The sequence below is a fragment of the Phasianus colchicus genome, chromosome 5, assembly GCF_987193195.1.
Source record: "Phasianus colchicus chromosome 5, bPhaCol1.hap1.1, whole genome shotgun sequence".
NCBI lineage: Eukaryota > Metazoa > Chordata > Aves > Galliformes > Phasianidae > Phasianus > Phasianus colchicus.
In genome coordinates this window covers 18,584,280-18,656,368 of record NC_143440.1, presented here as the reverse complement: position 1 = coordinate 18,656,368, position 72,089 = coordinate 18,584,280, and the positions used below count along the sequence as shown (strand labels likewise).

Below are 72,089 nucleotides of genomic sequence, written 5' to 3'. Positions count from 1 at the left end.
AAAAGTCTCTTTTTCACTCACAGCAGAATCTCTCTCTACTGTAATGAGGTTTCAAGCTAAATTAAAATAATTTGTTTAAAACAAATGTTCACTGAATTGTAATATTGGTGGTCTTGGAAGAAATAAAAAAGTGTAATGGATTTCTAAAGGAATCAAATTTTGGATATTGCTGTATTTAACTATTGGAGCAAGCGCTTGTTATTAAAGACCATGGAAGACAGAAACCTTTCCAGCAATTCACATGGGAAATACAAATACTTAAAATAAATGGTCTGTCTCAAGCTATACAATTTTCCTGTCCTGGATCCCTGAATCACAATAAGCCAAATTTTATTCTGAAGGATAAATGGCACAGAATAACTAAACAAATAGAATTTGGAAACTTTCAGATGATGTCTACAGAGTACAGTGCAGGTAAAAGCTCTGGAAAAATTTGGCTTTAGATGCAAATATAGAAGAGTAATTAATTTCATTGTAACTTCATATCTTGTAAAGCTACTCAGATGAAAAAAAAAAAAAAAAAAAAAAAAAAAAAAAAAAAAAAAAGACTCAATATGATATATGTTTCTTCATCAGTTTTACACTCCAGACCTTTACTTCTTTTTGTCTTCCATTGCTGAGTAGTATAACCTCATCCACCTTCACTGATGTCATGGAAATATCTGAGGTATAAGGAATTTACCTATTACAGACTCTCACTTTCTTAAGGATCCTGAAAGAAATGTAAGCATTTATTCAATCACAGAATGGCTTAGATTTGCAGTGACCATACAGATCACCCCGTTCCAGCCTCCCTGCCTTGGGCAGGATGGCCACCCTCTGCAGCAAGCTGCACAGGGCCCCATCCAACACAGCCTCAAACAACTCCACGGATGGAGAAAATGTTGATTTGAAGATAATCACAAGCAGGAAAATTAGACTAGCTAACTGAAACTTTTCTGTTTAAAATCAAGATCCTTAAATAGTCAGAATGTGAAATAAGCTAAATAAAAGAAGCATGTTTTGGTAGGCTCATAATATCGGAACAGTATTCCAGTCATTTTTCTCAGAGTGTTCACTGGGAATGCTGGCATTTCCAATCACATAATTTGTCTTTGCTAAGAGCAAAATTCTCCTTTAGTATTTCCTGGAGCAGCCTAAGACATTGGTAATTTCAAATGAAGAAATCTCCTAAGTCATATATGGGAAGCAACAGTACTCTAGTATCCAAACAACTTCATGATCTTTATTTTGTCTTGCCAACTTGTCATGAGCTAACATTTTTCTTCAGAACAATCTGGATGAGATAGAGGAATAAACATTTGGAGAATCTAGGCCTAAAGTTATCTGATAAGGAAGCAGACCTCTGCCTCCATGAGGCCAGGGTTAGCTTCTCATTACTTCTGAACTGGAAGATGACATACAGTTCAGAAAAACTCACTGCTCTCATGCCACTCGAAGCTCAGCAGGAATAGTACATAATCTTCATCAGCACAACTCTCAACTGCATAAGTGGGCATTGAGGCTGTACATGGGCTTCAAGAGTATTTTGATGATCCCTGACAGCTCATCAAAGTAAATACAGTGTGATGAGAGAAAAAAAAGCAAGAATACTGAAAATACTTTGTTGGGGTTTTTTGTTTGTTTGTAATGTTTGTCCCCATAGTATTTCTTTTCCCTGGAAAACAAAGTGTTCAGCATCAGTAATTAATACAGTCACATGAAACAAGTTTGAATAGAAAGAGTTTTATATACGTTTTGCCATTTCACTGTGCTAGTTGCCAATGTGCATTTTGAATTTACAGAGTGCTCTGTTAGGTATAATTTAGCATATGTAACTTCTACTCTGCAGTTGCCTCAACAATTTTCTCTTTTATCCTGACAGCTTTCCTTTCTCATGCCACCCTGAGCTTTTTCAAGCTTTTTCCAGGCCCATCATTTTGATCATGACCCTCTTCTCTTTGAACAATTCCATCTTTCTGCTGTATCAGACAGAGAAAAGACTCTTTGCTTTCACCTTCAAACCCGGTCAGAATACCACCTAGCTCATCCCTTTTCACCTTTGAAGTACAAATAGACTAAGGCAACCTCATGGACATTCTGAGACTAAAAACTTCTTTTTATTCTGTAGCAGAATGAACTACAATATGTTTAGGCATTTTCTCTATTTTTTTTTTTCACATTTTCTGACCAAAGTTTCCCTGGGAAATTTCACAAGAATTTTTTTTTATTCTGATATGAAGTGTTTGACTCCAGTTAAGAAAACATACTTTGATGGAAATGCATTCAGCTGAAACTGTTCCAAAACATCAACTCCAATCGCTGCTGACTTTTAAGCCCATGCTATCGGACTCTACAGCAAACTTACTTCATTTCCAAATCTTAGTCACTGTAGGGCAGATAAACCCAAACCTAACCGTGAAACTGCAAAAATATTTTAGACAATGAGAAACAAGATCATTTTCCTGCACATTCATTTGCAAGTATCAGAACATGGATTTGTCAGGTACATTGTTCTGGGTAGATTCTAAGCCTCAAACACAAATATCCCATACTTGGTCAAGTCATGACCAGCTGTTTCCTGAAGTCCTACTGTGTACACAGCCTGTGTAACTGGCTGTGACATTCACAATTACAAGTAAGGCACACATTAAGCATCACAGCTTGTGATGGTATCCCATTGATTTTCTGTTCTCTATGTATGAGTGTCATCGTACACCTCTCTACAATTAGAATGTGAAAAGGCATATATACAGGTTGTAGCAGATGACAATGAGAAATATGTTTCTGCAGCTGAAAAAATATCTTAAGTATACTTGCAAAATTTCCTCTGTGTACTCATAAAAGACAAGCTTGGTAACTTATAATGGTGATTGAGTGCACGTAGTACTGTGTTTATATAGGTGTATGCAAGATTTAAAACCAAGGCCAGTCCAAACAAAAAATCATTTATATCACAAGTCATGTTTAAATTCTACAATCCCTTCCTGCTTCAATCCCCTGAAAATTCCAGTGTATTTTTTGCACCTGTCCATCCTCAATTGCTTATTATGAAATCAAATCCTAAGCTGCATCCATATTGGGAAAAAAAAAAAAAAAGTGATTTGGGAGATATGAACATCCAGTAGGGAAATCAGCTTCCTATAACTAACAAGCTCCACTAATTTTAATAAATAGAAGTTTGTTGTTCAGATTTTTTTTTTTTTTTGTAGAAAAAAAGCTTCTCTTTCAAAATGAAATAAGAAAAAATGCAAAATGCTAATTTTCTAACAAGAAATATTCATATTCCAAATTCATATTTTGAAGTGAAAAATCATTTCTATGTCATTTTACATTGTTGTTGTTCTGTATTTTTTTAAATTAAAAAAAAATTATGTTGAAGAGTTGGTTCAAAACAACAGATGAAAAGTATTCAAATAAGTAATTTCTTCATTTCTGAGAAAACTTTTTGGTTGAATCTAAAAATGAATTTAAAATAATGGCACTTTCATGAGACAAAATTACCTTTCTCTGAAAGTTGTTCATAAAAGCATGCTAAAAGATATTAAAATGAGTTTATTATTTTAATATGCTTTCAAACTTCTTAAAAATCAGTTATTTTGGTTACAGTGTTTCCAGCAACTGCAGTATCTGTTTGTTTAATCTTTTAGTTAAAAATCTTACCATTTTCTGTGCACAGAAAACAAGGCAGGTTGTAGAGAATAGCATTAACATTATCACCCATGCAAAAATTACTGCTTGCCATGTCAATACAAACTCAGTTATCAGCAACAGCTTTATTCTTGGTATCTGGGTTCTTCCTACTGTCACCAGATGGCAGCCTCGACATATTCCAGTAAAAGTTCCACATCCAGCTTTGTGATGCGAATTTAAGGTTGGCCTTTCGGAACATCTGCTTTTCGAGACGATTTTCTTGCTATATACTCTCCTGTGAACTTTTCCAGTTTCCTCAGTAGTCTGCAGTCATCTCTAGCACAACCTCAGGTCAACTTCCTTTGCCTGCAGTGTTTTAAATTGACAAGTCTACCACTTCATAGCTGAAAGCACTGATGTCTGAGTCAACTATGGGCATGATTCAGTGCGTTTCTTTGGTCCAAGTAAAAGCCAAGGACAGAGAATTCACTACATTAAATCCTGGAATACTTACTTGGGAATATGAACCTTCTTCTGTGCTCACATGCATTTGAGTAAACAAAGATTTGGCATGCAAAAATCCAGAAGTAGCATCATCCCAAATTCCCTTTATTAGATCATCTTTTCTTCTGTTGTCTGGCACAAGATGAGGAAAGGCAAGACTTTGGAACTTGATGATCCTTTGGTCCCTTTCAACCTAAGCCATTCTATGATTCTAAGACATGGTGCATTACACTTCCCACTGAGATGTACATAAGCTACAAAACAGCACTGGGAAATCAGAGTTGGTTAATTCAAAACTAAACAGTGACAGCACAGTGTAACAATTGGTGTGATGCATTCAGAAAATGTGGGATTTAACTCTGCCAGTGTGTTATACCTCGTACATAAATGATAACAACAATTAAAAAAAAAAAATAGTGAAAAGATAAAGGTTGGAGAAAATAAAATCACGAGGCCCAGGATTGTCCTCTAAGCAGTATGTACAAAGATGATCAAGCACACTGAGCAGAGCTGAGGTTGCACTGTGGCTGTAACAGGTCTACTTTTCATTCTGGGAAAAAGAGCAGCCAACCCACAGCAGAGGAAGCGTAGCAGGGGGTAGGAACTGAGTGCCATGCTAATGTGCCTACACTGTAGGATGGCTCCATCATCACTCGCAAATGATAGTCACACATGCAAGGATTGCAGGACAGCACTCTTAACTATCTCCTTCTGTGCAAGTTTTCCCCAGTTTTACACAAACATGTTAATATATTCAAAACAGTATAGTGTTAAGCATTTACTTAATGGCTTACATTTCAAAAGAGAGGTACCCAGTAGCTTTCTTGTAATCAGTGAAAAACTTTAAAAATTCATTTCTTTAAAAATGTATTAGTTTAATATCCATGGGGTAAGAGATCTTGTTCTGACACTTAAAAACAACAACAACAAAGAAAACATTAGGTACTGCAGCAGTGCTCCCATACTCTTCTATCATGCCACCACATACTCCCCAAAAGAGAATGAGATATGTCGAAAATGAAATTAGCCACTCAAACACTGACAAACTTTCTAGAAGAAGTAAGAATCTCCAATTTTTCAAGCTAGTTACATAACACTGAGAAAAATCTATCCTCGTCAGGATACCAAACAAAAAATTCCAGGGTTTTCTGGCACCATAAACCACGGCATTTGATCCACCTTTCATTTACTGTTATCAAGTATTTAAGGGATGAGATTTATGTCACTCCAATCCCCCTAACCCTTTCAATATCAGACAGAAGCACACAGCTCGTGGCACATAGCACAAGCATGTGAGTTGGAAGGATTTGTAAAGCTAAGCAGTCACCTTTGTCAAAACACCGTTGATTCATTAAGATCCAAGATGTGCCCACAGAATCTCCATTTTAAAACTTCTCATCCTGATGAACACTACGTAGCTAAGCACATTTTTTTCTAGTCCAAAAATATATGCACAAATCAATTTCAAATGCTTTAAATATACCAAATAAGCCCTTGCAGATCTTGAATCCTGGTTCTGGTGAATCAACTCAAATTAACATCTTCTGAGTTAAAGATTATTCCTAGACACATAGGGGTGTTGTATTTGAGATAGCTAATTGTAAGATCAGAAACCTGTAATGAGCTCCAGATATTCACCCAGATGGTACTCCACAAATACTGACTCAATTTTCATTCTCATTTCCTTCCCTTTTAATAAGATGTTCCTATAATTAAACTAGCCTAAGGCTTGGTTCAGTGGGTAATAACTCATGCTGAGATTCATTGAGAGCCTAAAGCTAAATATACTTAGATATGAATAATATACAGTTATTTTCCCCCTGCTGCTTTTACTGCTGTATGCTTTGACTTGTTCAAAATGCGTAAGAGAACACAGAACTTGTGAAGCCAACAACACTGTCTTCTAACAAACAAAACTCTTTCCCCCCAAGCACCTCCACAAGCCTGTGGTCAGCCCACAACGTTACCCAGGCAAGATGGGCTTCACAGCAGAGGTGGTCCTCATCAGAATTTGCACAGACCCTGAAGATGCTGCCACATCCAGAAAATAGACCAATCCTCCAAACTTGTACATATTGAGCTAGCTTTAGGCACACAAATAGTACATTTCTGCATTTTAAGTCAAACACAACCACACACATTTGAAAAGATGGGGCTCTAATTGGAGTTTTCAGCCAGCTGTCCACAATTTATGAAGAGGGCTCATTAGTTGGCATGGAAACCAGCTTTCCACATAAGCCACCCAAAGAGTATGCAGGACTCTGGCTGCTGAAATCTTAAGAACATAAAATGGTTTCTGATGACTTTTTACCCATTTTCTCAGTCCCCAATAACCAGGACTCAGATTTCATATAAGACAAACTAAGAATATCTCTAAATGAAGACACCTTAAGGATATCACAGTTCCTCTGACTTAGAGATACTGTGCCCTTCTTCCTCAAAATATTCCTTAAAATCCTTTGGTTCCCTGTTTCTGCAAAGGGGTCTTATGGTCTGGAGTCTGTTTACAAAAAACTCAGGTAATCCTGAAACCTGGCTTATCACCCAGGCACCATGGCATGCAGACAAACAGCAGGCCAGACATTGATCGTAACAACCAAACTGCAATTTCTGTGCAATCAAAAATCTCACAAGAAAAATCTAGCTGATATGTCAGAAGGCTATGAGTGGAGATACAAATATGGATGTTGTTCAGTAGTTTTTATTGCTGAGGACTTCGTATTCTTAAATCCTTAAGCAGTTGTTGATACTGTAATGTGTTTATTATCAGTTGATCATACACAGCTGAGGTCAACCCATGGCATTTATAAACAGTCTTTGTTTAGTCTTAGGTTTTATCTCAGCATAAAAGTGAACAATTGATAAATAACATGAGAAAAAATGGTCAGATAAAGGACAGACTTCTAAAAATCAAGCTGCTGGATGCTTTAATCTGGTTTGGATACCAGGGCTTCAGAGAGTTCCAAGTACTTTTAAAGCTTAAAGCAGAAGAAGTGCACATGTGCCTGTACACTGGGAAGTCACAGTGCCTGTCCACTTAAGCCTGGGATTAAGCATGCAAATTGACCCTCTGTCATCGGTACCCAGAGCTCAGCTACAACTGATCTTGCCACACACAGCAGTTGTGGGTTCATGCCACCTCTTCTAAAGATAGCAAGTATGGCCAAGGAGTCTTTGCTCTTGTTTCAGGCTCATTAGATGAGTGATGACAGGTTATAGTAGGGGTCCCTCATGACCAGACAACAAGCTAGGCCCCCAACTGCTGCTGTCCACTACAACTGCAGTTGAATTTAGCCAGCTGTTGTAACAACCAGTGCAACACAAGAAACAGACCTCCCTGCGCTCAGCTTTAATGAGTTGGGTGCATTTTATACAAGTTTCCCTGCAAGATCCCACTCAACCATGAGGCTTTGTGCTGCTGCTGAAGCATATGGCTATGTCCTCTCTTGTCTTTTGACCTGCTGAGTCTGAACTAAACCAAACATTCTCATTGAAGAAGAAGGAAGATAGCTCTCCTCACCCTGTTGTTTCTCTATGAACCGACTGTTCAAGTTTATACTCTTCTTTATTTTAAGAAAGGTGGTGGGGTGAAATATAATCACTGGGATTTTGTTTACATAGCCTGCTTTATACGTAACAGAGGTTCAATAGTGATGTGCACCCAGAGTTCATTTTTCAAAGAAAGCAGTGGATTATATGTTTTGTTCACTGCTATGAGTAAACTTGTTATTGGACTGATAGAGCCAGGCTCAGTGAGAATCACAGAGAAAGTAACTCTGGAAAATTCTGAGGAGTGACCATACTTGTAGAACAAAACCCTGTGTAATTCATGAAAGTTGGTTTTGACATTCTCACTCTGCATGTTTGAGATCCTTCAAGTTCTTTGCACAGGGATGCATGATAGAGTTTTGCAATGTTCCTCTGAAAATAAAGACATAAGATTTTTGTACCAATGCAATTTAGAAGATGAAGGATTAACTGAAGTTAATCCAACAGAAGAAGGTTGTTGTGAAGAATTAAAAGTATTTATTTTCATTGACCCTTTGAAGAAAATTAAGAGTCCATGTATTCTTTTTTTTTTTTTAAGAAAGGTGTTCTCAGCCCCAGTCTGGTTAAAACTGTTTTCTTTGAACCTCTTCTTTGCAATCAGATTTAATGGATATAACCTGAAGAAGATTCCATTCTCTCTCTCTTGTTTTAAATCGCCGCTTTGCACTAACCCCAATACTTTGATACTCTTTTCACAGCCAACTTCACAGTAGAGTTGTAAAGTATATCGGCACACATAAATGATTGGGTTGTAGTATAAAGTCTTCAAGAGAAGGAAAACCCTGTAGACTTTGTTATTTGTCAACGTGTCAATAAAATGATAAATACTGTATCTCTTTAATTTGCCTGTAGTAGGTAAAAATATGTACCTATCACTCAGCACACAGTCCTACTTTCCAAAATCTTTCCAGCAGTTAAAGCTAGAAAGAGACTCCTTAGCCTTCCGGCTTCATCCTCCTGTGCAAAAACTTCTCTTAACATGTGGGAAATATTTTATTTCTGTTTTCTATTACAGATGTTTTGATTCATTGCTCTAAAGATTTTCTAGTGAAACATCACTCATTATTTGATGCAGATGAAGGCAAGGCAGACAGCCAGGCACAGGGTACAGTTTGGGAATACGATGAGGCCTTTGTGGTTCTCTAAGTGACATTTTAATATAAATTGCCATAATAAGAATGCTGTATTGAGATGTTGCAACTGTTTTCTTGTTTCAGCTATTTGCTTTCAGCTCTCATCTAGACAAGGATCTTTCTCATTTTAGAGATATTTGTAGTGATGCAGTGCCAGGAATCACTGAACAAAGTATTTAGATTTAACTCAAAAAAGAAAAGAGACTTCTTATAAAGAACTCCATGAGGTGGTGACAGATTTGTTGTCTTAATTGCTCTGAGTTAATAAATTCTGAGTAATGTGACACTTTGTAACATTACTAATTACTAATTTTGTCTTAGTTGTGATAGTACTTTTATCTTCCAATAGAAAGCTATTCAGTGATTATTTCAAGCCTTGATTTCATTTTAATGGCCTTCTCAGCCATGCTGCTTTCTCATAAAGAAGACCTGATATGTTGGTTGTCATTGTTTAGCACAAATATTAAAACATGCCACTTTGTCACATGCTAGGGAATTCTGACTCTAGTGAAGTTACAGCAGCTTTTCTATTTACCTCAAAATTTACTTCACTTGCTTTGACCTTCTTTGCATTCCTCATATCTTGATGCAGACACAACAAGATATTTCATCTTGGGTCTGAAGTTCATACTGAGTTCAAAAAAGGAATTGAATTCAACTTTAATCCTAGGTCTAATGCTAGCAGAAAGCAATATTTTTTATGAACAATTCAATGCTATGATATCAAGCAGGTTAAAATACACAGCTTCTGGCACATCAGTAGATATTTGCACTTGGAGTATGAGAGAACTCTCCATGCTTCTGACTCCAACTTGAGATCTGAAAAAATTAAGAATATTCATCCTTTCCTATCAAAAATTTGTCAAGTGTGACAATTTCTCCTACATCTATTTCATTCAATGTGCAAACAGATCATCAGCTTTAAAACCAGCTCTGTAGGACAGTGTTTTTCTTACAGTTTTCACTGAGGCTTTATTTAATTGCATAATTATTCAAAGTCTGATGCATAATCCTCATGCATTTTTATGGTGCTTGTCATTACAACAGCTATGTGCAACACAGACATGAATATGTATATATTTACAACATCTTTATGAGCAGATAAATCTTGTTATATTAACATTTTACGTCTTAATGCTGAGACAGGGAGGTCAATACCAATAATATTCACTGACTGTAGGTATCATCTTGAAGCCTTTCAGATCCGTTTTTGTAGAGAATAAGTCCTATGAAGCACATATTTTCAAGTGAAATGCCAGTTCTCTTATTTATTCCTGTATGTGCTTTGCTTTTCCACTGAACTCAATAATACAAATCCAGCACCAGATAATGAGAAATGTAAGTTTTAGCACTACACAAGAAAAATAAGATTTTAAAAAAGCCAGCCAGCCTTACCTAGGGAGTTCAGGGCAGGCCAGGTATGGAACAGCCAACTTCACCAAGGGACATTATGTCCAGAGACCTATGGTCTGAAGAGAAAATATAGACAGTGGTAGAAGGAAAGCATATTTTCCTTTTTTTTTTTTTTTTTTTTTTTTTTTTTTTTTTTTTTTAGTAGAAATTAAAACAAAATCATAGGTAAATATGGGAATTTTTCAAAAGCACATACTATGCATCATTTAGCTATGATCACTCAGGTGGTCTATGTGAAATGTAGAATGTAGGTACAGCGTTCAGTGATTAAACTGGCCTAAGTACAGGGTGTAGGCACAAGCTTGCTTTGCTGAACAGCTGAAATGGAGATGCTATCACTTCATACAAAGGCCAAACTACTTTTTGGAAGTGATTCCAAAAAAACTGTGTAACAAGAGACAGGCAAAGACCTTGCAAAAATGTTGTTTGATTTGCACTTACACTGAATTGTAGTGCCTGTGAGCTACAGCTGATAGAGATGACAGTTGGAAGATTTTTGGCTTCTTCTGTCAGATGTAGAAGAGAGAACTCAGACCCAAAGTCCAGTTCTTAAGATCATTCTTCCCTTAAAAGTAAAACACTGGTATTAATATGTTACTACAATCTAGACTAATTATCAAAGTGATAAGATGCAATCATGAGCATAACAGTTATGCAGAAAGGAATAATTTCAAATTATTTATCACCTTTATTCACTAAAAACTTCATTCTGAAGCAGCGGGAGAAGAAGCAAACACTGTGTCTGGCATCATTACTCATTGCCCTCGATTATCCTAGTGTGCTGAATTAAACCCCCAAAACTAACAAGAAACAGTTTCCCAGAAAACAGTCTCAGACTAGCAAGTTTTTTCAGCATTATTTGCATTACTGTTTATCTCATGTGAGCTGATGAAAGTCCCAAGGATTTACCTCTGACAAAAAGAGGGGGACAAACACACATGAGTGCCCAGCAGCTCAGCTCAGCTGTGGTGAGGCTGCCAAAGGAGATAATTCTGCCAAGCGAAATGGCTTCCAGGCTGTGCACTTCTGTGTCAAAATGACATTAGTATATTTTGACATAAGTGCTGTCTTTTATCAGGGATAAGCTTCAAAGCCACAGAGATGGGAAATCAGAGTTTGACAGAAAAAATACAGGTTGACAGAAAAACATAAAGAGAACTTGTTAAACACAGTGCTCCAAAGCCTATGATACATTCAAGGACCAAACTTAGAGCAAAAGATGCTTTACTGTTGCATGACCGTGATGGTTTTGGCGTAATAAATTAATAAACTTTCTCTGCAGAGAAATGTAAAAAGCCTTGTGCCTGCTCTAGTGACTAGAGCTGCCTACACACTGCCTTGCTGACCACAGGAAAAGGAACATGTATCTTCATTTGCCAAAGTTATCGCAGAGGTTTCATAGCTCTTTGGCTGGTGACATAGAATTTCCATTAAATTCCACAGGCCAAAAGCTTTGCTGAATGGGATTAAAAATTTCTGACTTCACATCAACAAAACTTCCTGCTGGAGTGATTGTTATGTCCAACAAGGTAGGTCGTTTCCCTCCTGTGTATTTTTCCTCCTCTTATCTCTGGTGACTCCAAAAGCACATAGGATTCACAGAAGCTAAAACTAAAACAACAACCTACATCCGGTCAATCAGGTCATCTCTGATCTTTCGGTCAGTCCCCTTTGACAGCCACACAGTCAATAAAATTGCCTGGGGATGATGCCAGTAAGTTAAATTCCCTTTTCCCTTTCCCTTGAAGCTCAGCAGAAGACAGAAAGAACATCTTCATCTTCTTGGCCAGATTTCAGCACTCAAAGAAGGATTGTACTTCCAATTATATGTGGCATTAGTTCTTGTGACAGCTGTCTGTTAGCATGACTGATGTCTGCCCGTCTCTGTTTGAGTCCAGAAGCTTCTGCAGCGCACACAGGAAGATCAAAGACTTCTATCTAAATCCCTTACCTCAAAATATTTACTCACTGTCATCTGGAGAGATAGGGAGAAGTCATGGCCTCAACATCTGACAACTCACTTGTGACGCCTTCTAATGGGTCCCATTTGCCATTAATGTCACCAACGATATAAATCGGATATCACAAAGAATACATTGCAGAGGTTTCCAGAAAGGGGTAACTAGATCTATTTCAGTCTGGATAAGGCAGAAGACATACAGCTGGGAAAGAGGAATCGCCAGTAACACAAGCCCTGGAGATAAATAGTCGTGAAGACTTTTTTGATTCAGCTAAGATTTCCAGTCTTTAAGCCTAGATATATCTGCATAGATCTGATGCTCAGCTTATTGCTTAAGGCAATACAGTACAAAATGATAAAGTCATTTTAGCCACGGAAGGCTGAAGAAAACATTATGTCATCTTGTTTGGCAATCTAACCATACATGTGCAATACCATTTCTCATCTAAGTCACCTGTTGCTCATAGAAACGATATCAACCTGCCTGTTGCTCCCAGTACATTCTGTAGGGCTTTGATTTCTGTACTCTGGCCAAAGTGTGGTATTGTTCAGGTCCTTCGTCTTGCCATTAATGTTCTTGTGTTATGGTTTTCTCTGTTGGGTCAATGAGATTAGTTTTCATTAGCACAGCAAACTGAAAAAAAATACAAGTTATTAGATAATCATTAAAGCACTTCTGTTGCCTTTTTCAGAGTGCCAAAGTCTGAATTCCACTGAACTAGTGACATGGCACTTGACCAGCGCTTAGTTCAGCTATGGTCAATGAGCTGCAAAAGGATTAAAACATTAGCAGCTAGTTGATTCAACCTAATCCCTGGCAGTTTTGTTTAGACTGCAAAGAAAGGTGCCTAGAGCAAAAGTGAATGAAACAATTGCAGTAAGAAAATGCTAACATTTTTGAGTCTGTTCCACTGATTGTGCTGTACTGGTACTTGACATGAGTGTTGTGCCAAGGAATCAGCTCCTCGGGCACTCTAAATACACTTTCATGCATATCCACGCTGGATCGGTTCAAAAGTCCCTGAGAACTTCTCAGCCTGAAAGTCTGGCTGCTAGACAATGGAATCAGGTATTCCTCCACCATTCACACACCCAAAATGAACAGCAATCTGAGCTATGAATGAATGTAAAGTCTCAAATGCCAGTTTCTTAAACAAAAGTCAGTATTACTGAAATAGCTGCTACTTAGGTCTGATTGTAATCAGCTAATTCAAGACTTGAGATATTTGTGATTTAGTGTAGGACTCATGATTTGCTCATTAAAGACTTAGGTTAGTCGAGTTGCACACAAGGATAAAAAGAATATTCTGTGATGGTTTTCACATGCATGCACACACATGTACTCTCACACACAAAGCTGGGCTCATCAGCTGTTTTTAGCAGTTTTTTTTCCAAGCTGAAACATTTCCTCTTTTAGCTGCAGAGATGTGTTCATGATAGTTGTTATTCCTCAAAGAAATACCTGGAAGACCAAAACATACTAACTTTCTTTGGAAGCCTCACTACTTGGATTGATTTAACTGCTACTATACAGAGTTTGGATTTTTTTATGTTTTAAAAAAAAAAATTATTCATTTATTTTGCTAGCTAGTAATTGCTGCATTTCGGGTAAATCTGTAGAAATTGAAATTCTATTGCACTGAACTTGATACTGATTTTACAAAACATAAAGCACATATACCATGTGTGTGCATGGGCACACAAATGTGAGTGTGAAGGGGCTATGAGGCTTCCCAAGTTGATCTAAATCCATGGAGGCGTATTTACAAATGGTCAATAATTAATTTGTAAACAAATTTAATAATCTCTGTTGTCCTTCTCTTCATGACTATTTTCAACAGTGCTGCAACATTCCCTCATATTATATCTCTTCACTCATTAATCCCAATAAATTGTTGCTCACACAATTTCTCTGTATTGTACTCCCAGAATTCGCCCTCTCACGTATTACTCACCTGGGTTATCAGTAATAAACAAGATAATTATGATAAGCTATCGAATCTGTGACAGGTGGTGAAAGGCAAATGCAAGATAAATCCTACAATCTGAAGTTTATAATTGATGAATAGTCGTTTTTTTTTGGTTTTTTTTTTTTTCCCCCAATAATTCTGTTTATAATAAATTTACTTTCTTTCTATTCCTGACTTATCTGATGCAATTTCTGTTTCAGTGAGCAGGTGATTAGCAATATGACTGCTCCTCTTTAACAAGGAAAAGAAGCATGCCTTAGAGAGCATAAAGACTGGGTAATTCATGTACCAGCTACAGCAATTAAGGAATAACAATCATTTAACTCTGAACTCCTTACCTACACAAAAGGTCATCTCTTTTGTTCACTTTTCCTATAGTAGTTTTCCAACCTTGGAAAAAAGGTTATTTCCAGACTTGCAACTTCTGCTGCATGTCACCAAATGGTTTGTAGTCTTTAGGCTGTTGCCTTGTGCTCAAAAATAGTCATTGTTTATATGTGATTGGTTTAATATTTCCAGTTTAACTAACTGTTGGACCTGAAGAACAGCCCATGTTCTTCATCTTATAACTTGGCTATAGAAGTCAGTATGTGATATCTAAAGAGTCTGTATTGACAAATTACATGTTAACATCAGCTACAAGTCCCTTTGGGATGTTTTCTGGGTTCCAGAGCAGTTAAAGAATTCTAAATAATTTGCTGTGAAGGTTTTCTGGAAACAAACAGAACTTTTCCCAGAACTTTTCTTTTGAAAAGAAGATATGCATAATCATAAACACGGGATTAGGACATATATCCTAGATGCATGAAGCCTAGCTTTAGCTTTTGTATGCTTTTAGGAGGGCTCAAACCCACATCTCTGATTTCCATGTATGGTACCGTACCTACCAAGACTAAAAGATGAAACCTAAAAGATGAAACTCCAACATCATTCAAGGAAGAATTCAAAATTCACAGGGTGAGATCTTACATCTTCTGATGTCAAATAATTCAGGAACTCACCTAGATTGTGAGAAATCTGGATTTTGGTGTATGCTCTACCATGTATTTTACATGGGGCCTGGTTAATGTAAAGTAGGCAAAGGGAGAGACAGATTTCAAGGCTCTATAGCTCTGTTTTTTTACATCTACTTACCAGAAAAAAAAATCACGCAAATGCAATCTCCCTAGGCTGGTAATTGTTGAGATCTTTTTAGAATAATATAACCATGTTAGCAAAAAATAGAGAGCACGTAGACAAAATTACAGCTGTTGGGGCAGCCCTCAGAAAAAAAAAAAATAAAAGAAGAAAAAAAAAAAAGAAATGAAATATATATATATAGTCCAGGTTTTCTGTTCATTTAGCTTTCTTTCTGTCCAAAATAGTCTCTGTGCTACAGTGAGAATGGTTCATCCAAAGGCCTTCACAACTGATCTCAGACTCTTTACACATTTAATATAACTGTGAAATGCAAACCTTGAGTTAGGCAGCCAATGACCTGACGAATGGCTGTTACAGCTATAAAATGGGGTTGGGGCCAAAGAGTGATGTGATCAGGCAACTCTGTCCAGCAGGATGGTGCCCTATGGAGTGTTGGCATCCCAAAGCGGGTTGGAGAAACCTAAGCCTGTTTTAACTTGTGACTGGAGCCCATTTGTTTGTTTGTTTGTTTTCCCATGCATCTCTTCCTTCCTAGATTCTCATATATCAAGAAGGCAAAATTCCAACAGTGCCTACTGGTTTTGTATCATATCTGCAGATACTGACATTTCTTACAAGAGATGTTAACAGAATGTATTCTTAGATTTGAATAATCTTAATTTTAAGTATTTAATTCAGGATTGTTTTCCAATTTTAGAAGCAGTAATACTAAGTAGTCTGGAGATGGCACAGGTCCAGTTCACACCTTTTAGATGGATTTATGGCAGATAATCAGTTTTAAAAGCAAGCAAAAATTAGCAGACTATGAGTTTTCGACAACAAGTAATTCACTCCACCATATTATTAACTGGACATCTTGTGTATATAAAAAACAAATTTTAATTGTTAATCACACAGTTCTGCACTGTAAAGTTCAACAAACTATTTGTCCTCCTTGTTCTCCAACGCCGCCCTGAGCTGCTTTTAGCATATAAATCACTTCAGTTTTCCTGAGAAACGTCCAGTTCCTGTGACTCATAACACCACCTACTGGACAATTATGACCAAAATGTGACTAAAAATGCTCTTAATCTGTGCATTGGCCCACGTACACTGATAATGTATTCACACACGCACCTGCTTTGGTCACAGTCTAACCTGAATTCCTCCAGTGATGCTATGAACGGGTATTTTTTTAGTGTCAGTGAATAAATACCTGTCAGAATCTAGAATATATTCTTCTCTTGTGATTTAGGCCTGGGGAATATTTACAGCACAAAGATAGAAAATAATAAAATAATGATTCATTTCTGGTATTTATAAAAAGCAGCAGCCTGATGCTCCTTCATCTAAGCCCTGTGTTTTAGTGTATGATTTTATTCCTATCAGCTAAAATCATGGCTTCTCCTTACTTCAGTCATTGGGAAGTATTTAGGAGAAAAGTGTAGCTTGTTCTAGCCTTTGGAAAATACCACCATGTTTCTAACATAAAAAAAAGGCAACTAGACAATTTGTTCTTTACCTCCCAGAAAGACTCTAACGTGCTTGGGAAAATGCTGCTGGATAAAGATAGATACCTACTGAGTGCAATCATAGCTCAACATATTCTTCACTTCTTTTGCATTATACGTGTTGTACACTCTGAGATCACATGGGAACACATGGGGATTGCTCTGGCATTGACTAGGAGTATAGCCCCTGAACTTCCTCCAGTAAGTAGATAGATGTTTGTCAATCAGATGAGACAGTGTGTGTAAAGAGACATTAGGGGGACTTACAGACTTCTTTCCCTGGCTTGAACAGCTACTGTGATAATCTGAGCACTCTAACCAAAAGTGATGAGGTGCTGTTTTAGATGCTAATAGATTTCAACACAGCTAATGTGATAATGTCATCACCTTTTTCTTAATATACAGAATTTTATTGCTCTTGAGTCTCAGTAGCTCTTTCACAGACCATGTGTTGAACCATGAGAGCTCAATGATTTGCAGTGGTAAGTAATGTGCTATGGTATTAAAAATTACACTTTAGAAAATCTCAGTGCAGCAAAATAAGTGCCATATATTCTGGGACATTGAACTGCTCTTTTATTTTTCCAATCTCCATAGTTAAAAAATTAGATAGAATTACATATTTCTTTCTCTATGTAAAATAACAGTAAAAGAGAATAAATTGGTTGATCTTCATTTTCAGAAAGAAATTCTCATGAATTCAGACAATTCATTTGTCTGAATCTAAGATACCATGGAGATTATTTTGACATGATGATAATGATGAATATATGAGCTCTCAAATCTTTCCAGTAGTAGTGGAGTGAGAATTAGTCCAATAAAAATGGTAGACCACTCTTTTAAAACATGTGCTATTATAAAAGGAAGAGCTATTTGTTTCAGCCATATGATAAAACCAGTCTGCATACTCAAGACACGAATATGAATTGAAATAAGGTTACTCACTGTTTGGCCAGAAGTTACCTGTATTTTTTTCTTAGTGTAAGAGATTTTCCTCTTTCCTCTTGGCAACGCTCAGAATACTGTAGGCCTAACATTTATGGCAAAGAGTTATGTTTATTGCTTAGGATGAATAACATAGTTTAGATAAAGACATGCAAATCTTTTAATTCTAATACCTTTGGCTAAGGACCAGGAATTAATTATGTTAACCTCAAGGATAATTAAAAATTAAAACAAAACAAAAAAAAAACTTAATCTGAACTTTGGAAAATTCCACAGAACATATCCTTCTTTTCAACCTTTTTTTTTTTTTTTTTTTCCCCAATAAATACTGTTGACAAATCTCAAGAAATCCAGGTTTTCCTGTTAGGGTACTTGAAAGGAATTTTTAATAACAAAAGCTGTAGAATTCTTTTCTTATCTCTAAACTAATCAAGTAGAACAAATTAATGGAGTAACATCTGAGTATGTATTACTCACTGGAAGATACTGTACCAGACAGTTCATGGCTCCTAAAATACTTATCAAGCTTTTATTATGTTATTGCCACTAACTGAACTGGTAAACAGATCACATGATTTAAGAAAAAATGCCATGGAGTAAACCAGAAAATGTTGGATAATGTTAGAAGTATGTGTACCCTAGTCTTGTTCCATTTAGGTCAAAGACAAAAGATCCTGCTGATTTCAACAGCCTTACTTAGGCCTTAGAAGTATTTTGCTAAAGTCACTGTGCCTGATAAAGCTTCAGGTTTATTTCTAGTCATACTGTGATATCAGCAATTGGAGCAAGGCACTGCTGTGTTCTGGTACTCTTGATATCATTTCCATCAGTACATACCTGCCTGAGCAGACTGCATAACTTCAGAGAGTCTGTTTTCAGAAAATGCACCTTGTTTCTTGAAAATGACTTTCCCAAGGGGTGATACTTTGTGCTACACAGTCATCCTGAGCTGCAGTTTCAGCTTTATGGCATTTCAGCAGTGAGATAATGTGCTTCAGTACTTCAAATACATAGATTACAGATGGGTGTAATAGGATAATACAATCAGGATTTAGAAGCAAATATGTTCACTTAAAGTCAGCATACTGTGGCTACTAATCACGTCTTGTTGACAGAACTGGACACTTCTGTTTTTCTTAACAGCAGAACTAATAAGCTCATCAAAGAAGTCGAGCCAGGGGAGGAAAAAGGCACCAGCACGCATCCTAAAAGGCCTTATTCTAACACTTTTGACTGTATGTTAAAAATCCATTTTCTCTCGTCATAGTATTTTGCTTACCACAAGATGGCACTGTTTTTTATTTCTTTATTCTCAGCTGGAACAGTCCGCAGTCCTCTCGTGTTTCATCGTGGTCTCTAAAGAGAAAATGAACAAATAGCAATTGTATTTAGCACACATTTATTTCATATATCCGTTTATTTGGACCCCCTGTTTTCTTTACAATAGAGTGGAAAAATCTGGGGGTAGTGGCTTGCAATGTTTATTGCTTGCAGATATTATTTCCTTTTCAGATTGTAAGATGCTTCACAGCCCATCAGAACAATTTGAATTTCTAGATTTAGCTTACGTTGGGTCCACTAAATCAAAGAGCTGGTTCAGATGTGAGACCAATCCAAACATTCTCCTAAAAACATGGTAAATATTTGGATGGACAGGATTTGAGTTTTCAATTCGTAGTGAAATAAAATAAGATGCACAAAAACTTCTATACAGCATTTCATACAATTCTACTATAATAGGTCTCTTTCACTGTCTATCTGGAAATAGGTTGCATTAAATAAATCTATAAATGTAATGTTATTGAGTAGATGCTACTAAACATTCCCATAATAGACTAGTGGTGCCTACAAGGACAGGGGCATTTACAGATATCCATATTTATGTAAATAAAGAGACTTTCATTAGCTGAAATAGGAGATGATAAAAAAATGATTTCTATCTTAGTTTACATTCAAAATGTTACCAGTCATTATATTTATATGACTTTATGATGATGCTGTTAGGCATGGGAGATTTGCAAGTAATTTTGTTATCCCAAAGCATGATTTCTGCAGAATTCAGGCTCTAAGAAAGCTTACCAAATAACTGTTCTTTGAATGAAAAAGTTGATTTGTTTTCTGCTTCTGTTGAGAATCTGTACTAGTGACATGCTGAAAGTATAAAAACCCCTCCTTCTACAGTATCCCCAGAAAGTATCCAGCGTTTGTTTTCTCTCTTGTGAAAGAACATCTGTTGTGAGTGGTATGAGCTATCTTCTGGGTCTGACCCACCTCTAGTTACTCTTTTAATAACCCAAGTCAGTATGCACAGTAAGTAGGACATGCATGGGTCTCCTTTCCACATAATGGATAGGCAGCAGTAACCTTGCATCTGCTCTTGTGTTAGTCTGTCACTCACAATCAGGGGTTACTTGATGCCTAAAATAATTCCTCCCTTGACAACTAATTCATCTGGGAAGAAAAAAGACTCCATCCAGATGGTGGGAATCTCACAGGCTTCTATTTTTTATTTATTTATTTTTTTTATGGCAAGGCTCTACTTTTTTAATAGACACTCTAGAAGTTATATAACGTTTTTGGTGCTGTCATGTGCTATTATCAGCTTTTAAGTATGTATTAGGCATTCAGAAAATAAATCCTTCCCTGACCTGGCAGAATACTTCTCTAAAAATATGTTCTGCTACACTTTCTACAAAAGTAAGTTTTAATACTTTTAAGTATTATATCTTTTTCTTGATGTACAAATATGAGACAGATAAGGGTGGTATGGTGGGGTAAGGAACAGGACAAATGATTTTCAGCTGATGCAATGTCAGTTTGATGAGAATTTTGGTGAGTGTCACTATCTGCACACTCTTGTTAGTCCATAAGCAATAAAAGTAGTGGTTTTAGTCCAACACAGCAGTTGTCTCTGTGATAAAGCCTACCACTATTGAAAATGAAGAAGGATTGCAATATGTAGCTGCAGAAATGAAGATATAATATTTGTGAAAAGATGTCTGATTTCCTTACCTTCTGAAATCAGTCTTCAAGAAAAACATCTGTTATGTCTGTTGGGAAACCTGCACAGTTTTACCCCACAAGGGGGGTTGTCAGCGTAATTGATTTTCTATTGTTCTCTTGTAAAAGTAGAGGACATCAGCCAGCATGACAGTTGTAATGTTATTTTTCATAAATTGAGGTTTCTCTTCTTGGAGTGGACCAGACTCTCATAAGAAACTCAACTCTTGTGACTTTTGAAAAATGAGTTTCTTGACTATGTGTTTGGAAAAAGATTCAAGGCTTGGAGGACAAAGTACAAACAAAAAGGTAATCTATATTTGCCATTGAAAAGTATTTGGGGAAAAAATTGTTTGCTGAATATCTGAGGTTGGAAATAGTGACATTATACATGAACCTGTTCCCTTGCATTAGAACCAGAAGTGATCACACAATACCCATTGTGGACAAGAGATGGACCAGCCAGCAGCCATCCTTGCAGACATCACCAAGCTCCCGGAGCTCACATGGCTTTTTGGTGGTGTCTCAGAAAAAAATGTATAAAAGAAAGGGCAAAAGCACTGCAAAAGGGAGGCATAGGAAGTGAAAAAAAAAAAGGAAGAAGCAATGGGGTGAAGGCTGACGTCAGAGAAAGAGGAGGGTAATGAACTGCTCCAAGGCAGAGCATGAACCTGCATTGAAGAGGCCCACGGTAGAGCAAGAGAACTGTGTGAGGAGGAAGGAGAAGCAGAAAGGAACTGTTGTGGACCCATTGCACCTCACATTCAGTGAAAGAGGAATTAGGAATGAAGTGGGAAAGGATGTGGGGGAGATCTGTTTTCAATTTTTTATTTTGTTTCTCAAAAAAGCCAAAGTTCTTTCAATTGGCAAAAAATTAATTTTTCCAAGTGACAAATTGGTAAGTAACTAGCAAGAAATTTCTTTGCCTTTATCTCTGCCCAAAAGCTTTTTCACCCTATTTCTGCCCCTGCATGCCCCCATGAGGAAGGGGAGTGAGAGAGCAGCTGAATGGGAGGCTGGCCACTGGCCAGGGTGATCTCCCCACATGTAGACATGTAATGGAGCCTCTTGCTCTGAAGACCTCCCTGAAAACAAAAATAATGAGGAAGACAAAAACCAAAGATTTGTAATTTTAGGAAGAAAAAAAAAAAAAAAAAGGAAGTTGAGGCACAGAAGTATTGTATTTTTTGAAGAGGTACATGAGGCATCTGCTAGGGAGAAGAGACCCAGCTCAACACCTTGACATTAAAGGATGGCACTGTAGGCTACCGCCTACCTTTCTTCTCATATCAAGGCTGAACTATGTAATGAAAATGCTGTTTTCTTGCATTTTGACCAGTTAGCTAGCACTTCATACTCCAAGCTGTCTTAAGCAACAGGCATTGAATTTGCCCTGAAAAAATGCTGTGGTATTTCCATCTGTCAGTAACAGATTAAAAAAAGATTGTGTGGATTCTTTATAAACAACCCTAAACCTTCACCTACACTGTTTATGTCTAAACTAAAGAAGACCTAGTGATTGATAGCTGGACTCCTATGCCAACTACTTACCAAAAGACTGACAAAATAAATTTGATGAAATCTGTACATCTCTGAAGGGACCGAGAGCAAGGCTGAATTCTCAGTCTTCACTGTCTTTTCTTAAACCCTTCTAAAACACCACACCGTTATAGAGTTTCAAATTATTACATCAATATAATAGTTTGAAATCTATTTTCTAGTGACTCATGAACTTTGAGAATGAGTATTTCTTTTGCATGAATGTTACCGAATCTGTATTAAACACTATAATTTATTTGGTTTTAGGGCTTATTTTTCTGCTTCAAATGCTATCCTTAGATTTTGTGGCCAACAGGCATTGGAATAGCAAGTAACATTTATGTATGATTAACAGAAATCTGCTAGTGAAGGTATTATTTCTTTAAAAGAAGAAAAAATAATAATATTATATCTTAATAAATTAGTCTAGAAACATTATTTCATCTTTTTTTTCCCCCCCCCTCTCCAAAATATAATGAAAGACAAACAGATGCTGTATGGACATTAAAAACAAATGCATATATTTCTGATTAATAGGTCTTGTAAGTGAAGGAAGGTTAATTGGTCAGACAAGAAATTGAAAGTAAAATTCTACAGCAGCAAAGGAAAGATGAAAAGCTTAAATTGACTTATTTTCCCTATTGACAGAAATTATGCTGCCACATGCTTTGTGGTACCAAAGTGAACAATTGCATGGAGTGCCTTCCATTACAAAGAATATTTTGAAACTGAAATGAAATATGATTTGAATTGACCCTTTGTGTTGATATCATCTAAGTGCCCAGACAGTTTGTTTAAGCGAAGCATCTAAACAGAAAAGCCTTGGAAATATGCATCTGTGGGCAAAGTTAGAACTGCAATCAGCCAACACTGTTCCAGTGCAGCTGATCTTATTTTATGACTTGGGAAATGTAATTTACCAACTTAAATAAAAATATTTTTAACTGAATTAATGTATGTATGAATTAGTTGAACTATTACAAAACTAATATCCTTCATATTGAAACACTGTTCAGTTGGAGTAGTTTTCCACAAATCAAATGAAGAAGCTGAAACAAGGAGCAGAGAAGTAGTTTCTTTCTATGCTTCCCAACTTCCTTTCACTGCTTTAGGGCTTTTTGTGATTTTAGATTTTCACATATTTTTGGTCTTTGCAAGCACTTTTCCCTTCCTTCTCATACTTCAATATTTTCCAGCTTGGAAAACAATATAGGAGGGGGGGGGGGGGGAAAGAGAAAAAAAGAGAAATAAGATCTTAAAAAATAATTTTAAAGGAAGTATTAAAAGTATTATCTAAAATATTTGTATCTATATAATTTTGAAAATAAAAACAAACTTAAATGTTATGTTTATCTGATAACTTTGTTTCAAATTGCATTTAATCTTATTAAAGATGTGTAGGCAACTTTTCTAGGAAGAAATCACATTTTTCCTCTATTTCTAATTTAGGAAAATTTTGAATTTGCAAATCCTAGTGGATTTTATACGTGAAATTGAGTTCCTCAATAAATCTCATTTAATGTGAATTTCCTTTCCTGCTCTAATCACCATGGCAAAACGTTTAATTATTTTTCTGGGGAACGAACTTCAGATAAATTCATGATGATTATCACTGGTAATTTAGCATTACTTTCTTTTTTTTTTCCTCATCTCTTTTTTTATTGAGTTCTAGACATGAGTATCAACACTGTTGTTTACATTTATATAGATGAGAAAATGGAAAAATAATATTTCTGGTAAATCATCTGTGCTCCACAGAGCAAGAACAGCCGTGGGTACAAAGCCCCATTGGTCCTAGAAAAGGCCTGCCTGATTGACATTTTGAAACCACTAATCAATAAACTAATGCTTGAAAGTTTTTTAAGTGCTTATAATTTATGATTTTTTACACTACTTGATCCCAGGGATATCCTAAACTACATCACAAAATCATCTGAAACCGTTCCAGCTTGGGAGAGGAAGGAAAGGGAAGGATATAACATTCTTGGGGTTGTCATAGACTTGGATAAAAACAAGAACTGTACATGCATGCACCCTGAGCTTTTTTTGTTTTTTGTTTAAATCTCTGCAGTCAGATCCTCTAAACAGTGATCAGCAGCATGAGACTTTGTCATTTTCTCTAGTAACAGTGAATTAATTCTGCTTACCTTTTAACAAAAGCCAAAGCACTGAGTTGGCTGCTGGGTGAGCTTCTTTGAGCAGAGCATGCTGTATTACTGAAGTTTTTCATGTATGTCTGTTCTTTTAGACTGGTACAGTGAGAAGTTGACTCTAACTTCTGAAACTCCTCAGGATTTGAAGGCAAGGAAGTTGGTCTCCCACTCCCAATTCATGAATTAAGTCAGACTGTGAGAGATAATATATAGCAAGTCTCAAATCCTCACCTGTAGCGATCAAAAAGCCAATTAATTTAGTATAATACATGAAAATTGTGCTCCTTTATCTAAGAAATCTACCAGTGTTCTATCTTTGTAAAACCATATCTTGCTTTTTCTGTATTTCAGATAACTTAGTTTTGGTAAAATCATATTTTGTATATTTTGATTAGCTCCAAATTCTCTTCTAAATGCAACTTGAAAGATCTGAGTAATGCATGAGTAATACATACAAGGCAAAGCAAAGTCTGAAATAAATATGAAGAGACACAAGGAAACTTTCTGGTAAGCCAAAAGGAGAAGCAGGCTTTGTCACTTGCAGAAGAAACAATCTTTTTTAATGGGAAAATGATGAAAAACAAAAAAACAAACAAGATCAGAGCCAGTCCTGTAAATCAATGTATCTTGCTTGTTGATTTAAAACCTGATTAAAATCGACCATTTCCATCAGTACTCCATTTCCACCCTACTTAAGTGTACTATCAATTATGTTACCCTGCCTTCTTCTGAAGGAGAGTAAAGGGTATTTGTAAACATGTTATTTTAGCTGTATTCTTGTTTCTACAATAATTTTGAAGATTTCTAATCTCTATTATAAAAATAAAAGTATTAAAAAAGCATTAACAAGTAACATTTGAATCCAGTGTCTGTTTCCACAAGTGCTTTTCTTTTATACTGACATTAAAAATTAGGTGATTTCTCTTTCTACTTTCTGTAAATGTCTTTTACACCGTAACCAGAGAAGAAATGAGGAACTGATGGGGAAAGGTAAGGTCAGTGCATCGGATTCTTTCACGTAAGGGTTTTCCAAGCAGGATCAAACTAGTTATTACGGCTTGATTTATTTTTTATTTTGGCAATAACCCTGTAGGTGAGCCTTTGTGTTAAAATGCCTGTATGGAGCTGCCCCTACACACCATTTGTTGCATCAAAGACTTTCAGTTTACAGCTATCTCGTAGCACCTGGATGCTACAAGGTTTGCAGTTCTCACATTTTCTGAAAGTCAATGAACTATAAAATAATTAGCAAAGAATCAGGTCATTTAACTTGAATCAATTTATGACGCTGTGTTTTCCCAGTGCTGGCTCCATCCCATACGTCAGCACTTCGCAGGCAGTCCCATTTGTACCACCTTAAAATTGAATTGATCATACATTAGTTAACAGTTATTCACACATTGCCCTGTGGAATAATTTCACAAAAAGCTGTGTAACTGAGGAGATGAAAAGGAGTTGGATTTCACTGCTAGTTTAATACGTGCAGCTGTTTCACCCTGACATCCCTTTGCTAAATGTTCAGGAAACTCCATGCCCTAACACATCATTAAAAGGCAAAAAAAGAATTCCTAATTCTCCTGAGCATCTCAAATCCAGATAAGAGTGATAGCCTAAAATATATCATCGGCCTTAAGTCCCATGTAGCTGCCACTTAAAAAGAAAACTTCCATAAACTACTTCCGAAGGATATGAATTCTAAGAAAACTGGACTGGAGATTTAGTTGAACAATAACACAATTTGGGGCTAAGACTAGCAGAGTCTTAATCTAGAAGTTCAGCTGGCAGCAGTAGAGCCACGCTTGCAAAGCTTGTACTGTGTCATCAAAGCACAGACTTCACTATCCTTGGAGATTCTGCTTAGCCTTTGCATCTCCTGTTGCATACTGCCAAGGGCTAGGTGTGCAACTAAACCACTATCTCTAGGATTAGAAACTATCAGAAAATATGCTCTAAAAAATATGTTAGTTTTTGAAGAATTTTGAAGAATGCATGTTGTTAAAAGAAAGGGAAAAAAAAAAAAACTCCAAACATTAATTTATTGATTCACAGTGGTTTCAAAATATCAGTCAGGCAGGGTTTTTCAAAGGAAGAGCAAAAGAGCAGCCAGAGGGAGAAACCACTGGACTTAGAGAAGCCATGTAATCAGCAGGTATGCCCTTCTACCTGATGATTTTAACTAGGAGTGCTAACCATTTAACCCAATGAAATTTTTCCAAGGAGGGAGGGCACCTTGCTAGTGTAGTGTCTTTGTCCAAGAATATACAGGATGTTTAGCAAGTCCCTTTAAAACTGAGAAGGGAGATGAAACAGTGCTTAATGATGATGAAAGTCTCATCAGTCTGAACTGATGTTGCTGTGCAAATACAATTTTTTTTCTTTCCTCTCTCTTCATTTTGTCCAGGCAATTCTTAAAACTAAAAAAGAAATAAGACCTCTTCTGGCTTCTAACTTTAGTGTTAATAGTGCTGATGTTGCATCATTAATGGTAAAATATTGGATTCGTAATCCTGAAAGCCCTGGTTGTAACAAAACGTTTCCTTTATTTGGAGTATAAAACTGACCAAGTACTTTTTATTCATATAAAGCTTTTAACTTTTACGTGGGAGAGGGGATGAGGAAGCTTGCCATGTTAAAGTGCATAAATTCACCTCTGAGTTCCAGACATGGGACGGAAGACCAAACAATTCTTTATGTGCACAGATATATGTTCAAGTGGAAAGGTTGACTGTGTGCTTTAATCTTGACTAAAATGGTGACTCAGTCATGACCCAGCTGTATACATGAGTGAGTTGCTACTGCTATTCAGCCATTAATTTTGGCTAAATCATTTTACAGGAATGAGGAGTCTTGGCTACCCTTTCAGATTTGTTAAGGTTCCACTGTAAGAACTAGGTTACTTCAAATTTTCCCAGAAGATATTGCCTTCTTTCTTGTATTAGCTAAGTAGTACTTAATACCTTAGGGAACTAAAGCATACACTCATTGAAGAAGAAAATTTTGATAGAAGCTGTTCTTCATGCTCATAAAAATTGCTGACACAGTAAAAATAACTGAAAACAGTCTGTAAGCTCCTTGTAATTTAATATATATATCTGAAGGTGTAAAGTCTCCATGGTTAGTGCAAGGGCTAACTCTGGTATTTGCCAGTATTGCTTTTTGTCTAATCAAATGTGGTTGATAATGGGATTCTACTGAATTTCATGATATTAGCAGTCAGTGGTACAAAATAATGTGGAGATATTGTTAGCATACAAATCTCATGTTTTGCTCCTTCTTTCTACAAAGCTCTTTTATCCTCATGCTGCTGTAAAATTTTCAGGATTGTTTCTTCCAGTGCTCTAATTGGAAAGAGATTCTTAATGGCGACCTCTGAAGCAGCCCGCTCTCATGTAGTGACAGAGTTCTTACTGCTTATATGGCCCAAAACATTGCCTCATTGCCAGATGTTTCATAAGACCAGGAATTGACAGAATACTACCTTTCTCATTTTTCCAGTTTGTCATCCTTGCATTTTATAGTGATATAAATAAGATCTCAATGTGAGGGTCAAAGAAACTGTACGGTGAGAATGACTAAGAAGATTTGCACAGCAATCTAGGGAGTGTGGCTGGACAATGCCTACTTGTTTTAGTATTAACTTATTTACAGTTGCTTTATATTTAGATTTCAAAATGACATTTAGAACTTTCATTGTGGTAAGTGAGAAATATGTTTCTCAAGAAGCTGTTGAAGAGGCAGTAACTTAATTCCTCAAACATTCCAACCTCTAGTCAATCAAGATGCGTTTTCTAGATAGCCAAAAGCTCCAGTCTACCTTGATAGTTTTATTACATGATTTTCATGCTGCTGGTCACACTTGAATTCTTGCCCTATACTACATAAAAAGTTGCTTTTCTAGGTCTGATGCTGCAGATTCAACCACTCCTTTAAAAAGTTTCTTCTAAATATAATTCTGCTAAAAAGACTTATTTTGATACCTGCTAGACGAATAGATAGACTTAAGCTTAAAAGGGTTTAAAGTAAACAAGCAAAGTAATACAGACTTCACAGCATTTGCTGGTTTTGGTTCAAGCACTTCTGCTGCTCTGAAGAAGTATTATGCTGTTAAACTGCTAGAGTTTTGGTGGAACTCTGGGGTGTCTCATGTGACATTGCTCACTTTGCTCTGGTTTAAACTGCTTGTCATGAATTTCAAATTCAGAATTGCTGCTGTAAGATGGTTTGGACACTACAAGGGACCTATAAGTTTTGCAGCATTATGCTCTCTCAACATGATGAATTACTGCAATTCTTTAAGTTTATTTTGAACCTTATTGTTAGGAAATATAAATGCAAAAGAAACTTGGTTATTATTTTTTTTCAGACCTATTAGCACATCTCCCCAGTACTGAAGTCTGGTGCAATAGAAACAGATACCATCTCCTGAAAATATTTTACCACATTATTTAGAGGCTACAGATAAATTAGATGATCACAAAATGAAGAAATGATACCCATATACTTGCAACATTCTGTACCGGTATATGTAAGTGCATGTTACCTTTCTAATGGAATGTATAGCTGAGAATCTGTTCTCTCCAGCTTCCTGCAGCACTCTCCTGCAGTCAGGCCTTTATACCACTGTCCTCTCTCTCATAGGCTTCGTAGCTGGCAGAGATCTAAGAAAAAGCCTGAAAGAGGAGAGGATTGCTGTCAGAACTTTTAAGGATAGATCTGAGTTGTAAAGGGGCATTGTAGCAAAACACAGTTTTGTCGGTTAATCAAAGTAAGTCAATAGGTAGGAAGAGATGCTTCAGATCGCAATACAGAACTCAACTGCATTTTGGCTTCCTCTTCCCAGAAGCAAGTAGGCCTGAGACAGAGCCCAGCTCTTGTCCTTGTGTAAATCATGAGGAAAATGCTAAGAGCATGACTTGTGTAAGCAAGCTCAGAATCATCACTGGCTTCCCAAAGCAAACCCTCGTGCTATAGATCAGGTTTACAGGCTGTCATAGGAGTCTTTCCTGAGAGCATAAGTTGGTCAGTTCTGAGCCAACACTGAAGGGTATAAGGTTATAACAGTTAACATACTCTTGAATGGCAGAGCACCATGGGTCATTGGTAAAATGGAAGGCTTAGCAATGGATCAAATTGTATCTGCCAAGTATATTTATCTTTCTGCTTGCTAAGTGTTAAAGAGTCCTGGTGACACTGATAAGGGAACTGTTACTTATATTTGCAAAGCCTAAATACATCGGGTCACGACCCTGATTGGATAAGTGGTAGCTAACTCTTATGGCTTCCTAACAATAGAGAAAAATTACAGCACTGGTAATTGGGCACCAACTATGGAGGAAAATGTGAATGGCAATAAGTACAAAGGCAGATTATGACTTTCTGACTCCTTGGCATGCTTTAGGGAGTATATGGACCATGCCACTTTAGTCTGATCTTCACAAAGGAATTGTCTTTGAACAAGCCGAGACTGACAGCTTTTTTCTGACTCTGTGTGAGGTTTAAGTCTGGGACCTGGCACTCATGTCACTGGTGCATGACAAAAAGTAGAGAAGTAACACTTTAGAAACACAGTAGGCCTTCTGCTGCTTCTTTTGTTGCCTGGACAGTCCAGTGTTCTTTCGTATCACAAAAATACAATAAAGGTGCTAGCCATCGATTTGGTCAAGGATGAAACTGGCATAACAGACCTGCAATGGTGCAGAACTAATCTGCAGCCAGGCCTTTCCTGTGTGATAAGCCCACACCCAAGTAACCTAATCTGCAATGGGAAATCACACACACAAAAAGTGCCCAGCATTTAGTGATGGCCTGAATTTTTTCACAGTCATTTGAAGGTTTCCATTGGGGTCCTCTAGTCATTTGATGTGGCAATTAGCAAGAGGACTTTTGTACTCCAAGGAGATGAAACGGCCCTCTCCAATAATTATTTTATGCCTTGAACAGAAAAAAAGAAAAAAAAAAAAAGCCCAAGGAATAGATAACATTGTTACATCAAACAGCAAATGGGTTGTGCTGCTAGCTACTTATTTTCTTTTATTAAAGCAAAGTGCTACTTTTCCCATGAGAAAAATCCTTGAAATTATAAACCTAAATTTCCCCATATTGTCTCTAGACTATCTACATTTTTATCTAGGTTTCTAGTGCAGTCCATTTGCTTTGATCCTGCAGCATTTTGTAATTCTTATTTGTTTTTAAAACTCTTTATGAAATATTAGCAATGCGAAGGGGGAAAGTGTTAGCACCATACGTAAAATCTTGTTTTCTTCCCATCAGGGACAAACACACCGAAAGATAAAGTGACAGATTTCTTACTTAATATGCTTAAGAACTCACATACTCTCCATCAATAATTTTATGCAAGATAGAAGAGTTTGATTCCTTCACAGTCAGTATAATCTGCTCAGGAAAAGCTGCATACGAAATGCAGTAACTGGCTTCATTCACATCATGACTTCCCAGTTACAAGAAGACTGTTTGTAGGTGAGGGAATTAAGGCTTGGAGATAGCTCTAGATAGAGCTTATGACAGCATAAGCTGATGTCAGAACCTATCGGTTCTTTTGCAGTATTTTGAATATTTAAGTGAAGTCCATCAAACTTCTGGTTAGAGGAATTTACTTATTTCTTTGTCCTGCCTTTCTTTGTAGTTGTAGTGTTGTAGATGAAAGCAAAAATATTTGACAAAGAATTAATAAAAACATGTTTAAAATTTTAACAGCTAAACTTCTGTTTTATTCTTTAGTTTATTGAGGCACCTATACATGAAACTGAAGGTTCTTTCACCAGCAGTGCAATTTCTTTTTCAGGAAATTAGATACATGTTGATTTGTCTGGGATTAAATCAGAATGGTTCTGCTTCCTTCTGGACTTATTTTTCAGTCACATTAACTAACAAAATTTTACATTTACATGATTCTTTTACATCGAAACATTCCTTAGCAAATGTGTTGTCTTCTGTATCCAATTTGCTCTCCAAAGAAAGGGGTTAGGTCTATATGCTGTTGCTACACATATTTAACTTTTCACCCACACTATAAAAAATCCCTAACTCATCCAGCATGCCGTTATCAGCATTTAGTCCTAATGAAAGAAAGCATTTTTTAAAGGAAGAACGAGTGGGCCTAATTATGTTCTCACTTAAGCTGAGTGCAAAGGAGATCAGAATCAGAATCAATATATATATTTTTTTCTTTCTTCTTTCTTTTTTTCTTCTAGAAAGACAGAGAGAATAAGCTTATCAGCTTCACTGGTAGTTGGTCTTCTAGTTGGCATTTTCATTATACAAAATGGACTTATTTTTCCACTCCCAAGAAATTACATAAACATATGTGTTACAGAATGTATGTCACTGCTCCATTCCTTTGACTGAGTCACAAAATGTTTTATTTCATTGATGATGACCTTTCCTACAAATCTTTTACTTCAGTACAAAATATACTCAGGAATGGTAATGGACTATTTGTGTTGGCTGGAGCTGGATGAATACATTGCACATTGATTCCTTCACAGTCAGTATAATCTGCTCAGGAAAAGCTGCATTCACCCAGTTCCATCTTGCTTTTGTGGGTCAGTTTTATTGCCTGTATGGTTTGATGGGCAGCCGGTAAATTGATCACAAGCCATAAACTTGCTAATAGTTGAGAGCCAGAATTTAAACTGAGTTGTTAGGACCTTTCTGTACACCACCTAGACAGCTTATGATCATCATTTTTGTGCAAGAACTCACATTTATTTATTCAAATATCACAGCTTGAGGAGATTTTCATTATTTACTAAAAAATTGTAAACATTTCTGCTGGTGAACACTCAGCAATCCAAAGGAACTGGAGCAGAGTTGATTTACTTTTGTGTCAGTGTTCAAATAAATATTTACAGAAATGTGCTGCTCACATGCTCAGTTTTTTCACAGTAAAGAGTAATCCAGATGATATGTACCTCAGTCCAGGCGAGCAACAACAGACCCAGCAAAGCACAGGGAGTTCATACAGTATCTAAACATGCAGGAACAGCTGTCATTTTCTTACATTTCTCACCTGACAGACATTAGGAGATGTACATTACCTATTGAGTATTAACTTGGGGAACCAGTGAAGTTCTTCAAATGCTTTTGCACAGAAAAAGCACAGGAGAAAAGAGATTTCAGAACAGCAGAACAAAAATGATAGGTCGTGTCCTTGGGTCCAAAAGGAAATCTTGGATAAAGATGGGTAAAGGAATGTGAGTTCGGAGATGGCTGACAAATGAGAAGAGGAGGTAAGCATATTCTGCAGACAGCTGTCTGCCTGTTAGCCATACATGGGGCAGATTGATATCGGTCCAGTTCTCCATCCAAAGCCTTGGTCAGTGCCTTTCTCTTCTTTATTCCACTCCACATACCTTATTCTGCTACGTACTTACATCCCAGACATATGCTGATTTGTGTCCATATGCTATAGATATGTCCTATTAACTCTGATCACAGGATATCTTGATTTCCTTTCTTTTGTATTTTACCCCCTGGGAATAACCGCTTATGTAATTATTATTACTGAACTATGGTAGAAAGAAACCATGAAGGTAGCTCTCTTGTCAGGAAGAGCTCCAGAGAAGATGTAAGTGGTCCTAACAGAAATCACAGATGGACACAGACTTCATCTCAGTGTGGAGACAAGGTCAGGGCTAAGAACAGTTTGCAAAAATGGACAACAGGCTGAAGGACAGGAGGGTTGAATCTTCACAGCTTCACTCTCATCAGTAAAACCCAAAGAGCAGCTATAATTTGAACCAACTACCCAAGTGTGGTTTAGCCTCACTTGTATATTAGACCTTTCCTACACCACACCCGACACCCCTACATGGGAGTCAGGTGGGACTGTCTGTCAGGAGTTTGCTTGTATTGGAGAAACAAGCATACAGTTAGTGAAGGAATATATTTCTTCCTTTCATGCAGCGGCTTCACTCCGCAAGTCAGTGTAAAGGGTATCAGGTGTGAAGGCGCTATGGACCCATCTGCCTTTTGACAATTCCAGATGCTCTTTGGCATGCTGTTCCCTAGAATAAATGGGGGGAAACAAAACAGTGCTCTGATCTTCACAAGTTTTTCATCTTTGTACTGCCACGTTCTGTGTTACAACAAAGTATGTGGTCTGTATGAAAGATGAACCATCTTTAAAGCATCCATCATTTCCTAATACTTTGAATACAAATTCCTACTACTTTGAATACAAATGCTACTGAATGCACGAGTAAGAGGCCTTTTTTGGGGAGAGAAGAATCCCTCTCATTTGTCAAAGAAATTCCCAAGCACCTTGCAATAGTTGACCTGCTTTCATGGGGAAGAGATACAAATTCCAAACTGGATTGCCGAAAACAGATGGAGTACTGCACTTAAGTACAATCATAGGAGCGTCTAGAAAGATAAGGATGTAGCACAAGCAGAGGACTGAAGGTGGAAGAGAATAACTCTTCCCAAATAAGCTTGTATTAGGAGTAAATGAACATGAATAAGAGCAACATATAAATATGAAATACATTGGAAATCAACTTTGGGTCCCAGGAGGATCTGAAGAAACCCACTATGTCAGCTGTGCCCATACTTACAACCCATTACCCATCTATTCTGCTGGAAAACTTGATAACAACTCATGGCATTGTACTAGTTAGAATACTTAGGGATAGGGGAGCAGCCATGAACACACAGCATATGGCAGTTGTCTGAATATTTATGCAGATATCTCTGTGGTTTTGGTCTGTCTTAAGCTAGGTTGTTGCTGCAACAACAAATAAAATATAGTACTAATAACTTTGACCCATTCATGCAAAAACAACTATGATTAGTCTCCATCTGCCAATATGGAAGAAGTGAAAATATTAACTCACCATGATCCTAAGATGACTTTCACTGAAATGGAGGTTTGTTCCTTAGAGGAGAATGAAGCCACTGATTCAGAAAGACACTTCAGAGTGTATCTTGTTGGCAGCTTGCTCTCCTGTCTCGTTGACTTCAATAGGTTTCAGACTGCAGCTTAAGTATTTAACTGAGATATTTATCTTTAAAATCCTTTATTAAGGCCTTAGTTACGTGGGAATGTTGCAGTGGTTTGACCTAGGATATGAATTTAATTGATTTAGATAAATCAGTGCAAACTCTTGTGGGAATTTATTCATTTTAGCGTAAAAAGAGAAGCTATTAGTTTGTCTTAAATTAGCTTAGTTTTAAATTAAATCAAATTAATCTACTTACCTAATTATTTAGCCAAGCCTTAAAGCCAAGATTTAAAATCTGACTGAAGTTAAACCAATGCACTTTCCCTGTAGACATCAGACTTTTGACCCTGTTGCTTGAATTATGTAGTCTTCATTCTTGATTAAAATGATTCTGTAGTCATCACACAGAGTGGGTGTGGAGAGAAGCCGGCAGCAGTACATGTGTTCCCTCGAGTCCTTTAACAATAAAAGCCAGATTCCTTTGGTTTGACCTATGAAATAGATGTCTTCTTGTGTACTTCTAAAAACATGTTTGCAGTCTGCTCTGGGGATATACATGTACATATGTTCTTTTAACTGCCAGAGATGCTGTAAAAAACATCAGAGTTTAGGAAATGACAGAGTGAGTGGGTGGCAAGAAAGGATCACATAATCCTCCAAGAGAGTCTTTTGGGTAGAGACTAATTTCAGGATGTGAATAGCAGCTGTGGGTTATCACTGCTTATAGTGCATCAGAATTCTTACAAATCTTCGGACTGGGACAACATGACTGAGAATTTGTAGGGGCTTTAATGCAGGCTCAGATTAGCAGCCTCTCTAATGCCTCCCTGCCCTCATCCTCCCCACCTCGGTGTCTCTAACGAAAGCAATGGTCAAAGGAGTCTCATGCTTCACCTAATTGCATTTTACATCACAATTTTTACAGCAATAAAGCCAGATTGTGTCCTTTGACCAGTCTGCAAATGTTTCCTTCAAATGTCACTTGAAAATGTCTCTCCCATTGATCAAGGCAAAAGGATCCAGATTTGCTAAGGGACCCAGTCTTTTCCAGGGTGCCGACACCGTTCAGTACAAAAGCACATATGGTATACATATATACCCAAAGAAGGACCTAGTATTTAAATTTGCAAAAAAAAAAAACAAAACAAAACACAGTCAGTCCTCCTGAGTCTAAATGGTCTACAAACTTCCATTGCTAACACTCACCACTATCCAAGCTAGCTGCCTGTGGGGGAGCATGAGAGGAGGACAGCTGGAGATGGCAGTAGCATCACTGAGTTTCACAGTCTGCTTCTGCTGCTCTGGTTTGGCACCTGTGAAAAGACAAAAATCCTAAATCCCAAGGCAGGCCTGTCTCAGCAGCGCTTATCACAGCAGATGTCCAGGAAGCTTAATAAATATGTGAAGGCCTACTCCATATGCTGAGGAACATACTATGGACATTCTTGTGATACTCACACAGGTTCTGACGTCCCCTTGCTTTCGAAAATGACTCTTGCTACCTCACCAGCAGTCCCACATTATTCATCTTTTAAATGCCCAGGTAACAAACTGAATGAATATGAACTGAGACCCAAATACAATGGAGATTCAAACCAAAAGATTAAGTGGAAATTGTATTTTCTCTGGTTCAAGTCTCTAATGCCAATTGGATTAATTGGGAGGTTAATCCAAGATACTAAACACTGATATGACTCAATTATGCATGGTATAATAGGATGCCATTCAGTTCCTTGGCTATTTTGTTCCCTCCCCATGGGGTAGTCTTGTCTGTTTAGATCATAAGTTCTTAGGGACTTGAGCTTGCTACTGCTAGCGTCTAGCACAATAGCAGTCCTTTCACAGCTGGCCCCTTGGCAATCCAACAAGATTACATTTACTATCAGTATTGTTCAGTGGGAATTTTTCCATTAACTTTAACTGGAATTAGAGAAGGCTCATAAATGCTTTGAAATATATTACTCATAATGCTGAAGTAGAGGTGTGCTCAGTATATTTTTTCATGGAATGTCAAAGGTCAGAAGCAGGTTCAATCCTAGATATTGTTCCAGTCTCTAACTTTTGACATTCTGCAAAGCAATCTTTTGGACTGCTTTTTTCAGACTTTCACAACGATCTGGCAGAAGATGCATGTGCAATTAGGCTGATGCAACCTTTTCTCTTCGGAAAACTCACCAGCAAGTGAGCATAGGTAGTACACAGAGAATGTGTTGGGCTTGGGTCTTCTTTGCCTTTGCATGGTTATTGTTTGCAGTTATGTTTATCATCATTCAGTGTGCTTCACACGTTCTTAGCTTGATATGACAAAAGGTGAAACTAAAACCAAATATGTTTCTGTGGCTTTGATACTGAAATATTCTCGAAGATGGAACAACAACCAATATGCACAGAGTAAGACTGCATGTGAAAAATAAGTCTGGTTTTATGTCAAAAGTTTCAATGCAATTGCAAGGGAAAAGTATACTAAATGGCAGTGTTTAATTACTATCTCCTCTGTGATTTATCAAGTAAGCACTTACATTTGTATGCACCACAAGGCTGTCTCCCAAACATTTGACCTCAATCACTCAAATCAATGGATATTAGAAAATTGTTATTCCAATTATGATTCGCATTAATAATCTTAAGACCAATCATCACATAAAGTCAATATCTGAATCAAATATTTGTTTTAAGATGCTTGTTGTTGAAACATGGATTTTTCTCAACATGAGATCTTTTTGTGTGTGATATTATTAATTGAATGGATTTTTTTTTTTTTTTTTTTTTGACAACAGATTTTAACTCCATATTTTTATCCAGGTGTATTTCAAGAAAAATTGTAACAAATTTTACCTGCTCATATTCCTTTTTAATACCAAAAATGAGAAATGTTAAATTTAAACACTGTTCAAATGACTTCAAAAGCAGTTTAGACACATATTTCAATTAAATATTGAGTGAAATCTTGTGAAATCGGGTTCACAATTAAGCTGAGAGCAATCAATGCAGCAGGCATAAAATGTTTACTCTTACTCTTTTTGCAATATTATTTGCCTAAGAAGTGAAAAGGATGGTCCATACTGTTTTCAGAGTAATAAGTGTGAGAAAAAATACAAGAGAAAAAAATCTTTACCATTATCACTTGAATATTGGGAAAACAAAGCTTGCAGTACTCCAGGTCCAGCAAAGAGCAGCCTGTCTGCCAGCAAAACTCTTGGGGAAATAACCTGGAGGGAATGTCAGTTCACTGCTACATGATCTCTGGCTGAAGGAGTGTACTGGGCTCCAATTCAGATGCTAAGAAACTTAGGAAACAGAGAACAAAAGGACCATTTTATCTTCAAAGTCAGTATACTGATAACCCAGCTCTTCAGATTAATAGCAGATTGCTCCATAAACAGGACTATTCCACTAAAAAAGATAGTGAGCATAAAATGCTACTCAATATATGGAAATAGACCAGAATATAATCTAAATCTAAATAAATTAATTCTGAATTATCACTACTGGATCAAAAACATTAAGCACTTTCAGACATTTTGCCTGTAGATAAATTGTAAAACCTTCTTTTGATATTCTTTAGGAGATGAGAGGCTAAGATAGTATTAAGACAACATTTCTTAGTGTATCTAAAGATGAAAGAAAACTCCCAAAGAGTGTTCACCAAATAGGTACTCACCATGAGCTAGGAAATTGGCGGTTCAAATGTCATGGGGAAATAGTATGTCAGTGCAAATTCTTTAGTGATCAATAAAGTATTCTGCATTCAAAACCTTCACAAAAAGGTTTCTGAGAACCTCCTCAGACTCCCCTAGGGACAATCCTTTGACATATTCATTGACACCTACTGGGGTAGTTGTCTTTCTAGTTTTGCTATAAGACAGCAATTTGCCACCTCATTATCAGTGTGATTGATGAGAACACCATCTGAAAATCTGTCACGTGATGATTGTTGGTTTGACTCCTCTAGATTGATCTCCTTAAAGACATACACTGATGTGCATGACAAAATGTTTTCTGGGGAAAGATGTCAGTGACAGGTTTTTTGAAAGAAACTGCAGTTTCTGCAAAAGCAATTGACTCTTCCCTCCCTCCTCCCCATCCCTCCAATTCACCCTTTTTTCTCTCTCTTTGATATTTGTGTTTAAAAAGTAGAACATTAGACAGCTTTTGCTTTTAATGGCATTCCGGAGTTGGCTTGCTCTACTGGCAAATGCGGTGACTTTGACACTAAAGTGTGTTAGGCACTTGCAGATCTCTGAATGAAAAATTCTTGGTAAATTAGAAATGTGATCAGTGCACAAATACCACCTCTTACTAAGAGCACACTGAACACTACGTCACTACAGCGCTTTTGAAACTTGCATAATTTCTCCCTCTCTAGCTACTTGTTGCATTTCCATCCTCTTTCTCTTATGCTTTTTACAGCTCTTCTTTGTATAAAAGCTAAGCATCCCATATTTTGAATTGTTCCCTTTTTCTTTCCCGTTGTTAGCATCACTTGGCAGGTGCTTCAGTTCTGTTATGGGAAGGTGAGTTTGCAGCATGGTGGGAAGTCAAGAAAGATTTCCCCTCACTAGCCTAGCAGAAGCACACAGAAAATCCCTCATTGCTGTGTCTCCCTGGCTGCAGATCAGTGAAAATGTGGTTGGACACAATTCAGCGCCCAGTGCAGCAGAGCCATCCTCATCTGCAACATGCAGCCATGAGCTCTGTGGATCCATGATGCATTCTGATGTGTGACACAGCTTTGAAATCAAAGCTCCAAAACAAGAGATTGCCTCTGTCTTGCCCATCTCTACTCCTGTTCACCAGGGTTAGACAGCCACATCTTTCCCTTTTTGGTGCTTCCTAGCTTTTTAAACTTATCCATCTCTACATAGTCCTGATTTAAGAAAGTGTTTCTAGTGATAACATTAAGATATGAATCAACAGGCCACCGTCGTGCTTCAGGAATGAGCTAGAGAAAATCGAACACAACTTGCAACCAAAGCCTTTCGATGTAAAGGCTAGTTGTTGGTCATCACTGTCACTGGCTCCTGTTACAGGCAGGATGGTTGCCCACAATTTGGAGACACCTGAGAAGTACGTCCCTGTACTCTCTAGTTGCTACACTGAAGGCAAAGAGGACGGAAGAGGGCCCACACCGTGCTCTGCTCTCCAGCCAGGTAATGCAGTTATACCAACTGAGATTTAGATCCTTCTTGGAGCCAAGGGTGATCCCATGCACCTTGTTGGTGTTCACTAGCTCCCTAGTTTGTCTCGTTTAGCACTAGGCTGAGACATTAGACACAGGAAGAACTTGCTTTCCAAATCTAGATTTGCAAGTTTTTGGTTTTTTCTTTTCCCAAAGAGTATGAATTTCATTAACACTATTTCATTTTTCTTAGTTTCTATATATTTATGGTCCAAATAAGACTTGAGTCTTACTCTTTTCTCTCCATCCATCAGATTTCCTTTATTTTCTCCTATTTCATTCTGTTACCTTTCCAATAGGAAAGATCAACATGTTATCATAAAATCATGTAATTGTAGAATTAAGATTGGAAAATACCAGTAAGATCATCTATTCCAACAGTCAACAAATCACCACCATGTCCACTGAACCATGCCCCCTAAGACATATAATTGTCAGCTGAGAATTGGGAGCAAATACAGATTGAATGCAGATGTTAGACTACAGGCTAACTCCTATGACCCAGAACAACACCATAAAATGCAAAATCTAGTAGATACATTTCTTTCTGAATTCTACAGAATATTCCATTAGGCTCAAATTGTTACTTAGTAAAAAATACCATACCCTTTCATCGTTGTCTGTTTAGTAGTATACATTTTATATTGACTACAGTTCAGGAAAGACATCTCAATCTGTAAGATATTCAGGGAGCTGATACCTAATGAACAATAGATGAATTCTAATCTGCTTTACTGAAATGACTGTTACACAAACACATCCGACTCCTTATATAAAGATTTGAAGATAAAGATTGTACTAAAACTCTTTAAAATACATTTTTACTAATAAAAGTTTATTCAAACATATCAGTGAAGGTCTTTGAGGGCTTTGCTCTTCAGCATAATTTTAAAAACTCTCTAGTATTCTTTGAAAGAAAAAAAGCACTAGTTCTGTCATCTTCTGCTTCTGCATTTTTAAATAAGCTTCTTCAGGACAGAAATACCCCAAGATTTACTGAGTTCCCAAAAACATAATGCTCCTATACAGAATGAAACAATTCCGTGTAATACATCCCAACAACACTGCTGGTAGTGCAGGGCTGGGAGAGGGGGCTGTTCTACCCCACTGACTGTGCAGTGGAGATTTGGAATGTCATTAAAGCCCGAGAGATGACATCTTGGATACATATAGGTTGAGAAGTAGAAAAAGACCCCTGGCTGATGCATGCTGTTGCAATCACACTGATTTCCAGTGGCTAAGACTGTTTGCTCATTGTAGTGGTGCAGTCCTGTGCCCTGTGCTAAGGCTGACTATGAGTAAACCAAGAGCTTGGTGCCAATGCCCAGGTGCTGTTCTCCTAGGAGGCTGCACGAAAGGCAGGGCCCATCCTTACTGCAGTACACAGGACTGGGGCAGCTGCCAGAGCAGGGAGGGAGTGAGAAAAGAGAAGTCGGGGAGGGGGGAACCTCGCACAATGTGGAGTGACTTCAGGCAATTAAAAGGAAAAGGAATGAAATTTCTGGCTGAATGCCAGAGTACTCTTTTTTTTTCCCCCTTCTTCGCTGCCATTAGTCCATGAAAATGGGAAGGTATGTGAGGAATTCCCCACTTTATATTCCAGCTCCCATCTATTGTATTTTAGCTATGCCAGAGCAACACTGTTATTCTCTCAGGCAGCCTGGGAAGAGTCAGGCATCTTGTCCAACAAGACTGATGACAGGGCTGAGGCTGACTGAGCTGTGGCAGAGCTTAGCAATGCAAGCTGAAAGAATCTGCTGATCGGATAGGGAAACAAGAGCGCTGACTTCTGCAGCAAACCACCTTTGGGGGAGGTATCTTTTGTTGCCACTGTTTGATCTATAGGGAAATAAATAGCTTTTGCTTAATCATTCTGTTTGGAGCAGTGGGAGGCAAATTGATATTGTTTCATGTTAGAAGGCAGTAAGGGTTATCCTACTTTTACTCTATGCTTGGAGTCTCATGAAACCTGTTCTCCATTTTTTGTTGTACAACCAAACGTTCTCCATACTGAAGCTAGTGGCAAAATTCCTACAGATGATTATAGAGTCTGAAATTCAGTTACAGAGAAACTCCTAATCATCTCCAAGGCAGCATACATTAGTTAACTAAGTCTTCACAGAATCATAAATGTTGGGAAAGACCTCTAAGATCATCTAGCTCAGCTATCACTCTGTTACCACCATGCCCACTATCCACATCCCTCAGTGCCACACCTGAATAGCGTCTTGCAGCACTCTTGTGAAGTAGACTAGCATTAACAACACGTATATGCCAAAAATCACAGTTCCACAAAGCTGGGGAAAAAAAATTGAGAATCCTAATTAAAACATCTTTGCAGATGTCCATCCGTCCTGTGTGGTACTGCCCTGCACAGAGTAGAGGCACCGTCCTGCTGCTGTGATGGTCTCACATAGATACCAGCATCAGCTGCCTTCATCCCTGCAGCACAGCACTCTTGTGCTTGGCAGGGCTACAGCTCCTATGCCCACCGCTACAGCTCAGCTAACTGCTCTGATCCTGGCTCCAGCAATGGGCCATAAAGAGTCCAAAACACCTTCATATAAAAAGACAGGATTTTAAGCACGTCCAATTGCTTGTCCAACTACTTATCAAGTGCAAATTGTGTTTTTATGGATGTAGTACTTATTCACTTAAGTGTTTCACAGTTTCAAAATTTCAAAAACAATATAAATCATATTCCTTATTGACAAGCAGAGGATTCATTTTGTTTTGAGAACATATCTATAAAACTCTATATTTACCCTCAGTATTTTCAATTGGTTTCAGGGTTTTTTAACACATGGAGTTTTGTAGTAATATGAATATTGATAAAAAGCCATTCTTGAAGAAAAATATTGAATATCTGTGACTTCTTCATAGTAAGAGGAAATATAAAACACTCCTAATTTCAAAATTACTTGAGTAAATTTGTTTTTGAATAAGCACCCAAATCTTGAAAATCTGAATTCTGTCCTCAGGAAATGAGGCCTAGTGAAAACAACCTAGGATCTTGACAAATATTTTGAGTCTTATGATTCAAATTAATACAGCGTCTGGCATCATTGCAGACTTTGGCTTTTTGGCTTTTTTTTCCCTCTTTTTAGTTAGCTTTTTTGCTCATCACTCAATATCTCAGGAAAAACACACTGACTGAAGTATAAATTTCAGCCACATAAATAGCACACCTAAAATTACACTGTCTGAAATTGAAAATATGATGTCCAAAATTATCTTTCCCCATTTGCTCTAAAAAATTCAACAGAGTATGGTTTCTTTTTGCTTTGTCTATAGAAACTTCAGATTGTGAAATTTTGTCTCCCCCACTAATTCTTCTAGAATTCTCATTTCCACAGTTTTCTGACCAGCTCTACTAAAATAACATCAGCTCTCTCCCTCTTAGTACATTCAAATATAAATGTGTATAAATCCTATTCATAATTTTATAGTGGTTCTGTTAAAACCAAAAGACTTTTCTATCCAAAAGTACAAAGAGGACACACATATCCTGTATTCCAGGGAATTTCTTAGCTGTCATATGAATACCTTCACATAGGTTCTCATGCAGTTTGGCATAATGATATAGGGCTTCTTGAACAGGTCCATGATTTAATGATTAACAGCTGCAGCGGAAGGGATTTCTGGCCTAGTTTTGGTGGCGTGCATTCAGGGAGACACTCCAAACTTGTTTTATATCACATTACATAGCAACAGAACACAAAAAAAACCATGTACTTCTCTTTCTGAATGTGGACAGTTGAGAGGCAATAAGAATTAGAACCAATAACAAGGAAATAACTACTAACAAGGAATGACAACACTGTATACAGTGATGATGTTTCTTAAATCATGCAACAAACTCTATTCAAGGTGCATAAATGATTTATCTCGTTAATGTAATTGAGCACAGACTTTCCACTTCTCCAGTTTCCTTTCATGAAGAGCTCCTTGCTCAGAGAATGTTGTTCCGTTTCATTTGTCTGTGTCTGCAGACTAGGAAATTCACAACTTGTGCTGTTACTTCAAATAGCAGTCCCTCTGAGAGCCCTATCATGGAGCTGCCCAGGGCCAAATTCCCCTTGGCTTACTTTGATGCGAGACGGAGATACTCAATCTGTGTCAGCAGATGTATTGATTGTGCTGATATACCAGAAAGGATCATCTGAAGTAGCAGGCTTGGTTTTCAAGAGCATGAAGAAAGAGTCACCAGAATGGAGATGTTGGTACCCAGAGGTTTGGTGTTCATGTTTGCAGCCCAATGGTCACCTCATAAAGTGTTCTTTTAGATGGAGGTAGCACCAAATGGCACGTATGTTCAACAAGACACAACAACCTCACGCAATGCTACAGACCTGGGGCAGAGCAGCCAGAAAGCTGTGTGGAGGAAAAGAGTCTGGGGGTGTTGGTCAGTGCTCAGATGAACACAAGCCAGAACTAGAAGAAAGACACTGCCGCCCTGGAGAATGTCCAGAGAAGGGCAACAAAAGCTGTGAAGGGTCTGGAGCACAAGTCTTATAGGGAAGAGCTGGGATTGTACACTCTGGAGAAGAGGAGGCTCAGGGAAGACCTTATCACTCTCAACACTGACCTGAAAAGAGATTGTGGCAAGGTAGGGCTTCTTCTCTCTGATAGCTAGCAATAGGACTAAAGGGAACGGCCTCAAGTTGCACCAGTGGAGGTTCAGACCAGATATTAGAATTTCTTCTCAGAAAGAGTGGTGAAGCATTGGAACAGGCTACCTAGGGAAGTGGTGGAGTCACCGTACCTGGAAGTGTTTAAAGAAAGGGTAGACATAGTACTTAGGACACAGTTTAATGGGCAATATTGGTGATAGGTGGACTGTTGGACTAGATGATTTTAAAGGTCTTACCAACCTTGATGATTCTATGATTCTATGCCATGAGGCCTTGGCCTTCTCCTTGTTTAGAGTATTCCATATACTGCATGTTCCCTGCTTCTTTAGGGTTCCTTTCTGTGAAAGCAGGATGAGACTAGGAAGAACAGGTCAACACACATTAAGTCCATATTTTATCCTGTGAGGGAGCAAAGACACAGCCAAGGCTCACAGCCAAGAACAGGGGTTCATATCCAGAAGTACAGACCTAGCCAAAATGCCCTGAAGACATGAAGGATTGTCCTCTTATTTCCAGAACTGCTCTGTGGAAAAGCATTGATTCACATGCAGAAGGCAAGGTTCATTTCACTCCAGTTCAGATGTCTACAATATAAACTTGTACATACGAATACTTGTTTTCTTTAATGGACTTGAGGAAAACAGGTATTCCTTTTGTACCTTAAATTACTAACTTCAGAATTAAATAAGCAGTTTGTGATGAAATCTATCTTCTGTAATTCTAAAGATAATAAATGTGATAACCCTGAAGTAGATAACTTCACTGCACCATGTAAACTTGGAGGACAAGAGTCCTCACACAGCACAAGATGTATTAGCTAATTTATTTTGCTCTAAGCTCGTCATGGATGTAACCTATGGCTGAAGTTAGAACCGAATGAATTGACTTTGGTTCTGCATCATCATAAATGATGGCAACATTTAGCCTGTGATCTAAACATGATTTGTTGTTGGTTTTTTTTCTTCTTTTCTATAGGGAAAATATAATAATAAATAATTATGAGTATGTTTCCAAACTTTTTGGGGAATTTTTTTCCTTCTAACAGCATCTTTAGTCAGTAAGTTAGTCGTCATTTATTAGTCCTCTAAATATGTGATCATACTGAAATAGCCCCTTCTTTGCTAAAACAAACAAGCAAACAAACCCAACACACTTAGCCAGACCTAATATCTCTGTACAATATGATTTATATATGTTATCATTTTCCTGTTCTCTTGGACTTTGGTATGTTAATTAGTAGGTAGCTGGGAGTTGTCCAATGTTTGCTATCAGCTGGACTAGTTCTTGAGAAGTTCTTACAGTAAATTTTTATTGTTTCCTTATTTTATATGAAAAAAAAAACAGAAGAAAAAAAGAAAAAGAGATGTATATACCCCTGACTGACTATTCAACTCAACACCATTAAATTTCTACCACGATCAAAAAAAGATAACCCTGAAATTGAATAACTAAAACATGGAAAGAGAATAAGGTAGAGAAGAATAATAAGAAGAACTTGGAGGCATTAACTTCTAAAATCTAAGCCAATAGGCAATATCCTTACAATTCAAAAACTGAAGCAATCAATGTGCAAACTAATTTCCAGTATAATACTTATATTTATGGAGAAGATTTAAGCAAAGACTTACAGAGAACACATCATGTTTTTCCCATGTTTCACAGCCGTTTGAGGGAGATGTACTATGTCCTTCCATTCATCTTCTTATACATCAGCAGTACAGAATCATAAAAGAATTTGGATTGGAAGACCACTTCAGAGGTTGTGCAGTCTAATCCCTGCTTGAGGCAGGTCCAGTTAGAGCAAGTTGCTAAGATATGGTAAAGTTTTGAGTATCTCTAGGAGTAGAGACTTCAAAACATTTCTAGGGGATCTGGACCAACATTTGGCCACTCTGATCATAGGAAAGAATTCCTCTTAAAGACAAGAGACTCAGGATTAGAAGGTCAGATGATCTGAAGTGATAAGTATGAGTTCTATAACACAGTCTCCAAAGTCATCCACACAGGGAAAACAGAAAGTATTCTAGCTGACAGAATCACAGAATGTCAGGCATTGTAAGGGACCTCGAAAGATCATCTAGTTCAGTCCCCCTGGAAGAGCAGGAACACGTAGATTAGGTCACGAGGAACATGTCCAGGTGTGTTTTGAATGTCTCCAGAGGAGACCCACAACTTTTCTGGGCATCCTATTCCATTCTGTTACCCTCACCACAAAGACGTTTTTTCTCATATTTATGTGGAACCTCTTATGTTCCAGCTTGCACCCACTGCCTCTTGTCCTATCATCCTATTCTAATTCCTATTCTAATTCATTTAGTAGCCATTTATGGCAATGCAGATGTAAATCACCTTAAATACACTGCTGATATGACGAGCACTTTCACTAAGCAAAGAAAGTAGTGTCTTTTCCTCTTTATTTTCATTTTTCTTAACTCCTCTATTTTTTCTCTGCTCTACTCTTTTATTTTTCTTTTTATTCATTTTATTTTATTTTGAACAATATACAGACATCACAGAGTCTTTAGGCCTGTACTTACATACTCAAGTTTGTGTCTGCAGTTTTTGGAAAAGTTTGCAGATTTTCTGTGTGAGTAAAGAAATGAAAGCAGAACTCAAAGGCAAAGATACAGCGCATCTTAAAAGCGAAGATCATTACAAAATGTTAGGAGAAAAAGAGTGAGAAAGAGTCTCCTGCCTTTTGCCATAGAATTAAGAAAAGTATTGTGATCTTAGATTTAAATGGTATAAAAAGAGTCACTATATCAAATGATGATATTGGGCACTGGCCCAACATACTCTTGACATTCTTTCTGATAGCCTCCAAATAGACTTTGCCTAATTAAAATGTTGTTTATGTCCATTTTTAGTGTTAAACATTTTTTGAATACTGCTCATTCTGGAACAAAATTCTAAGCATTTAAACCATAATTTGAAGCCATTACATTAGAGTTAATAACAAACCCAAACTATTAAGAGACTTTTTGGGCATATCACTTTATATAAACTGATGGCAACAACAGCACAGCAGCACATTTTTGTTTTCAAATGAAACTCATGCTCAGATTCAGGAGTGCCTAAAGATTCAATCACACAAGATACTGAAAGTCTTGATTTTTCCACTCATTTCAGTCTCAAATAAACTGCAAGAAAAGGTATGGTCTGTAATCATCAGTGTCATGTTCGAGCTAAGCTAATCCAGGATGTGGGGCTATTAAAAGCAGAGATGATTTGGCAGCGTGCACTTAATGTGTGCATATAGCTACTGTTTTTCATAGTGACAATTTGCCAGGGCAGTGCTGATACTTCAGTGCTGATGTAACTCAAAAAATACAGCCTGTAGGATGCTGAAGAATCAGCTACTTCTGATTCAGGCAAGTACATCTGGTTCCACATATTAAAACTTGCCTGTGTGTCATACATCACATGAAATAGGTCTGCTTTTTGTGGAGCTGAATACCACATTAATCTGAAGTGTATCAGTTCATAGAGTACGAATAGTATTCAATGGGTCATCTTCAAGTACTGCAGGAAGATCCCACTGAATGCTAGTGGAGTATGTACACGTATGTGTGTACGCACACACGTATTTATTTATATGAATGCCTATTTTGATTTGTACCTATACACATTTATATAAAATACGTCACAGGAATCACTCACTGTTTCTGAAAGCTGTGTCATTGCAGATCACATATACACAGATGCAGAAGTGAAGGAACTGGCCGTATGTAAGATATTGTAGCTATGGAAGAAATGGTTTGCTTCTCAACCACACAGTCTTACTCATCTGGCTATATGCAACCATTTATATGAGGATGCTGTCTATGTATTTTATCCTGAACCTCTAATCCACTGAGCAGCAGTAGTGAATAGCAGTTCCTTCAGTAGCAGGCATCAAAGTATGAATTACATGTTATTTTCCTATAGGTGAGCTTAATTCATCAAAGGTTTTCAGAAGCTGTAGTAAATAAAGGACAAACCCACATCAAAGACATGTCTAGGCTACTTTTTTGAAGGCAATTTACAAAACAAGAAAAAATTATGGAGCAGTTGAGGATTAGGGGTTATCAAGTCTACCTTAAAGTGCCAGGTTAAAAAATTTGGTTTTGTTGTTAAAGAATCTTAGTGGTTTTGTTGTTAAAGAATCTTAGTGGATGACTCATTTGATAAAACTGTTTATCTTTAAAAAAAAAAAATGTAGTAGATTATTGATGAAAAAGAAAAAATTTCCTCAATTTCAAAATTGACATCAGTCAGATTACAGAATGTTTCACTAAAGCAAAAGGCATTTGCAAAGGCTTAGACCTGTAACTTTAGACATAAAACCAGCAGGTGCAGACCTCTCTTCACAGCCACCAGTGACTTCAGTGTTATCTTCAAGAAGTTAGACACAGGATGCTTAGATTTGGACTACCAAATCTCCGCTTCTGTATTTCCTTTTTGATGGGACTATAGAGATTGGATCTAGGCTAGCCTTTGAGAACAGACTTCCTCTTACTTTTTTTCCTTTTTTTTTTTTCCCCCCCAAAAAATACAATTGTAAGGAAATACATTTCTACAGTTCTATTGAATACTTACTCTAGATGGAAATATGTTCACTTTTTACTTGATGTAGTCTGAAGTTGTGAATAGTTTGCATTTATATATCACAAGTCATGCAGGATTGTTACGTGTTTATGCAATTCTATTTTTACTTCTGGGAATTTTATGCATTTTATCCTGCAGTTTTGGCAGGATCTCTGGATTTAGAAGGATTCTGTCACGTTGGATTCTGAAAATCTCAGGATAAAGTCTGATTCAACGGGAGACATCCTTGAACAGGATGTCGAGGTATGATATGAACTCATGACATGTTGTAAACCTCAAAAAGGAACTCGTTGGCCCCGGGCTGTGAGAGCTAATTGACTGGCTGGGTCATAAACCTACGCATAGAATGGAATATTTGCTGGATATCATCATAGCCTCATAAAGTGTTCTTCCAAACATTATTACCATTTCTGTTTTACTAGTTGCTTCTTGCTTTGAAGTTCTTGCAGCCTTATCAGTTGCTTCTCATACCTAACCATACTGATCATCAACATAGTTAGAAAGGCAAATATCTGATGACAAGTTAATTCTGAAAATGTAGAACTGTCTCTAGGTTAAATGACACATGATTTGCCTATCACCTTTAGCTGATAGGTTTTATTTCTGTCCAGCAATAGCTAACAGATTGTCTTGGTGCACTTTCAGAGCTACAGAGCTCACCTGCTCTTACTTCTCCCCTTTCTTTCTTTAGCCTTATTAGACCAATAGTTGCTCAAACCAAAAATCTGCAAATGTTAATGTTTAATCTGAAGAATCAACTACATTTTTTCTATCTTTTTACCTCCAGGAAATGTATGTTGATTCTGTCAACTGATTCCTAACTCAGCACCATAGGAATATTGCTTCTCCCCATCCCTCTTCTTCAGGCTGGAATAGATAGGAATTTATCCTGTGACTTCTAAATAATGCTGAATTAGGACAGCTTACATCTAGGCTACTGGATTCAAAATGCTTTTTTTTTTTTTTCCCTCGTGTTCTGTCCTTTGTTTAGCCTTTTGATTTATTAATGGAGGCTTCTTTTTGATCTGGCTGTACCTTGTCAGTTCTTCATGTCCCACCCATAGACTTTTTATTTCTTTTTCATCTCATGATACTGGCAAAGAATTCTTAAAAAAAAAAAAAAAGACAGAGGGAGGGATTTGAGATTGTCATATAAAACCTGTGTTACTCAGTTTTCAATATCTCATTGAACTTCTCACAGCTTTGATATTTTAAGTAGGTATCACAACAAAGGGAAAAGAAGTGACTGGAAAGGTAATGCAGTGTATTAGGCCTGTTAATGGCCCTGAAAGTCCCAAGAAAACCTGCTGAAAGAAGGATCCTTTCCCATGAGTACTATTTAATTTCTCTGAGAGGGTTTCCAGATGAATTAAAACCCTAAGGAGCAAATTTAAGCAATGCAACTACTAGCTGCATAGTGACACCCATTTTTATTTTAAAAATTCTTTTTTAAAAGTCTATAGTAGGGAGATTCTGCAGAATCTGTTTCTTCATTTGTTCTCCTGCTAAGACATTAGAAAATGCAGAAAACCAGAATATAGTCCCAATTTTTCCCCTGCAACAGCAGAGCAAAAACAAATGAGTGATGAGAATAATTTATTTAATAACTCCTTGCAGGAGCTGCAAGTAATGACTCTGCTTCAACACTTGAAATGATTAAGTGTGATATATGAAGCAGATTAAAAATCTGTTTAGGAGAATTCCGCTGTGCAACATATGGGAGTCTAAAAAAGCAGAGAGTGATCTGGCTTTTACATTGTCGTTTGGGGTCAGGAGAGACCCCAAGTCTGATCTATCTTCTGCCATATGTTTCTTTTATGACAATACAGACAAGTCAATTAGCTTCTTGGTTCCCCATCCGTAACCCAGCTGACATTCTCCTGGACTCCAGTGAAAAAAACACAAGGAGGTCCTGAGAATTACAGATGCAAAACCTTCCCTTGCCCATGCTGTGCTTAGGGAGAGGACTGGTAGTAGAGAGGACATTAATCCTACATCCCTGCCCTGCTCTACACCAGGAGGGCCTCTTTTCTCACAGTATCATCCTGCACAAGTCTCATCTGCTTGGGCTGAAGAGTGGTCACTTCAGCTGGACAGCTCTGTGTGCTCCAGCATTGCTGCTCCTAGGCAGAGCTTGGCTTGTCTGGGCCAGTAGCAAGCATCACACCACAGGCTATATCCCATAATACAGTGATATGAGTGAAGGTACCTTGTTCTGACATATGAATGGAGCAGGTGATCTAAGGACATAAGAAGGATTAGACTTAATGAAAATGCTGCTATGGCGACGCAGATACTGTTAACCTCAATGCAAATGCTTGTATTTAAACCATGTGTGCAAAAGTTAGCTCCAAGTTACCTTTGCATATTCATTTCTTTGACTGGTTCTCTCCTCCATATAATTCTACATACTACAAAGGCTATCCTAAAAGTAATTTCTACTATGATATTATGTTGACCCACTACGTCAGAGGCAGATGGCGGTACAGCAGCAGAGGTTTAACCTACTCACCAATACTCCATTCCATTTCATTGTCATGAGACAGATGGCAGGATAGGAGTAGAATATTTTTTCATCATGCCATCTTTGGGCTCTAGCAATAACCACAACACACAGAGATGCTGAGAAACTTCAAACATTTTGATTGCACTGGGATTGATGGAAACTGATGTTTAAGGAAGGGGCCGCTTTCTTTCAGGATCACACCTTAAACTGTTACAATCCAACTGTCCTGATACTTGCACAGCTAAAACAAATACAGACTTATTTCACTCAGTTCCTACTTCCTTGGATAGACAATGAAAATAATTCCATTATTCTCCATTTCTGATCAATAATTTTTAATTTCTGGTCCCCTATTCAAGAACTGGATTGCATTGCAGAGGAGTTTCTACATCACATTTCTAAAATCAGCATCTATTGATTCAATAATGGAAGGTAAACATTTCTATTTAAATTAGATTTGCAGAATCTAATTCCTAGAAAGGAAAAACATGTGGCACTGTGCCTTCCAACAGATAAACAACAACAGAAAAAATCATTTCCAAAATGAAATTCTAATGCACTCAGTCTAGCTTGATTTAGTTATTCATCCATAAATGAATATAGACAGTTTAATCCAGTATGCAATTATTCATCTAAATAATTTGATCCACTTAATGCTCCACTGAACTTTAGAGTTCTGTAACTGAGCCTTAAACTGTAGTAACCAAACCATAAAAATAGAAGATGCATTCTGACAAAGCAAGACATGGATTGGATCATCACTGAAGTGGGAGGACAATACTCATCAGCCTTGAACTGTGCCTTGGCTTTCCACACAGTGGCCAACTTGCATCTCCCCTTGTGTGCATGGCTTTTGAAATTACTTGCATTTCAACAATTGCTTAAAGTTTGCTATTTAATGGTCTCTCACATTTAAGATCCTTCCAATCTGACCACTGGCATTGATTGAAGGACCCATGTTAACTTTTGAGACTGCTTTTTCCCTTGTGACCAGGCTACAGAATGGGACATAATAGAGGGCTTCCAGCAGTAACTGGAAAGGTGAGCCCTGCAAAGCCTGAGCACTGTGTGGGAGCACCTGGTCACACTGGGGTTGACAAACAGCCCTGCCACTATTCATCCGTGAAAACGGCCCGGTAGAACACAATGCCCTGAAAAATAACCACAACAAAGCCTCTGCACTAAGGCAACTTCATTTCCGTCTGCCCATCAGTTACAGCTGGAGACAGATAAAAGCTAGCAATGGATTTCCCAGGTAGTGCCACAAGGAGGAACTGATTCTTCTGTATGACTGTGGTGATGACCAGAATCAGGTGTAAATTTGCCTAATATTTTTCTAAATTACCTTTTATTTGAAAATACCAGGACAGTATCATGTCATCAAGTCTGCAAAATCCATAGCTTAGTATTACACATTACTCAAACCTTGGGTTTGATATTTCTACAGGATACTTTTCCTAATGTATAATTAGATGTTAATGAGACTCATTTGCTACCTATAGGGGGGACTATCAGCATCTTTAAAGCTTGGAACGTCATAAGTCAGTGTTGCTACAGATGTAGTTTAAGATTTATAGCCTGAAACTAAATCTGAATAAAAGAGATCGGTTATGAAGTTTTTTTTAGTTTTAACAACTACGCTTCTTCACACAAATAAAATATAAAGTGTAAATGAATTGCTGACACAGAGTCTAGAAAAGAAATAACAGCTATCAGGAACCACAACTGAACATTACGCCTTGCAGTTTTTCTCATCAGTTTTCCCAGGACATCTTTACTGACAAACAAAAACTGGTGCTTCCATATTCAGGGACAAAAGAAAGAAAACGATTTTTTCTTTCCAAAATAAAAAAAAATCTTCCAAATAGTCTTTTTTTTTTTTTTTCTCTTTAAGACTTTATGAAATCAGAAACATTTTCTCTTACACAAAACTTCTATTTTATTAAAAAGTTATGTCCTTTTATGGATAAAATGGATATCATTCTTTCTTGCTATCATATTCCATCTATTGTTTTTGCTCACTTGATGATCACAGGTGGTTTAGGTTGCACTTCGGGGAGGTAAAAAGGTATAAATGTGTATGTGATATCTGCCCATTTTCCAGGAAGGAAAACCTCACTTGTGCAACATGGTAGGCACTGGATAGAAGTCTAAGTCAAAGCTTCAATCCTTCTGTCTTGGAATCCCTATTGACTCTCTGTAATGTATCCTCGCCCTAGTTTACAGCACTAAGTAAATAAAAAAAGGAATAAATAGCATTACTTTTAAGTGTAGCATTACTTTAGAAACGGCTTTCTTACAGCAAGTTTTCATTTTTTTCTACAGCAGATTTTTCAATTTATGTATATTCATTATTCCCATTTTTAATGAAAACTATATTTGACTTGCAAGTTTCTTATAAAGAATACTCAGTAGTTGTAATTGCACTTCTAAAAATGATTGACTATATATGTCAAATGGTATGTTTTCTTGTTCTTATTAGGATTCATTTTTCTTGTACCTGGTACTCTCAGATAATACTTATGGAGGTCGATTTGAAACCCCAGAAGCTGGCAATACTTAGTAATAATTCGCTGTTTTGCTCAGATGCAGGTGTGGATAGTAAGCTCTTAACTCCACTGAATTCAATTCAACTATGAAATAAATATTTATGATTTTTTCTTTTTACTAACTTTAAGACTATTTTTAAACCTAACCTAAAATAGCCAGTGAGGATATGGGCTTTTTTGTTGTTTCTTATTGAAGACAACCAGGGCTGTACTAAAAACTGGATTTCAGAGGGAAGCACACTTGCCTGTATAGTCAAGAGTCCTGGGACCATCCTAACTTGGGAATAATGAAAGAGAACAATTGTGAATGGTTTAGCAGATCCTCGAGGACTTCTCTCTGGTTACAGGCTGTAATGGAAGAGTTGCTTTGCTGCCCCTGTTAGAGAGTTGATCTAGTCTGCTTTACACAATTGTTTATTCCCAAATAAGATATTTCAATCCTATGGTCTTGAGAGTGCCTATTGAAAGCACTAATTAGTGATCGTTTAAAGTACTTAGGTAATGTTAACTCCACACACAAGGGATGCTCTTGAGTCTGACCCCTGCTCATTCCATTTCTTTTTGGAGCTTTAAAGACAATTGATTTTTGAAGACTGCAGCCTTGCCTTAAACTCGGGGACTAAAAGAGTGGAGACCTAATCTTGATTCAACCATTCATGCCATCTTTAAAGACATGTTTACTCTTTCCCCTCTAGATGTCAATTAATAGATTTTAAAGTCAGTGAATTAACCCAGTGTGAAAGAGTTTAGAGCGCAATTACATGGGGGTAGAAAATGCTAATTATAAATAATCAGGCTCAAAAAAAAAAAAAAGAAAAAGAAAAAGAAACAGTGAATGCACCCTAAATAGCTGATGGGAACAGGCAAAAAAAAAAAAAGAAAGAAAGAAAGAAAGAAAAAAAAAGAGAGAAAAAAAAGAACTTGAAAGTATGTAGGTTGCTCTGAAAGTAATGCTTCCTATTTATTTGCATGAAAGCTACAACAGGCACAAAGAGCACAATAATACTATTTGTTACAGCAAATTCTCAGCTACAAAACACTCTTTTAGCATAGTCACCACTATAAGCTATGCGTTTTCACCAGTAATGAACAAGAACCTGCATGCTACACTCATAAAAATCTGCACTGACGGAGGTGAGCTACCATCCATGTCTGACACCATTTTGTCTGACTACCCTTCTGCTGCCATCTGTCGCATGGCAACAAAATGGAACAGAATATAGGCTTGAAGGTTCAGTCAGGTACCACCAGTATCTCCCTCTGATATTGTAGGCCAACATAATATCATCATAAAAGGCAGCGTTTCTCGTAGTACATAGAATTGCAAGGAGAAGAACACCAGTCAAAGCAATGAATATGCAAACGTAAATTGCAGCTAACTTTTGCGTACACTGGTTCAAATACAAGCACTTGCATTTAGGTTAGCGCTACTGGCATCACCACGTATAACATCAGCAGCACTTTTATTAGATCTAATCCTTCTTAGGTCCTTAGATCACCTGCTCCATTCATACATCAAAAGGACCCCACAAAATTCTCTGACAAATAACCCTACTCCAAAGCTACCCATTTTCATTGCTATTTTGTTAAAAAGGATGTGATTTAGGATTAAATGATGAACAGCTGTTTAGAACAAAATTTTGTGTTGCACAACCAAGGAAGAAACCTCAAGGATTCTCTTCCCCCTTTTAAAGACTGTCCTTGAGCCAGGATATACTGAACATCTCCCAAAAATATTTTAAAAAGAAAGAAAACCAGGAGGATCATGGAATGCCTCTGATGTAGACCTACAAACACAAGTGGGCAGAGGTACTATTGAAAAGGAGTACCTGATCCTTTCTGGGAATGATGAAGCCTCCTGTCCTTTAGACTAGACCCCATAGCTTTTGACAGTGGATTCAAAACAAGCACGGGACACTTTCCTACAGTTCCTCCCAAGAACAAACATCAGTGTCAGAATGTGTTTTCTGAAGTCATCTGGAATTTGGAGTTAAGAACTAAAGAGAGGTAAAAGCTTTATTTATATGAGGTAAGCATGGCAGGAAAATAGAAGCGTTTAGTTATGAAATTTACTGAATATATTTCTTCAGTGCAGTATGCTTTTGTTTCATTAATACAAGTTTCATAGTAGGTTTGAATTTGTAACGGTTGCTCCAAAAGTAATGCCTCCTATTATACTACGTTGGCCCACAATGTCAGAGGTGGATGTTGGTGCTATGAAACTAGAGGTTGAACTTCCCAACCAGTAGTCAATTACATTTTGTTGTTATGTGGCAGATGGCAGCAGATGGGCATTCTGACAGAATGGCATCTGACATGGAAGTATATACGGAACAAAGGTGCGTCATTGATTTCCTCCGTGCAGAAAAATTGGCAACCACTGACATTCATCAATGCTTGCTAAACATTTAGGGAGACCACACAGGGGATGTGAGCGCAGTGAGGCAGTAGATGGTGTTTTTTCAGCAGTGGTGATAATGGGTCAATTCCACTCGTGCAGTTCTTTACAAGTACAGCATGCAAGCTCTAGTTCATTGTTGGTTAAAATGCTTAACTAATGGTAGTGGCTACACTGAAAAATAGCATTTTGTATCTGAAAATTTACTCTATCAAATAGTGTTATTGTGCTCTTTGTATCTGTCATAGTTTCCATGCAAATAAATAGGATGCATTACTTTCAGAGCAACCTAGGTGTGTATACGTAAAATGAGAAAAAAAGAGATATGTGTATATGTGTATCCCAGAGATTAAACTGGAAAATAAATTTACCTATGGCTAAGTTGAAGTTTGTGTATTGGAAGAACTTCAAATAGCCCATTAAATACTCCAGTGGTTATTTACAATAGGATTAATTTTACTCACATTGGAGAATACCTATTATGTTTCTTTAGTTTATGCACAAGCAGCTGTCCAATTAAAAGGAATTGATCTTCTACAAAGCTTGTATTTGAACATAGCACTGCCCACTGTGCCATAACTCCTTTGTATTTGACAGCTAATATGTCGTGCAATTAGGATAACAGAGGTTTGTTGTTTCTCTTTTTGTTGTTTTGTGTTTGTTTGGGTTTTTTTCGTACCCCCCAATTCCTTAAGAAATTACCTTATCATTCTACGATAATTGAGCATTCCTTCTCAGTTCTACAGGTCAAGGAAGGGGTTAAAAATTCTCTATCTCTATCTTGATCTTTGTTGAAATGGTGTATGGGAATGAAATGGTTGCCAATTTGTTTGCAATGCATTCTGACTGTACGGGAGTTCTTTTTTTCCTGACAGGCAGGTGAGATCAAAGTGATGCAGGACAAAAGGGGCTCAGCAGTGATTTGTCAGGGGACGAAAGGCAGTCCTGTCTGGGAAAGTGGCTGTAGCCCAGAACGAGCCTTCAGATCACTAACACACTAAAGAAATCATGGCATGAGAAAAAGTACAGCAGAAAAGGTTCAAAGGTCAGTTTTATTTGGTTTGGATTATTGGTGCCTCCTTTTAAACCAAAGAGCAAGAAGGGGAAAAAAGAACAGGCTAATAACCTTTGTTATTGTCCAGGAAAAAACTCTTTTGTACACATTGCTTGGGGATTGTCTGTAATTAAAATGCTGTTGTTAGATCCAGGACCTGATCCTGCAAAGTTTTACTCATGTGAGTAATTCTCCATTGCATGAATAGTTTTGTGAGGTTGCTCACGTGAATAAAGATTACCTTTGTGACAAAGGACTTGCAAGTTCAGGCATTACATTTGGTCAGGGGATGCAGGTATGTGTGTGTGTGTGCATCTGTGTGACTGCTCAGTGGTGGGTATCTTTCTTTCTAAAGAGAAAATTAGAATTTACTGAATGACTTGAATAAACATATATTTGAAAACTCAAAACTTAGATAAAAGCAAAAAAAAACCAAAAACCAACCAAATAGCTACAACTACTTGCATTCTACTTCCATGAGACTCATTACAGAACCACTTCTGCAAGATACATCACTACAACAAAATGAGCCAAAGGAAAAATTCTAGTTCATACACACCTGCCTGAAAAGAAAAGCCTTGGTAAAGACACCTAAGTTGCCACTATAAGGTATAATGAGCTTGAGCTGAACATATTAATACATAATGGAAAAGAGACTCACCTGTCCATTCTAGTCTGACATCTCGTCTAGAGGAGACTGTATAGCACTTCTCAGTTAGGAGAATATCTGAAAGAAAGCAGTGAAGTGAGGTGAGAAGTAGTGGTCAGTGTTACAGATGTATAAAATAAGTGACAAATATACTGCCAAAATAGTACTGAGAGAAATGTCCAACTGTAGTTGGTGACTGATATCTACAGCTAAGTTATGGTATTTGGCAGTGCTGCAGTTGTATCACACAAATAATAGAAAACAAAAGTTGTCCTGACATCTCTTATTAGTCACAGTACACACTTTTTTTTTTTTTTTTTTGGAACAAAAGTCCTTTTCAATGGAAAAATATTCCACAGGAGCTAGTAATCACTAATTTAAACTAGAGACTGCAAGTAATGAGGAGAAGATACAGGTCTTTCCCTGTGGATTTGCAACACCACCTGTGCCACTGGTGTTGGCCCTTGGACAATTCCTGTCTATCCAATCATGAATTACATGTACAGTTTCTAAGACACTTGAGGAATATCTTTTATTTATCTTGGTTGATATCTTGATAATTTGGGTCATCCCTTCCACATGATTTTTCTGAGGACAACAGAAGTATCAGAAGCCTGTCTCAGATTAGAGAGCGCACTAAGGTAACACAGTACTGAATTATTAATCCTCCCTCTTTATGTTACAGGTGAAGAATGTATCTTCAGGCCCAACAGCTCTGACAGTCTCACCCTCCTGTCAAACTGGGTTGAAACTGGAGAGTCAAACAGTCTTGATCTGTCTAATACATTCTTAGATGTGCAGTCTTAGCTATAAGATGTCTAGAACATGGTATTAATCATTTAATAATCTAATAATTGAGAAGTCTACAGTAATAATCAGTTTCTCTGAAGAAGGAAAAAACTGCTGTTATCCTCCATTGATAACTGAATTTCCCTTCAGAATTCCCATAAAAATTAGTCCTGAGCCCTCTGCCTCTCAGCACAGCAGGGGCTGAAGGGGAGCTGGGGCAGACCTGGCTGCTGGGGCTGCAGGGAAAGCCAGAGAGGGGGGTTTGCTGGCCACACAACCAAGCACCTCAGGGAGCAGTGCTGAATGCCATGGAAAAAGAGAGCTCAGCGTGGGAGTTCTTGCTGCTTCCCAGGAAATAGTGCAAGCTCTACCTTGATATATCGATGCTAACGTGGCTGGATAAAAAGAAATGAATGTAAATTTCCCAAAGGAAGAGAGAGGGACATAGAAGTGAAAAGAGATGACCTCCTCTTTGTTTGTGCTGCTGGATTTCAGCAGCAGGACTTCCACTTCCACAAAATAGGAAAAGAAAAATAAAGAATGGACATGTACGTTTTTGTTTTCCTCAGCAGATAATTTCCTCTAGCAAGTTCCAGATCCAGTCACAGAGACTTGGGGAGGGGGCCTGCACTCCATGACCTCTGGAGGTCCCTTCCAACTGCTGCTATTCTGTGATTCAAGCAGCCACGACTGGAGTGCTGGCTCCACTTGGCTCTAAGGCCTGGTCCCACTTATTGCCTGACCGCAGATCTACTGAAACCACAGCGGAGACAGGAGGGCAGCAAAATAATGCTTATCTCACTGCAAGCAGCCTGAGGCTCCTCATGATAACGCTGGGCGTCCTCTGCATTCCACATGCTTCCTTCCTACCTAACACAAGTGGGACAGAGGCGCTGCCACCTGCACCTGACACCCTGCAATCAGAGCAGCAGCACCAACATCGGCTCTAGAAAGACACCCAGCTATTCGCACCTGTACCTGCCTCTCTCAGGAGTTAGTTATGGCTCATCCCTTGAGGCAAAAGAAGTTATCCCACTAAAATTCATCTGACTTACTAATTTTAATTGGCACTTGCTTGTTCTCTTCTCTCTGTTGATAAATACTTAACTTGCATAACTTTTCCTCGCCCATACTTCTGCCTGCTTGATGCTCTTCCTGATCCCTTGATGTAGGTGGAACATAATCAAGATGCTCTGCATCATGAACACCTTCAGACAACCTGTGACCATGGATGGGACTTCCTGGGAAAACTCCAGCCCCATGATGAAACCTCTGCTCTAAAACTAGGGAAGTTTGAAAGCAATGTTAAATAATCTTTAGTCATAATTAATTCCTGGCAATATATTTTCTCTTCCAGGGACATATGTTCATGCACGTGGCATTTCCCTAAGGCAACCTCTTTCAGTTTTCATTTCCAGTGCCACTCCATGAACAGACCTGGGTCTGACCCCTGCTCCTGTCATCTGACTTTACAAAGCGTTGATCCAACCACAGCTCGGAGAAAGAGGGATCTTTTATCTTCAGGTAACCCAATTCCAAAAGATCTGCAGTGCTGAGAGAGATCATAACAAGCCTCTGATTGTGAAAGTAACAGGGGATAGATTCTAAAAGTAGTAAGAGATTTATCTGAATAGCAGGCCCTTCACGCACTAAGCACGATTACATCATAGATATGGGCCAGATACTTCTCTCAGTTGCACCACACTCCTCTGCAAATCTAAAGCAGTGCTTTGAAGCTGCTCTCAGAAACACATGCTGAGTTACCAAAAAAAGGAACAAAGTTTGTCTAAGAGCTCGGCCTATGAAGCGGTGAATGAGATCCCAAAGGTGTGAAGCAGATGTACAGGTCTGGTCCTCAAGTTATTAACAAATTGCATTTCTATGAGGTTTTTTTGTTTGGCTTTTGAGTTTTTTTGTGAGTTTTTTTTGTGGTTTTTTTTGTTGTTTGTTTGTTTGTTTTGTTTTTACACTCCCTCTTTCCTCTTCCAGATAGCCCCACATCCTTTCTTTCAGTTATTTTCACAGCTACAATTTACAGTTCTGTATGTTCTGAATGTCCTCGTACTGTTTGAGCCTGTCACAAATGTTACAAGCCACGTGTCAGTTGTCTAAACTGTACCGTGGCACATATTTCAGTAGTGTTATATTTCTTGTACTGCTTCCTTTCTTTCTTGTATTGAGAAGGCATGAGCAACAGAGCTAAGAAAGATAATTAAATTGTTATTTAATGTTTCTGCATTCATTGTTTTGAATATTTTAATTCAATAAACCATTAAGAGATTATGTGAGAACAGAGCAAAATAATTTTTCTAGTAATAAGATTGGGCCTGATACAAATCCGCATGAGTTGAAGAAAAGGCTCTTAGGGAATTCATGGACTTTGAGTGAAGGCTTAATCCCTCAGTCCTCAGCCAAGGAAACTCTTGCTGGCTGTAACAAAAATTTGCTAGAGTAAGGAACGCGAGCATTTGTCTATTGATCTCAATAAATTATACACCATAAACAATAGTAATAATGAGTATTTAAGATGTATATGCATAACAGATGGGCTAGCAGAGCTCAACTGCAGCAGTAAACCACACGTTTTTAACTTAAATACAGAGGTTTAACTGTTTAAAATGAATTTATGGCCTGAAGTGCATTACAGCAATTGCTCACGCCATTAGTATAAAATGAACAGTACCATCCTAAGTCTGAAGACCTCAGATTGAATTTTTCATAAAAGAATAATAGTTATGAAAACGAAAAAAAAAATCCATATGAATGCATAGAGACAAGCAATAGCACACTTGTTACACGTGCAGTGTTTCGTTTAGTTCTTTGTATTGATTTTAACTGGAAACTACCTAAATCTTATCACCTCTGCCCGAGAAAGCATCCTAAACTTTGGAAACCATGAAGCTCCTGCCCAGAGTCTCTCTCTTCTGCTCCCTCCCGCTTTTCAGGAGTTCAGAGCATACAATTCAATAAACAATATTGCCTTCACACATAGAAGCGGGTAACATGATCTGTGTGGTCTGGAAAGTCATTTAAACGAGATTATATTGTTCACAGGGTGCAGAATAACCCCACTAGGAGACCACGAAGCAAAGAAGATAGAGCTGAGTGAAATTAATTGAATTTCAGAACCTCCACCCGATGCCAGCAGTAGGTGCGAGCAAACTACAGCGAGCAGAAAAGCCCTGCTCGGGAGGTAACACGGCTCAGCCACAAACAAACACCTTATCCTCACCGGGACAGCCGTGTTTTCCCTGAGACCTTCCCACGGTTCCGCGGTGATCCCAAGGTAGAGTTTTGAGTTTTAGTTGGAGACGGAGGGCGATTTTTCTTCTGGGGGCTCCTCCCACCGCCTCGGTATTTATTGCTCTACAAATTGCAACTTCCTCCTCGTTAGAGAAGCGGCTGCTGTAAATTACTGCTGCGCGCGGGGCAGCTGTTCAGGAGTGGAAATCACATCAGCTGCTTCCAAGCTGAATTTGGGCTAAACAAAGAAATAAACGTTTTTCTCTCGTCCCCTTTCTTTTTTTTTTTTCTTTCTTTCTTTCTTTTTTTTTTTTTTTAGGAGAGGTTTTCAAATGCATTCATTTATTTCCAGTGTTTACAATTCCGTGACACCTGAAGAGCAATACGCATTGATTTGTCACGCAGCTCTTGGACACACCTACTCCTCTACGAGGGCAGTCAGCTAGGAACACCGGTGCTTTGTGTGCTTTGGAATCGGAGCACACGATAAGAATAAAAACATCTGTGTCAGATGCACACGCTTTTACCCAGTGGCTTGCTAGGGGAAACGCTGCCTTCGTGGCTTTCCCCTAAGAAAGCATAGTAATATCCCGTTAGCAAGATCAAGCTTAGGGAACCATAGACACCTATGATGTTCCATTTAAAATTACACGTTTCAAAGGAATTAATAGATCGTTATAGGCTGTAATTCTAGTGTAGTTACATACGGTCTAAACCTTACTCTCGCCTCCACGTTAAGTAACAGACCCGAACTGCTCTCTGATTATTACTTTGGGGCTACAAGGAGCTTTGGGGCATCATTAAAAATATTTCCAGAAAGAATCGGTAGACCACATCTGACGTCCCACCCTCTGCTAGAATCAGACCACATCAAAGGGACCCTTTTTGTTTTCCGAAATGGTCACCAGACAACTTAAAATATACAAGGGCAGCGTTATGTTTTATTGTATAGATGTCTGCCTAGAGGAGAACGACGTCAGGTTGCTGGCTATTCAGCGTTGTGCCGAGCGAGACGAGGTAGCTGCAGCCCTTTGATATTTTGGTGGAGGTCGTATTCATTTCATTTGAAAGGGACTCATTAATGACAGACCTATGAGCTCTCCCCTCCCTAAGAAGCAGGGCACACACCGCTTGGAAAGCCCAGGGCGGAAAGATTTGTAGATGATGGTGCTAATTAAGAAAATGTGATCAAGATGGAAGCTATTTGAGCAGAAGTCATTAACGCGTTACCCCTCCACCCACTGCTCTTTTGGGTTTATTACTCCGGTAGGAGGAGGATTTTGTGGGCTTGTTTTTTTTTTCAGAGCGCTGATGAAAAACGCCCTGCAAATCCAAACTGATACAACGTCATCTGCGCACCTCCAAGTTGGAGAGATGCTGTCATCACCGAGAGTCGATACTCGCAGTGCCGCTGAGCGCATCTCTTCGAGCCCCGGGGTCCCTCGGGGGGGTCCTTCCCTGTCCTATGGCCCGGCAGGGACCGAGGGTCGGAGGGGTGAGCGGAGGGACCCGGCCCGGGACAGCCATCCCCGTCACAGGCTGTGGGAGGGGGATCGGAGCGGCTGCGTTCTTATTTTCAAACGGCCACAGCGCTTTATTTTCATTTCTATTTACTTTTCCTAAATAGACTGGAACCGCGTTAGTGCCTGGAAGCGGTACTGCGGGAAAAGAAAACAGCAATAAAGAATTAATTGTACAAACATTTCTCATTCCCAGATCCGACTCTCCCCGTGGGGCTGAACGGGTGGGGAAGAAAGGGAGGAAGGGGTGGCAACGGCGGAGAGGGGAACTTGTAGGTTTTTATGTGTTTCCTTTTATTTCAGAATGCCCTGTAATGAAAAGCCTTTTAGCCTTGGAGAACTACTAAATATTGAGCGCAGCTTAAAGCGGGGATGAAGGTCGCATCTCTTCGCTTATTTTCCCGCTAGTAAAAGCTTCCTTTTATTAACATGTAAGAAAACCCTCTAGCTCTGCGTAGGAATGTCCTTTAAAATATTTTATAGACCTCTTCTTGTGCGCCGACAGCGGGAAAAAATTATATCGGTGAAGGTCAGGCAGTTGAATTCTGTCGTGCTTCACTTCAAAGGTGTATTTGCGTGCCCTCCGAGCACATTAATACTAATTATCGCCCAAACACTTCCCCAAAACTCCCACTGCCCATTTCAGATGCAAATCTAATTAACGAGCCGCCTTTGAGCGGCACGCAGGACCGCCGCAACGGAGGGAGATGTTGGACCTCTTGCCTTCCCCTCCATTTATTCCTAGGCGTGGGCAACGGTGTGAAGCTGCGCGGTAGCGAGTGCGGAGCTGCTACAGCTAATGAGGCACCGGAGTTAGGAAAAAGGATTAGCCCCAGCCTCTTGGAAATGCATTGAGCACCCATGTAACAACATTTGCTTTCCGGCTGGGCCCCACTTTGTCGAAGTTAATTTAAAAGTGACTGCATCTTGAAAGACCTACCTAAATAGCGCGTGTTACTCGTAACTGGGAGTTGGTGGATTTAGGGATAGCTGTTTGCTTTCAATACCAAAGCGAGGTGGGGGGAGTCCTCGAGTGAAAGCCAGCGAGACGCTCTCCCCCCGGCTTTCTCATGCTCCCGCGTTTCCGACAGACGCCTAACCGAGGTGGTCGCTGAGGGCACCGGCGGCCGCGGGGCTGCGCGGGGGGCGGCGGAGGCTTTTGCGCGGAGCGTAAGGCGGCGGCCGCGGGCAGCCCCCGCGCCGGGGGGGAGGCGTGCGTGGGGGCAGCGGGGATGCTGTGTAATTTTATCCACGCTGCACTCTGGGAGTTCACACGAGAGCGATACCTTTTGCCTCCTCTGCTTCGTATCAATTGGTCGCAGATCGGGCTATTGTTGCGGGGAGCCGCTTTTATTTCTATGCTCCACCGGTCAGCTATTTCCCCGCAGCCTCCTGCCGAAATTCAGCGGGGCTCTCTCTCCCCCCTCCTCCTGCTTCTCGTGCCGTCTGTCTAGCTGGAAACCCAAGGAGAAGGCTGAGCGCTGCCGCTCCATCTCACGCAAACAGCTGGGACTCCTCGGCGGCCTTCGCCGATGTCTATTGATTTAAGTAAATCTGAGACAGATAAAAGAGCCAGATCGGGGCCGATGATAAAAACTTGCCGATGCTTCGCCTCTGGACGCGGTGCGCGCCGTGCCGCCCCGCCGCGCCGCTAGCCGGACGCCGTTAATGGGAGCCCCGGTGCCGCTCGCCCCGAGCCTCCACTCCCCCGCGGGCTGAGAGCGGCGGCCACCATGCCACGATGCTCGTGATCTGGCTCCTGCTGCTCGCCCTGCTGCCCGAGCCGCGCGTCCCTGCCGCTACGGCCTCCCCGAGAGCCCCGCGGGATGCGGGGGGGCGCGGCGGCGTCTACGAGCACCTCGGGGGAGCGCCCCGCCGCAGGAAGCTCTACTGTGCCACCAAGTACCACCTGCAGATCCACCCCGGCGGCAAGATCAACGGCACCTTGGAGAAAAACAGCGTCTTCAGTAAGTACCGGGCGCACCTTTCCCAGGCCCGCTCCCCCCGGGCTGGGCTGCGCGGGGAGGGGGTCCCTCGCTCGGACCAATTGCGTCCTTCGCTGCGAGGATGCGGGCGATGCCGGGGACGGAGCGGGACGGGGCTCTCCCGCTGCTCCTCCCCTACCCGGCGCCGCCGCCTCACCGGGGGCCCCGCGGCACCCTCCAACCTCGGAGGGCTGGGACCCGCAGAGCTGCCCTCGCCCCACCGGGCTGCATGCAGTCCTCGGCCCTCCCCGGTTTGCCTCCCTCGGGCCGAAGCACATCTGCCCTCTCCGTTAAGTGCCGGCGACGGCTGAGATGAAACGGGATATGTCGGAGCGGGGGCTTGGGCGAGGGTGGAAAGGGGGCCCGCCGCTGCCTCCGGGAACCCCCGCAGTAGCCCGTGGCACAGCCCGGCCCCGCCGCCCCAGGAAGCGTAAATCTCGGCTGGTGATGGCACACAGAGATAGGGGGACCTCAGGGATCTGTCTGAAGTCCATAAAGGAAACCACGATTTCCTAAAAGAGAACGCCCTCGCTATCAAAGCCCGGAGGAGACATCCTTCAGCGGCGAACCGGTGGCTGATTCAAAACAGCTGTACCGAAACCACCGTAGCTCTAACGGACGTGATTGGGCCAATATTCAGCTCTGCAGATGGGACGAGGCCTTGGCTCTGCTCTGTCATTGCCAACAGGCAGCAATGGGTTTGGGTGTGAGGACCATCTCTCACCTCCAAAATCTCAGAGCCAGCACTGAGCTGTTGGACCACAGCAGGCAGACTGAGAGTGGATGGAGCCAGAGAATGCTGTGCAGGCAGTACAGCATCCCCTGAGACATTCGTTCCTCCTTCAACATTGTGGCACATTTAGTTGGGCATAGACATCTTGGCAGGTTGTGTGTCACCCTCACCTGTGATATCCAGTATTTGAGACCCCATCATTGACAGCCTGAAACATTTCCTCCCTTTTAACTTGGCACAGGCAGTCATACTGTCCTTATCTGGAGGGCTACATCGACCTCCTAAAGGACAAGTTCCTTTCATGATTATATATGTGGCTCTAAAATGCTGTTTTACCCTCCGGAGACCCCAGCAAGGGCTTTGTCCCGAAATGGAAAGCTTTGTGACGGGTTTCAATAAGTCAAGAGCTCTTGTGTTCCTAAGCATTAAAGAGGATTTAAACTTTTCTATATACATATAGGATTAAGTGAACCTCTAGTTCAGTGTCAGATCTTTTTCATTTTTGAAAGAGTTCAATCTCAATCAGACATCTGAGGGTTTATTGTCAAGCTTGCCTCCCCACATCCTTGTTGCTTCAGATAAGAGTCTTGTTTTGCATACTGCAGTATGGTCACAGTATGGGTTTGAGGTGGGCTAGAAATAGCTATGAAATCATACTGCACAGTTAAGCAGCCATTCAAAAGCATCTCAACAAATTGCATGTGATGGGGAGCAACAACATGTCTCATCTGTTTTTGTTTCTAGGCATCCTTGAAATAACTGCCGTTGATGTCGGGATCGTCGCTATCAAGGGCTTGTTCTCTGGCAGATACCTGGCCATGAACAAAAGGGGCAGGCTTTATGCATCAGTAAGTTTTGGTTAAAGCTTTGGCATACGTCTGCCATTTCCTTTGATGAGAGCAGGTTCAGTGGGGAACACTGATTTCTTACAAATGAATGTTTATAGAGATAAGATTTAATGTCTTAACAGTTTTCTCTCTAGAATCATTACCAGTAACTGAGCAGTACACTTTTAAGAAGCAGAAAGAAGCTGAGCTCTTACTTTATAACTGCATTTACAGCTAAATGCAAAAGAGTGTATTCAGCAAAAGTATTTCATGTGGCCAAATTTCTTGGGCAATGATGTACACTGATAAACATTCTGGGGCCAGCCTTGCAGTGCAGGATGTGTACCTCTATCCTGAATGATGTCGTATTTGTATTCAACATCTGCCTTGGCTGCTGGCTGGGGATATAAATGTCAGATTAAGTATATCCAGAAGCAATTGGGCATCTCTGCTACAGGAAACCAACCTACTGATGAGAGCTCCTCCACACAGAGCAGTTGGGCAGTGAAAGAATTAACGGGCTAAAAACCAGAGCTATAGCAAGGAAAGGGAGTGTTGGAAGCTGTAAGAAGATAAAGGTGAAAATAAACACCTTATCGCACTCCTTTGACATCTGTCCTGACCTCTGAAGCAATATCTGAGCTCTGCTGCCATTAACAGGAGTCTTGCCTTTTCTGCCCAGCCAGTGTTTCCACTCAGTGCATAAAATACTGCTGCTCAGACTTCTTTACACTCGGGGACACATGAAGGTGTGTTAGCCACTGTGTATACTATGCACATTATCTATCTACTTGAATTTCTTCCAGCATCTTTGATTACACCCCCAGCAATCTTGTGATCTGCAACTGTGTAACATACGCACTGTGCAATTTCTCCAGGAACCCTGCGGTAGAAAAGCAGATTTGAAGAGGGTGAAGCACAGCTCTGTGAGATTTCCTTCCTCCAAATAGTCATTCTATATAACTCATTAATTTGAACAGCATAACACATCCTCAAGACACATGAGACTTTTCCTTGTGAATGCAACCTACTTAACACAGTCAACTTGGTCACCTCCCTGTTTTTATGTCTTTTACTCTGCCTTTCCAAGACCGTCATCCTGATAGTATTTATAACCCAGATTCTGCAGTGTGCCCCATGTGACACTGAAGGGGCTCTGTTTAAATATAATGGTTCTTTGCTGGTCCAGAGAACCAGGCAACAAACAATTTTGGCAAAGGAAAGTGCATCTGAAATAGAATGAGGGCATATTGGATCTGCTGTGACAGAGCTAAGGCTGACCACTGTTATGCCTCCAGCTAATATTCTCATTAAATATGGGCATATTTTTCAATGGATCTCCTCTGTCAGCCAGAGTCAGCCCCAAAGATATGAAAGGATGAATTCTCAAGTTCTTTTTTTATCTTTATCTCTTTCTTGTTCAAAATAGGTATTCCTCCAGGTTAATTTAACTGAATTAAAATCAGAGTGAACAAATTCTGAACAAATTCTGCAGTGTGCCCCATGTGACACTAAAGGGGCTCTGTTTAAATATAACGGTTCTTTGCTGGTCCAGAGAACCAGGCAACAAACAATTTTGGCAAAGGAAAGTGCATCTGAAGTAGAATGAGGGCATATTGGATCTGCCGTGACAGAGCTAAGGCTGACCGCTGTTATGCCTCCAGCTAATATTCTGAACAAATAGACCCTCTCATTTGGCAGAGAAAAGCCAGAAAAGTCTTTTCTCCAGGACTTCTCTCTGCAGCCTGAGGAAAAATTACATCATTCTGAAGTTTGTTTAGCCATTGTATCCTAAAGAACATCAGCTGTGAAAAGTTCCTGTACAACCAAAAAGATAATTTGTTTTTCCATCTCATGTTTGAGACAGTCTGTTTCAAAGCTGGAAGGACAGTTCAGTAAATGGTTCTTCCTTTTGTGCTTTTGTCAGAGCAAAAGCAAAGGGAGAAGCCTAGGCTCAGGAGAAAGGTCTTTTCTGCTTGCCTAGAAAAGCTGACCAACTACTTCATGTGTGTTATTGTGCCCGGAGCCTGCACAAATGCTCTTTCTGAAATAAGACTGACTTGTCTGGGGATAATGAGACAGGGAGCCTCTACAGAAAGGAACTGGAATAACTCAGTTATCCCTTGATTCACAAACTTCCCCATGTCCATAAATTGAGCTTGTTGAATCTGCAGGACTCCTTTATGTCCTGTAGCAGATTGTGATAATCCTCAAGGTTTATCCTCTGTGATAAACCCTCTACAGACAGATCTGAGGGAGATAGCAACAGGAATCCACCTACATATGGCAGTTGCATGGGCTCCAGCACAACAGCATATGAAAACCTTGTCCTCACAAGGAAGGGCACTTCCGTTTTACAGCTGTGAAACTGAGACATGTGGAGTCTTTTAAAATCATGTTAAATGCCTATCAGAATTTCTGGGGAGTGAACAGCATTAAAGACATGCTGCTGATGGAGCCTACAGCTTTTATGATCCAGTCCAGCCATCTGTGCCCTCTGCACATCCTCCAGAGGGGCATTTCTAAAGGAAAGCCTTCACAGAGACCGTGACAGCAGTTCCTCTATGCCTTACACGTGTTAAGATGCTGAGGTCTTCATCGCACAGATGCAGCAGAGGGGGTTCTGTAGTTAAGAAAATGAAGATATACAGTGTGGGAGGTCCCTTATCTGCACTTCTCCAACTGCTCCCACAGAGGGGGAAGGCGTTCCTCATGCTGGGTTCTTGCACTGCTTTCCTCTTATTCTCAGCTGGAAGAAAGTTGGAGAGTTTTGACAGATCCTGTGAAATGTGAGCAGTCAGGACATACGTGTACTCCTCATTATAGCTTGTGATAATGGAGCAGCCTAGCATTTCAGAGCAACACAGGTGGGCAGGGGGCTTCCATTTTGCGATGCTGAAATAAAGAGGTTTCATAAACATGTTGTTTACAGCTCAAAGCATCGCAATAAATTGGATTATCAGACTGTGGGTATATCTAGCTAATGATGTGCCAATTAAAGAGCCATGCTTTACATTAAACTACAGGCTATTTCATGTCATATGTGGCTCTACCCTTTGCCTATAACCAATTAGAGTCTTGCATTTGACTTTAGTTCAATCTGGTAGAGGTAAGAGCGCTATTACCTGAATAGTCTTTCTGAATCATTGTCATGTTTGTTTTCCAGGAGAACTATAACACAGAATGTGAGTTTGTGGAGAGGATTCATGAACTGGGCTATAACACCTATGCATCCCGTCTGTACCGGACTGTACCCAGCGGAGCCAGCACCAAGCGCAAAGCCAGCGCGGAGAGACTCTGGTACGTCTCAGTCAATGGGAAAGGACGACCCAGGAGAGGCTTTAAAACACGCAGGACACAGAAATCCTCCCTCTTTCTGCCCAGAGTATTGGATAGCAAAGACCATGACATGGTCCGACTGTTCCATACAAATGTGAGATACCGAGAGAGCATCCTGAAGCCTCCCAGTAAGAACCAGCGAAGAAGGAGAGGACGCTGATGGAGCAGGGAGAGCTTGTGTTGAAAACGGAAATGAGCAAGTCTTCAAAATACTACTAAAGGAAACTAACAACCGTGACTGTATGGCAGGCATTAACACAGGCATTTTTATACAATGTGTAATATAATCCAACATATATTGCTTACTTATAGATATTTTAGAGTTTTTATGTGTCATAAGAGAGACGTGAGATGAGATAAGGCAGATTACAATGTAATTTAGTTTGATGTAATAATTATGTCAACAGCTTTCACATTTATCTTTTCTTAAAAAAAAATAATTTTAATTACTACTATTTTCATTCTAACTTGCCACAACGTTCTATTTAAGTGACCTATCCTCCCAGATCCTAAAAACACTGCACACATACCAATTCTGTGTCTATGAAGAAAGCACAGCACCTTCATGACTCTTTCAGCAGTTACTCATAAAAGGCTACACTACTATTTTTGTGGTATACATGGATCAAAAAACTCATTTATTTTGTAACTAACATATATTTATTTTTATTATGTGATCAATCAGTATCACACTTTTTCCATGACCATTCAGGAAACCTGAAGTTGTAAGCTACTTTAAACATACCAACAGATCTACACGTTACGAGGCTATTTTTGAATTTATTTAATTTAAAAAAAAAAAAAAAAGTTTGATCTCATCATTCAAATGAATGTTGATAAAGTGGCATTTGCATTGGCTTTAGCAATATATATCTGTTTACCATTGAACAGGATAAATCCTCTCCTAAAATAGTACTCGAGTACAACCAGAGAGCTGAGTTGGTGGTATTGACTGAACACATGATATGGAAAAATTCAGCACTGGAGATGACAGTCTTTACCAAATATTCTTCTTTAGCTAAGATTTCTACAACAAGTTCTAGTTCAAGGTTAAATATGTTTTAACAATTTGGGGAAGAAACAAAACCAGTCACATTGGACATTCAAATCTATAGCTGCTATATTCTGCTTTTCCATTCTTTTTAAATAATTGTTATTTTCATGACGTTCTCCTAAATGGAAAACTACAAGTCTAGATAGGGATTAATGAGGGATTCATAACTTTCACAGGAGATTCCACAACACAAAGCTAATTCTGAGCAAAGGCTTAAACTTCAAAATTTTCTTTTCACTTCCCAGAGATGATAGATTTAAATGCACTTGCCAAAAACAAAAAATGATAAGAGGTAAAGTCTGCTCTTGTGCTCTTCACATCCTAGAATTTTTCCCTGACACAGCACAGTTGGTAAATAAGATGAAATAAGCATTCAATCTGAATTGGACAAAAGATTTGTAAGCTAAATATGACATTAAATGGAAACAGAGAGATGCAAATCCCACATGAAGACATATTACCACGGAGGTCTTCCTGTGGGCTATTTACTAAGTAATTGTAAGATATTTAAAACCAGTTCGTGGAATCTTCCATAACTAAGGGAAGAATTTTGTGACGGAGAGTTTTAAAATGAGTCTATAAGATGAGCTTACAATGCCTAGTAAGCATAGATATAGAGCTGCCTACATTCCTAAAGATTAAAACCTAAAAGTGTCTTTATATCAGCAACTAT

At 38.9% G+C, this 72,089-nt stretch overlaps 1 protein-coding gene and 2 long non-coding RNA genes across 3 annotated transcripts in view; 1 reads left to right on the top strand and 2 right to left on the bottom strand.

The window, feature by feature from the left end:
* Positions 1 to 31,162: 31,162 nt before the first annotated feature.
* Positions 31,163 to 62,030, bottom strand: LOC116229016 (uncharacterized). Its single transcript, XR_016466803.1, has 6 exons — positions 61,948 to 62,030; positions 57,939 to 58,004; positions 35,577 to 35,683; positions 34,627 to 34,958; positions 34,263 to 34,488; positions 31,163 to 33,434 (listed from the first exon to the last, which is right to left on the bottom strand). It is a non-coding gene; the product is annotated as an uncharacterized LOC116229016 (long non-coding RNA).
* A 3,045-nt stretch (positions 62,031 to 65,075) lies between these two features.
* Positions 65,076 to 70,646, top strand: FGF3 (fibroblast growth factor 3). The gene is made up of 3 exons (XM_031593226.2): positions 65,076 to 65,445; positions 66,941 to 67,044; positions 70,190 to 70,646. The coding sequence occupies exons 1-3, from the start codon at positions 65,220 to 65,222 to the stop codon at positions 70,520 to 70,522; spliced, it is 663 nt and encodes a 220-aa protein (XP_031449086.1). The 5' UTR covers positions 65,076 to 65,219; the 3' UTR covers positions 70,523 to 70,646.
* Positions 69,603 to 72,089, bottom strand: part of LOC149917782 (uncharacterized) — a 16,979-nt gene continuing 14,492 nt past the window's right edge. The window contains exon 3 of the long non-coding RNA XR_016466804.1: positions 69,603 to 69,772. This is a non-coding gene — a long non-coding RNA (uncharacterized LOC149917782). The remainder of the gene's footprint in view (positions 69,773 to 72,089) is intronic.

Excerpts from the sequence above, each read along its gene's own strand:
- FGF3 (XM_031593226.2), top strand. The coding sequence starts at position 65,220 with ATGCTCGTGATCTGGCTCCTGCTGCTCGCCCTGCTGCCCGAGCCGCGC. Across the intron at positions 65,446-66,940 it reads GGAGAAAAACAGCGTCTTCA|GCATCCTTGAAATAACTGCC; the intron begins GTAAGTACCGGG and ends TTTTGTTTCTAG. Across the intron at positions 67,045-70,189 it reads GGGGCAGGCTTTATGCATCA|GAGAACTATAACACAGAATG; the intron begins GTAAGTTTTGGT and ends TTTGTTTTCCAG.